The sequence below is a fragment of the Schistocerca gregaria genome, chromosome 4 (assembly GCF_023897955.1).
Source record: "Schistocerca gregaria isolate iqSchGreg1 chromosome 4, iqSchGreg1.2, whole genome shotgun sequence".
Lineage (NCBI taxonomy): Eukaryota > Metazoa > Arthropoda > Insecta > Orthoptera > Acrididae > Schistocerca > Schistocerca gregaria.
The window spans coordinates 518,385,018-518,457,106 of NC_064923.1; the positions used below are offsets into that span (position 1 = coordinate 518,385,018).

At 41.3% G+C, this 72,089-nt stretch overlaps 1 protein-coding gene across 1 annotated transcript; it reads right to left on the reverse strand.

Moving 5' to 3' along the window:
* Window positions 1–1,404: 1,404 nt before the first annotated feature.
* LOC126266928 (uncharacterized) lies at window positions 1,405–37,538 on the reverse strand. Its single transcript, XM_049971619.1, has 4 exons — window positions 37,432–37,538; window positions 28,865–29,042; window positions 7,457–8,105; window positions 1,405–1,537 (listed from the first exon to the last, which is right to left on the reverse strand). Exons 1-3 carry the CDS (start codon window positions 37,526–37,528, stop codon window positions 7,460–7,462), a joined length of 921 nt encoding a protein of 306 aa, XP_049827576.1. The 5' UTR covers window positions 37,529–37,538; the 3' UTR covers window positions 1,405–1,537; window positions 7,457–7,459.
* Between the last annotated feature and the right edge of the window lie 34,551 nt (window positions 37,539–72,089).

Genomic DNA, 72,089 nt, shown 5'->3' on the forward strand with positions numbered 1-72,089 from the left:
CCAATGAATGAATAGCAATTTTTATCAGTTTGGGTGTTGGCTGACCATTGTACATTGATTTATTGGGCCCTTTTAGATAAAAATTTTGTGTGTGAATCGAAGGAGTCAATTTGTGCCACACTGTATGTCGGCAAAGTTTCATGCATTTTCTATTCCATTCCTTTACGGAATTCATCTCATCTTTTACTTAACCATGCTTTGTACCTTGGGCTCGAATATTTTACACATCTGCCGTTCCATTACGATGGCACTGACATTGATTATTGTTGTTAGTATGTGTACTGCATAGAGTGTGTCTGGTAGAACAGCTGTCTGGTAGCGGCGAATCCCGGTTAATCTGCTCGACTTCTCTCTCTCTCTCTCTCTCTCTCTCTCTCTCTCTCTCTCTTTCTCTCTCTGACATTCACAGTAATTTCACCTCAATGATTTAAGTGTTTAGCCAATGCGATATCAGCCCATCTCGAGACGAGGCATCGTAGGTCTTCCTGCTGAGAGTTCATGTAAGTTTGTTTCACCTGAGACTTTGGGAGGCACGTCTCGATAGCGATCTCATGACTCTTGTCTATGGCGTGTCTGGAGAGATCATCAACAAAACAACAGCATTTGATATTAATTGGTTTACTTTTCTCCCATATTGTTCTATGTGTTTCTTTCTGCCACGTTAGATGATCTTGTCTAGTACCGTATTGAAATTTAGTGGAGATAGTTCATCACACTGACTTACCTTTCTCTATACTTCGAACGATTATGAGTTGTTGCACATTAATATTACTTTAAAATGTTATATTTTATTAAAATCTGTTGGAATAAACCTGTTATTATGTTATATGCACCACTTTGATGTAGTTAGTATGGTGTAGTACGTTAAAGAAGATGGTTCGGTCATTCGAAATATAAGCTTTTTCCAAATCTACACAAGAGACCGCCGTGCTAATCGACTGACAGTGCTGTATATAACAATGTACTGAGGTTCTAGATGCGTTCTGCAAACTATCAGTGCTATCGAAAGTCAGACTGGTTCTGAGCTACCTACCGCTCTGTCTGTTGCTCTGTTCTGGACAGCGGAGCACACGAGAACAAGTTCTGATTTAAAAGGCATACAAAACTGTTTGAATATAACCTGTATTTTTTTTACCTGAACTTACATTCCGTCTAAATAACTAATGATGTTACTTGGTTTGGCAGTGAGCGTTTTAAGACTAGAGAGAGCAAAGCTAAATAAAACTGTACTTTCGCATGAACTTGGATTAGCTTGAACCTGATTTCTCATGATAAACTTGAGATTGTGTAGCAGTAAGTAAACACAAATATGGCACATATCAGGTGGGTATTTGGCGTCCTGTACAACTTCGCATTTTAGCGGAGGAGTTAGGTTCATTTGTGCGTGTAGCATAATGTCAATTATTTTTGTACGAAATAACATAAATATTTATTATGCAGAAAAATAAGTAGTATAAATAATAAATATTGTCCATAGACACCATGGTGCTGCCAATCGGATCGCCTTTCTTCTGCTGACCTGCAAAGCGGCATCAACCTGTAACAAAAGTATTCATTCACTTAACGAAACAGATTTTACATTAAATTCTGTGTGATGCACAGTGGCCTGCGATGCCGCAATGATATACTACTACCTGCTGTTGTCTGTCGCTAGTTCTGCTGACACAAGTTCTGCTCGGTTCACTGATCGAAGTTGCAAAATCCTATTCCTAAGAAGATGTGTAAATTCCAGAAAATTTTACCAATATATTTCTCACCAGGTGAAGCCAGTCATTTCATGTCTTTTCATTCTGTTCTCTTCTGAAGACATAATGGAACAACTGAAAACGTGTAGCATTATTTCTGCATTTATTACGAACCGGAAAACCATGTAAGGTAAATTGAGAAATTGGTGACAGTCAACATGTGCGATTGGTTGCGATTTTTACGGAATCTTTGTAACATAACCGAAAAAGACGTAAATTTCTGGATTCTGTAAAAGCTATGCAGCATAACGTCGTCTCGTATCAGAATATTCGTATCCCACCTCTTGATAACACTCTGGTAAATAAGGCATAGCTCGAACAGTATTTAGTCAGTGTTGGCTGAAGGAGAATTAAATCAGGTTTCCTGAACGTGTAACTGTATTTTAGTTGACAATAACAATGAAGATCTATAAGCCGCATTTGTATAGCAGTCTGATCCACCAGTTTAAAAACAATAAAAAGGGAGGTTGGTTCCTTCTCTTAAGTTGCATCCATATTGCTGGGTTTAAGTACAATAGATCTGACGAGTACGACGACGAAAATGCTGTAGATGATTCAATAGTCTTTGCATGCCGTGGCCTGAGAAGGGAGATAATAATTACAGAAAAGCAATGGATGTCGCATAAGTCGAACAACATACAAATTATTGACAAAGGGAGATCGGCCTTATTATTAGTTACAGGTCAAAATCCAGATCCGATATTTACAGCAGAATTATTTTATGCTCTTAGGAAGCTACATTTTGAGGTACCTCAATGGGCCGTACCGTGAATTACTTTACCTTTGGCGCGTCTAACATTGCCCAGCCTCGATATGGTAGGAGTCTACTGTACGACTTCTTTCCATACTACAAAACTTACATGTATAAGCAAATAAACAGTTTTTTGATCCAACAACTGTTCTTTAGTGACAACTTTAAATAAATTTCCCAGTTTTAGTCTCTTCAGTTCAATGAAAAAGTATCCTCCAAGTGCTACAGCATGTTACAAACAAATTACTTGTCTAGAGACTTTACGAACACATACTTTATGCAAAGGGCCTTTCACAGCTTCCAAGTAGTTAACGGCAGGACACATAACCACTAAGAAACTGCAATAAGACTACTTATTTGCAGGTGGATTCTACTGTACTATTAATGTCTGGTTGACGTAATCTATTCATTATTTCTTGCTAGGGAGAGCCGTCGCGATCGTATTCCATGAAACGTTGTTGCCTAGGAACGAGTGCTATTGAGCTGTGCTACAGTACGCGACATTCCCCACCACCCCAATATAAGAGTGCTGTATGCAGCGTCTTAGTCTCAACGTGTATTTCTCACTTAGTGTCTTTAAATTTAATGAACCACAAAACAGTTAGCAACTGTTATTCGAGTTGTTTGTTGGAGAGGGAGCAAAGTTTGTCTTTGTGTTGTATGTAAAGCTTGTTGTCATTGTCCACCTTCTGCCAACTTAAGGCACACAAGTGCGATGCTTCCACCTTCTGGAGAAGACACATGCGGTTTGCTGCATCTGAGGAGACCTCAGCCTGAATATGCTTTAGTCTGAAGGTTCGGGTAACTGGCACTCGAACGGCAGCTGTGCGTAAACAAGTAGTAGTTCTCTACTTCGTTCACTGCACTGTGAGTGAAGCACTGTAGAAAATTTAATCTCGCGATAATAATTTTGATACAAAACGCTTTCATCTTTTGTGTCTATCGCAGTAGGATCACTTGTGTGTCTCTGTGGATTGTTGTTGCAAGAGTGACATTAGTTGGCTTTCTATTTCCCCCGTTACATTTAATCTTTGTGTCTTGCTGTGCTGTTTTCGGCGTTATAATGGTTGTAGTTCATCTGCCAGAGTATAAAAAGGAAAGTGTGTTAAGTTCTAACTGATTTCGTGGGAATTAGGAGCACAAGTTATTATAACGTATTATTTATGTCATTGCATACTGCCAGTGCGTTTAAGAAGTGTTTCTATATACAGGGTGAATCTCCTAAAACTTTCACCGCGGATATTACAAGAATGGTAAATGCTATTGATGTGTGGTTTTCACAGAGAGGGTTGGTAGTCAGGGGCTCGCATTGTTAGCAGATCAATATATTTTAATAATACGTTGAAAGTGTATTTTTTGTGCAAACATGCGCTCCTGAAATGGAACAATGCCTACTGACATTAAAAAACTGAAAGTAAGCTATATTAGAATGTCAGATTGTTTGTCTTTGTGTTTCAGGATTCTTGTGCGAGTCCTTTACGAGATATCGTAGTCTGAAAGCTCCCACACCGACGCTTGCACAATACCTGTGCTAGCACACACTAAAAACAACACAAGTCATCCACTACTTATGTGAATTCTGACCAGTAACGAGGTAGTTGAGCATCACAAGTTGCGTTCAAAATTACCACCGGCAGCTCCAGTATGCGCTTCCACTCTGGTGGAACGACGGATTACACATGCTAGCATTTCAGTGGAGATGTCCGAGTAGGCTTAGTAATATGTCGCTGAATATATCATCGGGTGTAGTTAGTTGGTCTTTGTAGACGGCGTCATTCAGCTTTCTCCCGCAGAAAAAATTCTACAGGCGTCAAATAAGGGGAGTGGGCCAGCCAAGGTACAGGTCCTATGAAACGAATCCAACTATTTGGAAACAATACATGAAGACAAGCTGTAGTACTTCCTGCACCGAGGGCTGGGCAGCCATCATCTTGGTACCATAGATTCCTCTTAGTCTATAGAAGAACGTCTTCTACCATCCATGGAAAACTGCCTTTTAGAAGGCTGCTATTGCGATACTTGAGCTAGTTCAGTGGGCCGTCTACGGAAAACGAACCTATGACCTGATGGTTCACTATTCCATACCACACCTTTACATTCCCTAGACTCTGACACTCCATCTGACGAAGCCAACGGGGATTGTCAACAAACCAATAGTGCATGTTCCAGAGGATTACCTTGCCATGACTGGTGAATGGGGTTTCATCACTAAGCAAGATACGTGATACAACAGGAATATCCTGCCTTAGTGCGCACGTAGAGGACTTACCACTGTTCTCGTAATCATTTCCATGCAATTCTCGATGGAGAGAGATGTGATAGGAATGGAACCTATGTCGATGAAGAATGCATAGGGAACTTGCCTGAATCTGCGCTGGAGCTAACGTGTGGATCAACTGTAACAGCAGCAAGAACATTAATTTCCTCTCTTCTTTCGTCACTTGTATCCTCCTGTTAAACTGTCTAAGTATTACACTACCACTTTCACGTAATTGGATGAGGAGGTTGATAAATAACTGCCAAGGTGGTTGACGTGGATTGGGATATCTTGCAGCATACACCGTATCAGGAATAACTTCATTCTTTCTACACTCTCCATACACTATGATCATGTCGGCTTTTTCTGCATTGGTAAATCCCACCATCCACTCACGACCTGCTGCTTGAACTGTCACGCACTAGCTGACTAGCAAGTCAAGCAAGTTACAATATACTAACAGAATACACACACACTCTGTAAGCGAACATAACATCGTACCTAGCAACTACGCAGGTTGAATGGCACGAACGAGTACCGGTGTAGAATCTTCGCATAATACGGTATCTCGTAAACGACTCGCACTAGAATTCTGCAACAAAAACCACTGGCATTCTAGTTTACTACACTTTCGGTTTGTTGATGTTAATAGGAATTGTTACATTTAAAAAGTGTACGTCTGCACAACATTCACTAAGTATTATTACAGTCTGTCTGTTGAGTAATGGCACAATCCGTGGACTGTCAATCCATTCTGTGAAAACCGCACATCAGCAGCACATCATTTCAATAATATATGCGGTTCAAGTGCTGGGTGATTAGCCCTGTATACACCCATATACATGTAAGCATGTGTTTTTGATGTCAGCATTATTTATAGCCAGTGATTCTAATTCTCATGTACAGGAAGATTATAATGAAAGTTCTAGTTTCAGAAAGCTGTTAAAGAGAGGACCGCTGGTCAGAATGACGTCAAATTTGAATGAAATATTATCGAATAAGGGAAAAACATTACGGAAACAAAAACAGCAACAAAGTTGCAAAATAGAATACGGTTGAGAGGCGGGTTACACCGCTTTTCCTCAGTTTATGTCTTAAATGCTCGGTATAACTGCCACAATACAGGACCGCACGCTGCTGGTTAAGCTCTCTGCAGAAGTTTTCTGCAGAAATATTGAGTTATGATGGCCGTCCACAGTTGAGGAAGTGTTTCCGCTGCAGGATTTTGTGCAGGAACTGTCCTCTGTGTTATGTCTCATAAATGTTCGGTGGCTTTCATGTCTTGCCGTCTGAGTGGCTAAATCATTCCCTCGACCTGTCGAGAATATTATTCAAACCCGGTGACACGCAGCATTATCACTCATAAAAATTCCATCGCTGTTTGGTTGAAAATTGTCTCCAAGTAGCAGAGCATAACTGATGATCGATTCATTGCTGCCAAAGGACGCAGTCTATTCCAGGTAAACACAGCCCAGACAACTTCAGAGCCACCACAACCTTGAACAGTACCTTGTTACAAATTTGGGCCCATGGCTTCGTGGGGCTTGCGCCACACTCGAATTCTACCATCGACTCTTACCAAATGAAATCGGGAATCAACTCATCAGGTCACGATTTTTCGGTCGTTTAGGGTAGAACCAATGTGGTCACGAGCCCAGGAGAGCCACTGCAGGCAATGTCGTGCTCTTAGTAAAGGAACTCGCGTCAGTCGTTGCTGCCATAGCTCATTAACGACAAATGTCACCGCACTCTCTTAACGGGGTTGTTGTGGTACGTAAAACATTGATTTCTGTGGTTATTTCACGCAGTGTTGCTTGTCTCATACTGCTGACAACTCTATGCAAACGCCTCTGACGTCGGTCGTTAAGTGAAGGCCGTTGATCAACGTGTTGTCTACATCTATATCCACATCTACGTGATTACTCTGCTATTCACAATGAAGTGCCTGGCAGAGGGTTCAATGGACCACATTCTTGCTGTCTCTCTACCGTTCCACTCTCGAACGGCACGCGGGAAAAACGAGCACTTTAATTTTTCCGTGCGAGCCCTGATATCTCATAGTGGTGATCATTTCTCCCTATGTAGGCGGGTGCCAACAGAATGTTTTCGCAATCGGAGGAGAAAACTGGTGATTGAAATTTGTTGTCCGTGGTGTGAGATAATGCCTGAAGTTTGGTATCCTCGACATACTCCTGACACTTGGGATATCGGAATATTGAGTTCCCCGACGATTTTGGAATGGAATGTCCCGTGCGTCTAGCTCTAACTACCATTCCGCGGTCAAAGTCTGTTAATTCCTGTCTTGCGACCAAAATCACATCGCAACCCTGTTCAAATTAAATCATCCGAGCACAAATGACAAAATGTTCAAATGTGTGTGAAATCCTACGGGACTTAACTGCTAAGGTCATCAGTCCCGAAGCTTACACACTACTTAACCTAAATTATCCTAAGGACAAAGACACACGCCCATACCGGAGGGAGGACTCGAACCTTCGCCAGAACCAGCCGCGCAGCACAAACGACAGCTCCTCCATCAGTGTATGTGCATATCGCTTTCTCATTACTTCCCTGGTGTTGCAACATTAATGACCAGCAGTTTATGTATTTGAGGAAACTCTTTCCGTAAATAACTGCTTGTTGAAGTCTCTTCCTTCACCTGAGAGGACATGATCGAAAGAATACTAGAGATGTGAAACCTACCTTTTAACCATAGAACGGCCCGGGCAACGAACGACCATAAGCGGGCCGTTGGCCGTAGACACCTCGGCCGTAGCCGTAGGCTGGGCGCCAGCGGCCGTAGGCAGGAGACCGGCGGCCGCCGGAGGCGGCGGAGGCGGCGGAGGCGGCGGCTGCAGAAGCCGAGGAGCCCCAGGGGCCGGATGAAGCGGAGGCGGTGGCTGCCGCGGCGGACGAGGGCGCGCCGCGTCGGCCCAGCCGAGACACCTGGCGGCGGTGCCTGGAACGAGTGTCCGGCGAGTCCTTCGTGTCCTGCGCGTCCACTTCATCTTCTGCCGACACGGGCTCGTCCGCCTTCTGGTCACCGACCTCACCTCCTGGGTGCTGCATAACCAGCTGGGCCGCTTCCCCGAGACGCTGCGGCAGAGTTGGCGTATATCTGGAGGCAGACGCGTCGCTTTCAGGGATGGCTTTTCCTTCCCTGGTGGGGTTGTGGGGCGACGGACGTTCTTGAGGCTCCTCCTGGACAGGACTGCACGCCGCTCCAACTGGAACGCTTACAGCTGCATCCCCTGGACGGACTTCCCACCTGCATCTGTAGCCCGTCCTGAGGTCGATAGGAGCTCTCTGAGTCGGAATATCTCTTCTTCTGGTGGCCGGTTTCCAGTTTGTCCTGCCAAAGAAAACATCAGTTATTGCGATGGATGAGAAATCGTGAATTAATCGTCATGTGCATTAGTCATGAACAATAACATAAATGAACTAGTAACAAAACAATAACACGAATGCATTAGGCATAAGTTCGTAATGTTTTTGCCTTCCTCGTGTTCGTTTTCCAGTTGGTATTGGTTTATTTACCAATTGCCTTTTATATCTATAGTTCGCTGTTGCTATTTGAGTTTGCAGACTGGCATTTTGTCGTTTGGAATAATGAGCGTAACTGTGGACTCTAAAAAATTGATAGTCAAATGGAGCAATCGGAACATCTCCGCCATATTCTTTTGTTTGAGTTCAAAAGAGAGGTGACAGCAGCGAAGACAGCCAGAAATATTTTCACCGTGCGTGACCGCTACGGTCGCACGTTCGAATCCTGCCTCGGGCATGGATGTGTGTGATGTCCTTAGGTTAGTTAGGTTTAAGAAGTTATAAGTTCTAGTGGACTGATGACCTCAGATGTTAATTCCAATAGTGCTCAGAGCCATTTGAACCATTTTTTGAACCATTTTCACCGTGTGCAGGGATAACGCCACTCGACAGAGCACGGCAAGATTTTTTTATTTTTTATTTTTCGTTCCGAAGACGTTCGTTTGACATCAGGAAGACCTTCGATGTTTGAAGAAGATCGCTTAAACGCAGGAATCCACGATGGACCACATCAACGTATTCGAGGACTGGCAAGTATGATCCACTTGTAACGCCAGAAATGCGTATCCTCGTATTTCCATCTAATGTACTATAATTTTTTTCCCTTTAGTTTTTTACCTGAAGATATGACATTTCTGTGTCTTTATATACTGTAATTGTTTTACTGTCTGTATCTATATATTTTAGCATTTATGTCGATGTATAATTGTTTTGTTTTGTAAATATTATTTGTATTTTTATGCTGAGTCTTGCCTAGGGAAAACTATGCTATCGAACGATTCCATCGATAGGTCGTGTGGAGAACCAAAGTGTTTAGGATCTTTGGTAGTGAACTCTGCCGCGTGGAGCGCGGACAGAGCAGGGTCTGGCTGGAGTAGGGCGGTTGAGCAGGTGTGTTGTGTGACGCTCCCGCGAGTTGCCGCGCTTTCGGGGTTTGGCAGCATGTGATTGCGCTCGACTTGCTATGATTGTTTCTGATACGGTGTCGCGGACGGGAAGTATTAGCTGGCGCACATCAAGAGCCCGTTTCGCCTGGTGACTGTGTCGAGAAGAAGGCGCGCCAACATCCAGCTTCTGCAACAGCTAGGGCCGACAATGAGTGATTGTCACCGCCTCCTCGATCGATGACTTCAATAAACCAACAAGGAAGACTGAAAGTATGTAAAGTTCTAGAACTGTATGGCAGACCTCAGCTTTTCAAACTGTTGCATCCGAAATATACAGCAACTTAGCATGAAACTTTGTTGCTCATTGTCCCAATTGGATTACCAACCAGGGTCCCTTCCTTTTCCGGAATGAACCCAAGTGTCGTTGAAATTCATACGCAAGCATTAAAGTAATATCATTCCATTTCACTGCTTTAATTTCAAAGTTCAGTTAAGGTATTCCTAGCTGACTACAATATTTAGATTACACCAGCACAAATTAAGAGTGCGAGTTTTGTTACCATATTTTAGCTTACCTGTGACTGCAGCTCAACTTGGTACGTACTAGATTTTACTATTGTTACTTGTTCAGAATCATTTAATTCAAGTTCAAAGTTAAATCTCTTATTTCTAAATTGCGTACATTCAAGTAGCTTTTGAAATGATTGTTGAGGTAGCCCAAGAATAACCTTATTTTATTGAATTTTGTAGTGCTTCAGAAAAAAAGTTCTCTATTAAATTCAATCACTAAATTAACTTTCAATTTTCCGGTTTTATTAATTGTTTTGATAATTAAGTCAGTAGCGAAATTTATTACTTCTGACAAACATTCAGTTTTCACACAACACGTGTCAACCTTCAGTTGCCACGCTTTTAGTGCTAATTATATGTGCACTAATCTTTCATTTTCAGTTATTATAGTAGTTGTCCATAGGACTGGCGACCGTAATTTTCCCCAAATTTCCAATATCGAATTAACGCCAATAAATTGTCAACGTAACGACTGCACATTTACTTTCTTTATTAATTTTACCCTTTTCTCAAAATTAATTTCCACCAATTTCATTTGAATTTTTCCTTTCATTTAGATGTAACCCTTTCCTCGCTCTTTACCGACAAATTAACTTCGGTGACGATTGTTTTCCTCAAATTTCCATTAGGTGCACGCGGTTTAATTTTTTACTATCATTAAGGTCGATAAGTGAAGGGGAGGTTACAAACTGTAACCACCACCATAGTGCGACATTTGCTTGCACCGTGAACGTTAAAAAATCGGGTATATGGGTACTATATATCAAAATCGCCAAAATCAGTGGGTGGCCCTGCTACTTGTCACGAATTGGTTCGTGAACAACACCGACCATTCCTAGCCTGCTACACCAACCGTGCAGTACGTGCCGACGTTATTGACATGAGGCACATCAGTGCTCAGAGTGCCGATGGGCTGTGATCCATCATAACGGTATATCAGTTTATTGTACTTACGCCCGAGATTTTATAGAATCTGTCCCTCCCTAATTAATGTGTAATGTACTTTAGGTATAAATGTTGCTAAGCAGGTATTGCATAAACGTCAGAAATCAATCATTACGCAAAAAGCAGTTGAATCGATTCTGAGGTAGTCAGCAGATCGTGATCTTGTGTTTAGCGTTCCTGACTCTCGGACACGGATTCGGTTCTCGTCCGAGACAGGGATTTAAAAAAAAATGGCTCTGAGCACTTTGGGACTTAACACCTGTGGTCATCAGTCCCCTAGAACTTAGAACTACTTAAACCTAACTAACCTAAGGACATCACAGACATCCATGCCCGAGGCAGGGTTCGAACCTGCGACCGTAGCAGTCAGGGATTTTTCGCTCGGGACTTGATGTAAGTATCGTCTTCATTATCATCGACGTGCAAGTCGCCCTAGTTGCGTCAAATAAATTTTGCTTCAGGCAGCCGAACTCTCCACTAACGAACTCCTAGCCAAAAATAGCTATACGCACGTCTTTCAGTTTGGCTAAACAGATGGTCTAACTATAGAAGAGGAATGCCACGCTACAAAGGCAGGGGGAGATTTCATCACCTGATAATGCGCGTAGGTAGGGTGAACTAGCTACGATAGTAGAGGCAAATGCTTCTTTAATGTACCTGTTCCTCCTGTGGACTCTATTGAAGCTAGTACAATGGTACCTTTCTTCTTATAAAGAGATTGAGGATGTGTTAGCATTTATTGACAATCTAGATGCTACTGCTAGTCTGGATCATTGGATTAACGAAGTAAGTTTGACACAACCAAGTTAAGATGGTGGGCGAAACGTCAGGAATATTGTGCCGTTGGACAAGGTGCTCAAATTTAAGTAACTCAAGAAAAGACTCTATTAGCGCTACTGCATGCAGATTAGAGTCAGATTCTTCAGACGATAACTCAATGTGCTGTCTCAGAAACGAAAGATGTCGGTCAAAACATTATTAGAATGAATTAGGAAAATTAATATGAAAACGTATGAGCTAACACAGAATGAGGAGTCTCATAAAATTATTCAGCACTAGGTAAAGCACAGAGCGGTAGATGTGTTTTTAAGAAAAATTCCACCTCACGTGTCCGGGAAGGTATGAATGAAGAATGTAAAGGATCTGGCTGCTATTAGTGCGGTTGCTACGCAACTGGAGGAAGCGGACATGACGACTCGGTTGCCGGATAAACAGAGCATCTTTTCTGAGCATCGAAGTGCTATAGGTATGAATATGCGAGCCTCATTCGGAAACAATATAGCCCACCACAATGCTGTGGGTGTGGGGCAGTAGGATGTCGGGTGCAGGATGGGAAGCAGAGGGGAACCTCGGAGTAAGGGTCCGTTAAAAACCAACGGAAGTTCCTAATATGCCAGTCGGCATTACCAGTAAGGCACAATGCTTCTAAGGCGTATGCAGAGGTGGAGTATTTCTTGGTGGGCATAGTGAAGGGAATGGGACATAAGTTTTTAGTGGACGTAGGGACTCAAATGTCGGTATTCATACTGTACGTCTTGGATACGAAGAAACAAATTACGTGGAGTGTACGACCATGTTGTGGTCTCATTGGAATCAAGATTGCTCAGTTTCTGTATTGGCGCAAAGAATTTTCGGGATTATATGGAAGTGTTTCCCCACATCACTGAGCGCTACTGCGCAACGCTAGGGCTGGATTTTCTGAAAAAGCATCACACAATACTCAGTCTTTCACAGTACACTACCAAACTCAGTGCGGCAGTGTTCCAGCTGGGTACGACTGTCACAAACGACACTTCGTCGCAAGGTCCGTCGATCATGAAGGTGGAACTGAACACACTGCATACACCTACATAAAACTCAATTTACGTGATAAAGAACTGCGAGGTATCAGAAAATTACTCTGGCTGAGTAAGGGTACTGACCCACCGAACGATATGTGGTATGTTATAGAGCTGTTGGAACGTAGTGACGATTTTCATTCTTCGTACTAGTAAGTTCGTAGAAGCGTCTCACCCATGCAGGAAGTGGATGGAGAAAACTTGGTTCTAGAGAATGTGAATTGGACAAAGACGATCTGTTAGGTCGAGTGGAAACCCTTCCCGCAGGCAAACCATCAATGCATCAGCAATACCCGCAAAAGTACAGCGCCTAACACGGAAAGATAGGGCAGCTATTGAAATTCTTTTAATATGATTCACAGATTTGATCAGTCCTGATGGTTCGTTCTCAGCTACAACCGAGAAACAGAATAAAATCTTGACAGGGATAATCATATTGTCTACAAGACGTCGGCATTTTCAACCTATAATAGAGGAACTCATCAATCAACAGTCGAGAGATGTCATTTTGGAGAGAGCGATGCTGCACGAGGAGCAGCCATACTCCAGACATTAGTAAATGGAGTACTAAGGGCACTCAAACCGTGTCAGTGTACGATCTACTTAAACATTATTATTATTGTGTTTTCTGAAGATCTATAGGACCATGCACGACTACTAGAGGAAGTGTTCATGAGGTTTGATTTAGCACACTTTACGTTAAGTATTGAAAAGTGTCACTTTGCGTCCACAATCGTAAACTATCTAATAATTTGATTATTCGAAATAACGCGAGGACTGATCTAAGATTGATATGCGCTGTCCGTGATTTCTTACTGGTACAAACATCACAACCCATCCTACAGGGTGAAATGAGAAACCACAGGCAAATTTGTACAGGTGAAAACTCAGGAGGTGTTGCTCATCTCCAAAGAGAGAGGTAACAATACAATGATGTCACTGAACGACCTATGTTTGTGCTAAAGAGAGATGATTACAGTATGTCCAACGAGGATGGTTCAGACCGGCACATTGGTGTGTGAAATACAGTTGTTGCTGCGTAAAGGGGAAGCAGTAGAATGCCCAAAGGATGTCCTGACTCCACACTCACAGTGTGGACATGTATTGAGTATACTTTGCACATGCCTCAGAGACAGTGATAGTGAACTATAAGTGAAAAGGACGGCGCAAGGGGACGACGAGGGTGGAATATTAGTCAACGGTAAGTAAAACCTGTAACACAGCAGGAACGACATACCGTCCCCCAGCTATCGTCACTGGAACAATTACACTACTGGCCATTAAAATTGCTACACCAAGAAGAAATAAAGATGATAAACGGGTATTCATTGGACAAATACATTATACTATAACTGACATAGATCCTGAGAAATCAGTAACTAGAACAACCACCTATGGCCGTAATAACGGCCTTGATATGCCTGGGCATTGAGTCAAACAGAGTTTGGATGGCGTGTCGGGTACAGCTGCCCATTCAGCTTCATCACGATACCACAATTCAAGAAGAGTAGTTGCTGGCGTTTAGCGACGAGCCAGTTGCTCGGTCATCATTGACCAGACGTTTTCAATTGGTTGGATATCTGGAGAATGTGCTGGCCAGGGCAGCAGTCAAACATTTTCTGTATCCATAAAGGACCGTACAGAACCTGCAATATGCGGTCGTGCGTTATCCTGCTGAAATGTATGGTTTCGCAGGGATCGAATGAAGAGTAGAGCCACGGGTGGTAACACATCTGAAATGTAACGTCCACTGTTGAAAGAACCGTCAACGAGAACAAGAGGTGAACGTGACGTGTAACCAATGCTACCCCATACCATCACGCCTGGTAATACGCCAGTATGGCGATGACGAATACACGCTTCCAATGTGCGTTCACCGCGATGTCGCCAAACACTGATACGACCATCATGATGGTGTAAACAGAACATAGATTCATCCGAAAAATGACGTTTTGCCATTCGTGCACCCAGGTTCGTCGATGAGCACACCATCGCAGGCCCTCCTATCTGTGATGCAGCGTCAAGGGTAACCGCAGCCATGGTCTCCGAGCGGATAGTCCATGCTGCTGCGAACGTCGTCGAACTGTTCTTGCAGATGGTTGTTGTCTTTCAAACGTCCCCATCTGTTGACTCAGGGATCGAGAGGTGGCTGCACGATCCGTTACTGCCATGCGGATAAGATGCATGTCATCTCGACTGCTAGTGATACGAGGCCTTTGGGATCCAGCACGTCGTTCCGTATTATCCTCCTGAACCCACCGATTCCATATTCTGCTAACAGTCATTGGATCTCGACCAACGCGAGCAGCAATGTCGCGATACTATAATCCGCAATCGCGATAGGCTACAATACGACCTTTATCAAAGACGGAAACGTGATGGTACGCATTTCTCCTCCTTACATGATGCATCACAACAACGTTTCACCAGGCAACGCCGGTCAACTGCTGTTTCTGTATGAGAAATCGGTTGGAAACTTTCCTCATGTCAGTACGTTGTACGTGTCACCACCGGTGCCAACCTTGTGTGAATGCTCTGAAAAGCTAATCATTTGCATATCACAGCATCTTCTTCCTGTCAGTTAAATTTCGCGTCTGTAGCACGTCATATTCGTGGTGTAGCAATTTTAATGGCCAGAAGTGTATAATAATCCTGAACCAAATCTCGTTGTATTGGCTAGAACAACAATTAGACCTGTTGCCAAATCATAACCTGACCTATTTAAATGGCATCCTAAAACAACACCTCCTTCGTTCATTGATAGGTTATAGCTGCTGAGAAGGGTCAAATTACTGCTGAGAAAATGTTCCAGTTTGTTTGGCAATGCCGAGATAGGAAGCACAATAACATCATGAGTATCTTGGTTCCTGCTACTGTTGTGGTTTTGATTTTCCTTCTTGTGATGTCCACGAAACTCAGGTGGAAAACCGGCCATTTCCGTGAATTCTCAGTCACCAATTACCAGTGGCTTGGGTTACCTGTAGTAAGTAATGATTAGTTAAGTAATAACTATATAAGATGCTGCCTGATAAACAAGGAGGAACGATGAGCATGAGAAATAACTGAGTGACCTATTTACTGTTAAATGATTGCTGAGAAATTTGGCAAGAACAGAGAATTTAGTGATGTAATTGTACTAGTCTGTGAGTGATGTAGTCATACCTCTATGAAGAGGCAAGAAAAGGTTAGTAGAGCAAATTACAGAAAGTACCATTTAAATTAGGAAACAGGCAATGAAAATTGTGGTTTAAGTGGAAATAGAGTAAAAGAGAAAACAGAATGTACTTGCACTGTGTAAACTCTATAAATATGTACTGAGACATTGCAGGATTGCAATGAAATCTCCTGAAGAAGACAGGCATGCTGCACAAAAAATAATTTACTTATCACCGGTAAGTGCAATTGATTAGTGACGGCTGATCATAGGATGCAAGGAACTCTTGTGTAATATTATTAGTAACAAAAGCATTGGCAATAATTATTTTTATAATAAACCTCTATACACTTTTGCCAACGGGTGTGAAGGACGTTAGACTGCGTTATTTCGTCTAAATCGCCAGCACTAGAGAGGAAGTCAAAGAGCAAAAACTTAACGCTAACCTAAAGCAGACGGATGCGGGATTATGGTGCGGTGGCCAGACAGATGCCGGTCCGCCTGTAAACCCTCGGTTGCCAAGGTAACCACTATGATAAGGCTACGCAGTCGTTCAGTCACCTTTTCTTGTGCAGGCAACTCCTTGCTGCATGCTCCTCCCCTTGTGAGTGGATGCTACTGTTACTGTTACTGCTGCTGTAACCCGTTTAATCCACGATGGGTCCTCGGCTTGATTATGTGTGCTTCAGCACACCCTCTCCTCTATAGCTGGACAGCCTCTAGTCAGCATTGTGGGCTGCCGTTTTCAGCAGCCTTTCCGAATCGCTGTCATCTTCACTCAACCGTCCGTACAACACTGCCCACCTCTGGGCCGCTCCTCTGAGTATCATCTCGATTACGTAGTTGAATAATAAATTTTTTAACAATGATGTTTTCATGACAATACGTGTCGAACGACCAACAGGCATCGCTGCTAGCTGTCCCACGCGACGGTACAGGTAGCTGCCCAGTCTGTAGGGTGGCAAAAAAATTCGCGTGAAACGGGAGAGGGTACAGGCTGGCTCAGCCACGCTGCAGTGTGCCTCTGTGCTGCGGGAAGCCAGCTGCCATGTTGCCACCTCACTAGATTTTCCTTACGTTAGCTGAACCTTGTGCAATGAATATGGATAAAGCCCGGCCTCGTGCAAGACCTCTTGTAACGCTTTCGAATGAGCACATCATCAGTATTAGTCATCAAATACACCTCAGAAAGACAAGTTCAAATCACGTGCATTCCAAACTTCATAGTATGAACACCAAAATTTGATACGTGCTGGCTCTACAAAAGGAAAATTGTTCTGCAAGTCATGCTTGCTTTTAACCACAAGAAAACGTGTGTCATACGCTGAGGCTTTCAAAGATCTGAAGAAAATGTCTAGAGGTTTAGCACGGCATTCTGTTTTTAAAGACAATCTAAGCAACTTTATTACATTTCTAGAACTAATCAAACAAGCGTTTAGTATTTCAGAGCTCCTTCATGAACACTATAAGCTGATGAAAACCAGCAACAAAATGAAGTGAAAGCCAACAGAAATCATAAGAGTTTTGTGCAACAGGAGCTACATAGCTTTCAGGTATCATGATGAGACACAAGGTTACTAGAATCCCAGTACATGTGGTAAACAGAAACGGAATATTTGAAAGCATTCTGGAAGAACATGGGCTGTTTCGGAGATTTTCAAAAACTATGGAGAATTAACTGATTGTATAGCCGAGTCTATTTTTGAATGTACACATTCCATTGTGGACGATGCCACAGACGTTTTGGACAAGTCAAATTCTCTATTATCGTAGGACTTTACAGTCCTCCAGCAAAGGCGACATTTAAGAACATTTTCTAGATTTTCATGATGTCAGCCAAGTTGCTTTACTTACTGTTCTGAGTGGCGTGTTTCATAGATAGGACATGAAAAACAAACTAGTGGCCCAAATCCATGAAGGTACTTCTGCTCTCTGTGCGGCTGGTCCCGGCAGAGGTTCGAGTCCTTCTTCGGGCATGGGTGTGTGTGTTTGTCCTTAGGATAATTTGGGTTAAGCAGTGTGTAAGCTTAGGGACTGATGACCTTAGCAGTTAAGTCCCATAAGATTTCACACACATTTGAACAGTTTTGAATTTCTGCTCTGATAGAAAACTAAATGACCTGCAAACTACGGTCCGTGAAATTGCCTCCCTTCCCCCTCCCTAAGTTCTTTTTAGTCACTTTTCGCACATCTTTTAAATTAAGTTTTCAACAGAGTTCTTCTTATATAAAACCAGTAAGGATTTTTTTCCGCTATTCAGGATATGCCTGCTTTCTTCCACATCTTCTAAATCCACAGGAATCCTCGCTAGTGTGGTTCGTAAACGCATTCCTTCGAATAGCGAAAAGAGATGGAACTGTAAATCCAGAATAGTATGTAATTCACTAAAATCGTCTGGAGCAAATTGAGATTTTAAATGAAATAATTTGACAATTCAGACTTCCGTTCATCAACTACGAGAGAAGTCTGCGGTTTCAAAAATAGCCTCCTAGACTTCTCCTTTATTTTTCATCTCTGTATTTTTTCAAAGGACATTTCAACATTCTTGAGGAAAAAATGATGCACAGTTGCTGGAGCCGAGTGACCGCTACGGTCGCGGTTTCGAATCCTGCCTCGGGCATGGATGTGTGTGATGTCCTTAGGTTGGTTAGGTTTAATTAGTTCTAAGTTCTAGGCAACTGATGACCTCATAGGTTAAGTCGCATAGTACATTTTTGAACCATTTTTTGATGCACAGTTTTACAACAATACTGTCTCAGAATACGTAACTTGCACGAAAAGCATAAGAAATGTAGGTAAACTGATCGAATTTTTTTAATTCTACGAAGCACTCGACCTATTAGCAACGTGAAGCTTCCATGAACAGAACTAAAAGGATGAATATATTGGCAATCCATTGATGTGAAAATACAAATGGGTGTACCTCAAGGTACGGGATAATTCTGTACCACAAATGGAAGCAAGATTTTTCACATTATGACAAACAGCCCTTTTCAAAATTTGTCGGTAATACCTAGTTCACTAGTAATACTCATCATTTGTCCGTATACGGTGTGGATTCAGTATTACAAACAAATAGTTCGTCCTTCAGTCGCCCGCAGCTGCGTGTTGAGCTGGAGGCTGCATTGTCTTCCCAGCACAAAAAAAAAAAAAAATTCTCTCTGTAAGTCTGGAGAAGCAATCAAAAGAAATCTTTCAAACTATTTCGTTTAGTTGCCACCCTTTCTGCAACAAGTGCTTTAGTTTAAAGGAGTTTTTCTTGTCTGAAACATGTAAACATTTATTTCAGAAGCCGTATAGTCCAGGATCGCGTATCAGCCCTTGGTTGTATTCCATAGAAAAACCAGCACTGCGAATACTTGAAAGCCGAGACATATTGTAAGAATATGTCATCGAAAGATGTGGGAAGAAGAAGAACCGTCGAGTTAACTTGTTTTACAAGTACCAACGCTCACACACCCAACCTACCAGCTTGTTTGTATATAAAAGTGAGTATCAGTATCATTATCATCAGTAATAGTGCTCGTAGGAGTAGCACTAGTCGTACTCTTAGCAGTCGTCCACTTAATAGTAGTAGTAATTGTTGATGATGATGATGATGATGATGATGATGATGATGATGTGGCGGTGGTGGTCGTCGTCGCCATCGTCATTATTTTTTAACGTTGGGTACGCGTGCATTACAACGGAAGGAAAGGGGATTTTCCAATATGTTTCCTGGCCTTCCCAGAGTTTAGGCCCATGATCCGCCACTGCAAATGCAAGAGACAGCGGAAGCGGGTGACTTCGGGCTGATCAGTTGAAGAGGCATCAAGGGCTACCTTATGGTATGGAAAGTACTGCTAGAAGATGCCGAGCAGTTATCACATTGCCCACCACAACAGAAGTAGAAGGGGCATAACAGCATTGACGTAGCAGAAAGGCAAATCTGTGATTACGTTACGACTTATTTGATTGATACTGATACTTCAGCAAAACAAGAACTGACCAAGCCTATATAAACATCCCTGTTTGATAACAGTATTGCAGTCTGTCAGCCACCAACTCCTCGAAGCTATCATTATGTGATGGCTTACGTGATAGAAACTGTGGTTTTAGCAAACCAAGGACTGGCTGGCCTAGCCCGTTCAAACACTGATCATTTCTAGTAGTATTGTAGTCTGCAAGGCACCAACTCCGACTGGGGACCTGCGATGGTCTATGTGTCTACGTAGGTCAACCAGTCTCCACCTCTGGATTCTGCTGAAGCTAGCTGGGGCGCTGCTGCTGGCGCTGAAATCAAAGCTGTAGACTCTGTTCTCTTCAACCGAAGGGCCACCTGGTGCCCTGCAGTCGGGACCTAGGGCAATGCAGCCGTTCAGCCACTTTCGCTTGTGGAGGCAAATCCTTCTTGCGTGCTCTTTCCCATATGAGTGGATGCTACTGCTGCTGTTGCTGCTGCTGTGAGCAGTCTCATCCACGCTGGGTCCACGGAGTGATTAGGTGTGTCTCAGCACGCGCCCCTCCCATGTACCTGGGAAGCCTCTAGTCAGCATTGTGGGCTGCTGTGGTCATCAGCCTCGCTGAGTCGCTGCCATCACCACTCCACCATCCACACGATGCTACAACGCTGCACACCGCTGGGCCGCTCCTTCGAGTTATCACCTTGATTGTGCAGTTGAACAAGAAACGAATGTTTTCACAGTGACGGTTTCATGACGATATCTGTCGGATCAGCAGGCATTACCGCTCAAGTGTACCACGCCACGGAAGAGGTAGCTGTCCTGTCTCTATAACACCCAAAAAAAGAATCTATGTATATAGCGGCTGGGGCAACGTACGCACTACCACTGATAGCCTGCTGGTTCCACAATGGTGCATTTTTCACCTGTGGTTACCTGAAAACTTTTGCTCGAGTTCGGGTTCCCTGCTGTCCTCTCTTCTGACATTATAAGGTGCATCCTCGACCTTGTGTATTCAGAGCTCATTCGACGTGAATAAGATGTTGGCCTGACACTGCTTACAATTTTAAATCACATTTGTAGAAGAGTTATGTCGGCTACGAAGTACAAGCTTCTTCCAGGTTTCAACGAGTAATGTCGTCAGTATGTTCATAGAAGTGTAGAATCACATGGCATTTATACAGAGTACTTAGGATGCTTGGAATATTATCCGACTGAAATTTCTCTGATGGTTTCTTCTGTCTGATACGTATCGAGGTTATCCATGTCTCGAAAGATGCTTCAATAAATGTAATACATACTTTCACAGCCCAGCAATACAGTTTCAAATCCCCCAACAACTCGGAAATACACTACTGGCCATTAAAATTTCTACACCACCAAGATGACGTGCTACAGACGCGAAATTTAACCGACACGAAGAAGATTCTGTGATATTCAAATGATTAGCTTTTCAGAGCATTCACACAAGGTTGGCGCCTGTAGCGACACCTACAACGTGCTGACATGAGGAAAGTTTTCAAACCGTTTCTTACACACAAACAACCGTTGACCGACGTTCCCTGGTGAAACGTTGTTGTGATCCCTCATTTAAGGAGGAGAAATGCGCACCATCACGTTTCCAACTTTGATATAGGTCTGATTGTAGCCTATTGCGATTGCAGTTTATCGTATCGCGTCATTGCTGCTCGCGTTGGTCGAGATCCAATGCCTGTTAGCAGAATATGGAATCTGTGGGTTCAGGAGGGTAATACGGAACGCAGTGCTGGATCCCAACGGCCTCGCATCACTAGCAGTCGAGATGACAGGCATCTTATCCGCATGGCTGTAACGGCTCGTGCAGCCATGTCTCGGTCCCTGACAGATTGGGACGTTTGCAAGACAACAACCATCTGCACGAACAGTTCGACGACGTTCGCAGCAGCATGGACTATCAGCTCGGTTACCCTTGACGCTGCATCACAGACAAGAGAGCCTGCGATGATGTACGCAACTACGAACCTGGGTGCACTAATGGCAAAACGTCATTTTTTCGGATGAATCTAGGTTCTGTTTACAGCATCATGATGGTCGCATCCGTGTTTGGCGACATTGCGGTAAATGCACATTGGAAGCTTGTATGCGTCATCGCCATACTGGCGTATCACCCAGCGTGATGGTGTGGGGTGCCATCGTTTACAAGTCTCGGTCACCTCTTGTTCGCAGTGACGGCACTGGCTAGCACATTCTCCAGATCTCTCACCAATTGAAAACGTCTGGTCAATGGTGGCCGAGCAACTGGAAGTTGATGACTGGAAACTTGTTGCCTAGTTGGACGACAGAACTGAAACACCATACTACAAATAGAATCACCTATCGTCCAAAATACTGATGTCATAAGCTGTTCGTATAGTTCTAACAGACAAGTGGAACATAATGCGTCCTTATTATTGTAAAATAGAAAATTAAAGGAGAACTTCTTTTCTAATTGATATATCAGTTGAGAATGATTGATATGACCTATAAATTGCATCAAAAATAAAGGACTACAAAAGAATTAGCATTTTAATAAGAGGTTCACTTTTGTGGAAGACACCAAATGTTGAAATCCTGGGAAGAACACCTTAGTATTCGAAGATACACAGTGGTTGGAAAGCAGCGATAGTAGATGTGCTTAGATCCCTGTCCAGTTGTATTTCATTAAAAGATACCACTGTTTTATTCGAGCTGAAATTCCACCAACGACGATTTAATAGAAGAACAACTAGCTCTGCCGATATGACTACAGAGAAATCAACGATTTTTAGATGCTACGGCATTGGTACGCTAGCTGATACTGAGTATCTAAATAAGTAAAATAATAAAAGGAAGACGAGAAAGCAGAAAGTGTTCAAATCTATTCGAATTCGTTAAACTCTGCCGAATTATTTTTGATTATAACATAGCATGTCTACAGATCTTACAGTAATTACGTGATAAATGTGTATTTGAGAAGCTAGTGTAGGTAAAGCATTGCTCTTTATAAATTGTAGTACGTTCCGTCAGCTATTAAAGAAAGAACTGAAATAGCAGCTAAAAGTTATGACAAAAACTTTGTCAACTAGAGAAATATGCAATTATGAGAATCTGTAACCAACATTGCTTGGAAGCCAAACCTGGCACAATATGAGGTGTCATTTCATAGAATTCTAATTATCTGACAGTTAATTAAATGATGTAATTTTAAACACCAAAGCTAAGCAGGGCGGTAGTATAACTAAAAATTCAGTGTCGTTCACAATGTAACTCGCTGAAAAATTATAGTTTCCAGGCCATTAGGCTTGCAGCTTACTTAATAAATAACGTTGAAGGGTATTATAATAGAACTGTTTGGTAGAGCGCTGGGACGTTGGAAATATTTTGTCGATTCCGCACAGCACAAATGCGGCGGAAACATTATCCCCCATGGCTACGGTCATCCGTTCCAGTAACGTTACACTTTATATTTTTACGACCTTTCAAGGTCCAGTGATTAAAAACGACGGAATTGTAAAACGTATTTATATACTGCGTTCACTGGGGTTTGACTCCATAAATGGACACATAAAACTCAACTGTTATTAACAGCAAGTTTCAAATACAATGTCAGGCCTGTCTGGAAGTAAATAATGCTGGTCAAATCAGATCTGCGTTCTGCATCCTTCGTTCCAAAGCTGTGTAGCGTTGACAGTGTAGTTAAATAAACACAATTATCGAAACGTTGTAAACATCTGGGCGAAGTTGAAGAGTAAGAGAGGAATCATCGTTATCTATTCGTACAAACAGAACTGTTTACGGAACCTGTGATACATTCAAGGGGTGTATGCTTATCCTGATATTGTGCGCTGATCCTAGGACCGTCTGAAACCAGGACTTGGTGCCCCTCCTGTCTGCAGTACTGGTGTTGTTGGGTACGCTACTGCTGTGATGCCTCCTTCTACAGCTACAAGTGAAGTGGAAACTATTGTCTCCCTATTGCTGTCCGGTGCTCCTGCCGCACTGTTCTTGTTGACACATGTCTTGCTACAAACAAACCAGTTTTGTGAGTCAACGCAACTGACGTGGCTGCGCTATCGTACACAGCCGAAAGAGCAGTATGTCCTCTCGGGCGCTAGCTGTGTGGGGCTGTTGAGATCCCACTTGCTGTTAAGTATGTTTCTTTAAAACCCGTCGATTAAATTTTCTCATAAAGTTTTAGGATCGCTATCAACGCGAGGAACAATATCGAGCAGCTATAAGCAGCAGTCACAATTGGGAACAATCATACCGCTGTCAAATTCTGACAAGTGTTGACTAGACTCTCTCCTACTTACATGATCCTCTTACAAACAAGAAACATCCACATGTTATTTCTGAATCAGAGTGCGGTAATCCTACCTACGTTCTACGGTTGCGCTGAAATGTTAACCATTTGCATGTATAAGCATGTAGTACACTTCAAACCAATGTGATTTTTGTTGTATTTCTCCTTCATGGCGTTGCAGCAATATGAGCGTGATGATGACTATTACTAAACATTTTGAAAGAAATAGCTGTTCCCTTCATGCAAGGATTTTCAGGGAAGAGATAAAGCATGACTAGCTACGTAGTTTTACACATAGGCCCTTGCTTCCTACTTGATATTTCCCTGCTGAATCTAAAGTTGACAGTATCAATATACAGAGATTTGACGGACTGGCAGGGGTTGTTCGACGCTCAGGCGACATCAGTCGCCACTTGAGGCGCGAAGATGAGAGCGACTGCAGAGGTGCCACAGTTGTAAGGTTCACGTGAAAGACGCGTAACAGTAGCGGCCGCTTGGGGACTCAAGCTGAGAGCGGGCCCACGTGTGTACAGTGCATAACATAAACTAACGCGGGCTACAGCGTGCGAGGGAAAAGGGGGGAGGGGCTGGCACCACTCGTATGGAAAATTTATCTACAGCCGGCCCCGAAAACTGGACATTTTCGATCACTGGCACAAGAGTGAACTGAAAAAATCGTTCTGAGTGACTTGCTCGCACATACCACATTTCTGGGTTAACAATTGTAGATCAACAATATCTAATGTCGAAGTCACCATTGTCAGTAAACCTTGATTCAACCGAGCACATCATAGGAAGCTCTGTGTCAGTTCATCGAGTGTAAACTATAGAATACTGACATAAATGAGGAACGCACATTGTTGTTGTTGTTGTTGTCTTCAGTCCTGGGACTGGCTTGATGCAGCTCTCCATGCTACTCTGTCCTGTGCAAGCTTCTTCATCTCCCAGTACTAGTGTATTCATCTCTTGGTCTCCCTCTACGATTTTTACCCTCCACGCTGCCCTCCAATGCTAAATTTGTGATTCCTTGATGCCTCAGGACATGTCATACCAGCCGATCCCTTCTTCTAGTCAAGTTGTGCCACAAACTTCTCTTCGCCCCAATCCTATTCAATACCTCCTCATTAGTTACGTGATCTATCTACCTTATCTTCAGCATTCTTCTGTAGCACCACATTTCGAAACCTTCTATTCTCTTCTTGTCCAAACTAGTTATCGTCCATGTTTCACTTCCATACATGGCTACACTCCATACAAATACTTTCAGAAACGACTTCCTGATACATAAATCTATATTCGATGTTAACAAATTTCTCTTCTTCAGAAACGCTTTCCTTGCCATTGCCAGTCTACATTTTATATCCTCTCTACTTCGATCATCATCAGTTATTTTACTTCCTAAATAGCAAAACTCCTTTACTACTTTAAGTGTCTCATTTCCTAATCTAATTCCCTCAGCATCACCCGATTTAATTTGACTACATTCCATTATCCTCGTTTTACTTTTGTTGATGTTCATCTTATATCCTCCTTTCAAGACACTGTCCATTCTGTTCAACTGCTCTTGCAGGTCCTTTGCTGTCTCTGAGAGAATTACACTGTCATCGGAAAAACCTCAAAGTTTTTACTTCTTCTCCATGAATTTCAATACCTACTCCGAATTTTTCTTTTGTTTCCTTTACTGCTTGCTCAATATACAGATTGAATAACATCGGGGAGAGGCTACAACCCTGTCGCACTCCTTTCCCAACCACTGCTTCCCTTTCATGCCCCTCGACTCTTATGACTGCCATCTGGTTTCTGTACAAATTGTAAATAGCCTTTCGCTCCCTGTATTTTACCCCTGCTACCTTCAGAATTTGATTGAGAGTGTTCCAGTCAACATTGTCAAAAGCTTTCTCCAAGTCTACAAATGCTAAAAAAGTAGGTTTGCCTTTTCTTAATCTTTCTTCTAAGGTAAGTCGTAAGGTCAGTATTGCCTCACGTGTTCCAACATTTCTACGGAATCCAAACTGATGTTCCCCGAGGTCCGCATCTACCAGTTTTTCCATTTGTCTGTAAAGAACTGGCGTTAGTATTTTGCAGCTGTGACTTATTAAACTAATAGTCCGGTAATTTTCACATCTGTCAGCACCTGCTTTCTTTGGGATTGGAATTATTATATTCTTCTTGAAGTGTGAGGGTAATTCGCCTGTCTCATATATCTTGCTCACCAGCTGGTAGAGTTTTGTCAGGACTGGCTCTCCCAAGGCCGTCAGTAGTTCTAATAGAATGTTGTCTACTCCCGGGGCCTTGTTTCGACTCAGGTCTTTCAGTGCTGGAACGTACATACCATACCTAAAAAGCTTACGCGTCCTGTTTTCTACCTGAAATGTTATTTGATTTGATGCATTTTCATGGTTTTCTTGTATGTTTGCCAAACTGTAGCCCCAAGAATATATGTATATACAATGTTCAGGAAGTGAGTGTATTGTGACCACAAGCCGGCCGCAGTGGCCGAGCGGTTCTAGGCGCTTCAGTCCGGAACCGCGCGACTTCTCCGGTCGCATGTTCGAATCCTGCCTCGAGCATGGATGTGTGTGATATCCTTAGGTTAGTTAGGTTTAAGTCTAGGGGACTGATGACCTCAGCTGTTAAGTCCCATAGTGCTCAGAGCCATTTATTGCGAACACAACAGGCTGCGGTTTTCGTTTTTGAGGGTTGGTAACACTGAGTCGTAGAGGGAGTGGCAGGGGGACCCTGACCAGAGCTAGCATCGCAGAAACACGGTAGTACGAATGTCCAGTTGCGTGGAAGATGGCAAGAAATCCCGCCAAGTAAGAGCCACTTGCTGAGATCCGGTTCCTTCTCGCGGAAGGAATAAAACCTATAGAAGTTTTTTTTTTTTTTTTTTTTGCGGATCAGAAAGATTTGCAACTTAAGTGTTATGAACAGAACTAATGTGTCTAAGTTGTGTAGGAAGTCTAGTGACGGAAAAACAAACGATCATGACGAACAGAAGAGCAGAAGACCTTCCATTCTGACTGTTGAGTTGATGTAAAAAATTGAGGAAAGTGATCCTGAAGACCGCCGAGTGAAAGTGGATCAAACTCCTGTGATGTGTCCACAATACTGCAAAACTCTCTTATACCAGACACTCAGAGAAACACTGAGCTAACAGAAACTGTGCGCAAGATTGGTCCGAAAACAGCGAACAGAGCAGCACAAAAACGTCGGGTCAGCAGCACCCGCGAGATTATTGGGGGACATGAACTGGAAGGTTTTTCTAGGCTCTGATGTGACTGGAGATTAAACGTGACGGTTCGTTACACGCCTGAGACGAAAGACAGTCGTCATAGTGGCGGCACACCAATTATCATATCCACAAAAACAATTTCGGGCAAAAAAATTATAACCTCGGTGTTCTGGGACCACAATGGCGTCATTTTGCTTGAATTTCTGCTGCATGGGGAGATCACCAGTCAACAACGATATTGTGAGAACTTGAAAAGATCAGAAGCAGCGTTCGAAACAACAAGAGCGGAATGTTTCACAAGCCCTCCCTCTCTCGGTCTTAGCCACCAAGGCGCTATTGGTCTCTTTTGCGTGGGATTTTCTAAACCACTCCCCGTATTCCTCTGACTTGGCGCCTGCAGATTATTATCTTTCCACTTCCGTGAAGACACACAGCGGACATGGGGGAAGGAGCTTATGGGATAGTTCTTCGAGGGGAGCACAAAGAATCTTGTTGCCACGGCTCAGCACATGCACTGAAAGGGACAGCGATTTTTGTCAACAATTATATCAACAGTGTACTGTAATTTTTTCATTTCTAAAAACTATAAAAATCTAGTATACTTACTTTCTGATTAGGGTGTAAAAAAGCTGTGTACAAAACAGTCACAGGTTCTTCACTAGAAATTCGTGAAGCTTTTGGACACTCTAAAACTTTACATACATAATTTTATACATATTTTCTTGATTCTTTTTCTACGTAAATGCTCTGCCTTAAGGACAGTAGTGCTATTTTATGAAGCAATCAAGTTTCAAATGACAAATTGGAGATTACCATTTTTTATTTTCATTTTTTTTCTTTGTTCTGGAAGAACGAAAGGGGTAAGGAAAGAGGAGAAAAAGAGTTGAGATTTGTCTATCGTCTCGGGTAGTAGTATTGAGAATACAGATTATTGTTCTTAGTGTAAACACAAGGAGAAGGAAAGGAAACGCTGCATTTAAAGCAAAACATAAACATTGGTTTACTTATGAATGTGAGTAAACTGGTAACTCTTGTCAGTCGACAAGTTTAGTAATACGTCGAATGCTTACAGTAACAAATAAAAATATTTTGAAACGAAACGGTATTATCCTCATACCTCTAGAACACAGGCTACCAAAGTGATTTACAGTATGAGTATCTATCTCTTTTAATAAACCATAGTTTCTCCTGTTCACTAAAACCCGAATAAAACACAATGTTGAGGTAAGAAAGCACACAAAAATTAATATAATAAGAATCTTAGTGGAATAAATTTGATTCTGCACCATAACCACTTCTCATGAACAGGAAAAGATAAAACAAAGACAGTGCCATTCGCTTCTGCTATATACCTATCAGGTATGATTACCATAAGTCCTGAGGTAGCGTCCGCTTGTGTCGCAACAGATAAATAATTTTCATGATGTTTATATTAAAAGGAAAGTGTACTTCAAAGCTCGAGAATTGGAAAAACTGTAATTCCTAATTAATCTCCTATAATTGCGAGGCATATAAGAGAAATTCGTCTATAAAATGAGATATCGTGAATTAATACTTAAACGTTGTTCAGCTGCCTATTAGTATGGACGGAAAGAAAGAAAAAAGTGGTAACTTCCAAAACCAGGAAGATTCGCCGTAGCCCTGCAGTCGGACATTAATTCCCAAAATCCATTCCCCAGAACGTTCTTCATACGATACCTGAAAGTATTCGTTGAACGCCAGGGAGCTAGTTCTGCTCCGTTCCCGAGTCCGTCCAAAGGCCAGAAGCTATGCAAAGGTTCTCCAAAGCTGTCGTACATTGTGGTGTACACTCCATCCTGGAAAGTCCCTGCACCAGCGTACGCTAACGCCGGCATCTCCTCTCCAACCGCTACACCTGGAACACCGGGTTCTAAGTCAGTCTTTCCCGCAACGAGTTCCAATATACTGAGCTTCGCGATTTACTTACCTCACTTAAATATGCTGTAGAATTCCGTTATAAGTAATTCTGAATAGCACGTAAAAAATTAAAATCTGCTTTGTGAAGATATTTGCTTCCAGAAATAAAATATAACAGCGGAGGACTTCTGCATTCGTGGCTAGTAATTGAAGAGAGAATAATCAGATATCTTCCTAGTAGGATGAGCCACACTATAGTAGAATGTGATACCTTGAAAATCCTGATACTATCACAAAGTTCAAAGTCTGTCGAGTTATTTGCAACACCTACCAAAAGCAATTGACAGTAACATACATGGAAGAACATGAAAGACAAAATCGAATCGTGTAGAGCGTAGAACAAGTTTACAGATTATCGCAGTTAAGTTTGGCTTGCATGTCGAAAAGGAGCGATGAAAGCGAAGAAATAATTCATACGAGGAATAAAATTTGGTGGCTCATGAATAGTAAAGTTAACGATAGCAGACGATATAGCACGAAAGTAAATGAGACTCAAAACACCTCTTTAATGAAGCGCATAGCTTACTCAGTACATAATGTATTAAGAACAAGCAGTGATAACACTAATAAAATGCACAGTATTGTAAAGGAACATATGGACTGGCTTAACAGGACAGAAAAGACATAAAAATACAAAAAGTGTAATAGGAATATTATACTAATGGCATAAGAAAATTCGTGTTACCATTAAACGCAAGAAACAGCGCGACCACACTACTGCCAAGAACGATGGAAAATTGTGTTAGGAACATAACGCAGAAAGATGCACAATTATGAAACTACGAGCTGCTGAAATCGGTATAGGTTTTAAGAGAAGAATCACCGATAAGAAACAAATTACAAAGGCCTGGATATGGTCACAGCTCAAAGTTCATTCTTGCACCAGTACCTTAACCAGATTAGCGCCATGATACCAGCGTATATATAAAAAGGGTACGAATTTTGAAAAGACCAAGTAGAAGATGTTTCAGGTGCTGACAGTGTTCGATTGCATGCAGTCTATCGACCTTTTTCACAGGAAACTGTCCATCGGTATCGTATCAGTGCACTTGTCAAATTGTGTAACAGGGGTATTCAAACAACTGGGTATGTTACACGAAATATGCTTATACGCCAGATTCATCGATTTCCTGCGTCGACATGTGATGACGGGCACCCTTTCTTGGAACTCTTCCTCTCCGGTCTAAGGAACGAAATACGAAAGGTTCGTGGTTAGTTTCCGGTGGATGCTGACATTATTAAAGAATAACTGGCCTTCTCTGATTTGGGGAAGAGCGGGAGAGGAATATTGTGTATCTGTCTTTTCAAAGGCAGGCCGGTTTGGCCGAACTGTTCTAGGCGCTTCAGTTTGGAACCGCGCGACCGCTACGGTCGCAGGTTCGAATCCTGCCTCCGGTTTAGATGTGTGTGATGTACTTAGGTTAGTTAGGTTTAAGTAGTTCTAAATTCTAGGGTACTGATGACCTCAGATGATAAGTCCCACAGTACTCAGAGCCATTTGAACCATTTCTCTTCAAAGAAATCATTCTGCTTTTCCCCGAGGTGACATACGTAAACGGTGGGACTACGTAATGTTGAAAGGCAGGCTGATTTCTCCGGATTAGAAAAAAAGAATAAAACAAAATAAATAAACGGAAGAAAAAGTTGGATAAGAAACAAATTTATCGTGACATCCTCGTATACAGTGATTAAATTACAGTGGTAATTCGATGTTTTATTCTAATTTGATGCGGCAAGGTTTCCGTGAACACATTATAGAAGGAAGGTCAGAGTTTTGTATCCCCTAGTTGCTGGAGTCTTAAGAGCCGGGATCCTAGCTCCAGCCATTGACTTTTTGATAGATCCATTCCAGACTTTGCCTTGTGTGATTTACGTAAATCACTGAACAAAAAATTTGAATAATCAGGGTAGCTTCGGATCCCCTTCCTCCTTGATGTGATTGTCTAATTTATTTACCAAGTACGATACAGACTATGAAGTAAAATGATCTCTTTATAATGGATGTTGCACTGTTTTGCTAATCTGAACTTAATGCAACATTATTTGTCTCATATTTAACATGTCATCAATTTTAATTTCTCTCCGTAATTCTAAAAGTCCACATTCCTGTTAAGGCTAATCCTTAGCAACACACGTCACGGTGTCTTCTTCAGCAGGTCTCAGAAGAGACAAGGCACGACCTTAACAATACATAATGTGATTCTTATGGCTGTGTTTTGTGGACCAGTTGTGATAAACTGCTTGCACATCATGGTCTTTTCGCTGCTCTACCGTTTTTTACTGTATCGTAAATAATCCACAACATTTAGAGCTAACCTTCGAGATTATTTTAACAAATCAGTAAAATAACCACACCAGATTACGGTCCATATGAGCTACTGCTGCGGGTACCGACTGAAAAAGGCAGTGAAAGAGGAAACCATTTTACTACCGCACACACGCACGCCTGAATTTGAGGAAACGTTAGTTACATACAACTCATTATAATGAAATGTGAGAGCGACGCTGTTACCGATGGCACTGTTTCCTTTGATATCCTTGTAGCGTTGCGGCTTTACAGTTCAGTGAAAGGCAGCCATAAACAGGAAACAGAAAATGTATGCTTCGGTTTCAAACGAGTGCCTTTAGTTACTCTTCAGTTTCTCTCGGCATAACTGGTGACAAAGTAATTCACTCGCGCATAGCTGCCTCTACGGCTCCAATGGGAGGATTTCAGCAATCAGACACGTTCGCATCATCACGTCCGCTCTTCAACTGGCTCCCTATGGGCGACAACGCTGCTTTCACCTCTTTCCCCCATCGCTGTTGCTGCCGCTTCGCCTGAGCTTCGAGTCTTATGACGCATCACGGAGAAATATCCGCAGTTACTTCGTCTACCGAAGAAGACAGTTCGTTGTTGTTATGTAGTAGCTCCTTCCGATGCGGTGTACCTCACTGAGATTGTAAACGCAATTGTTCAACCGCTCCCTAACGCGCATATCAACAGATTCGTTAATGACACAGACCCAATACGAGTTCTTGCCTAAAATTTTGTACAGTTGTAATCCGTTCCGTGTCTTTAGGTAAGGTGCTCTGCGACAGTAAACTCGTTTTGCAGCGTTAGTCGAGCGGTCACGGAAGCGACATTCAATTGTACCAAATATTCTGCCGTATATTTTTAAAGTCGCGCTGGCAAAGGATTTCATAGACGTAAGGTTTACACAGTCAGAGGTCACCCTTGATACTAATTAGTAGATCTTGTGTTTCAGAAAGCGTCCTATTTTCCTAGATAGTACGCCGCCGAATGGGGTGTCTACAGTTCTCCAGGTCTTGTTTACGTCTGTGGTATTTTTTCAGTGAAGTGTGCAGTGTTCGCAGTTCTTGCGGAAAAGAGCCTTCAAATAATTCAATTTTTAAGCGAGACTTCCCACGTCAGGATGTGAACCATGTATGGTGCTATAAAACTGTGTTTTGAGCATTTCATTCCTCTGCGAAGCAAGGTAATAACTGTCAGGGTGCAAACCTTGGGTTCCTATTGTCGCATACGCCCACGCTTGCCCCGATATAATCATAGTTGCACTTCGTTAAACATGTTACTGCCGGAGAAAAACTCTGTCAAGGACAAGGTCATTTTATTAACAAGTGATGCGAGAAATTCAGACCAAATGAAATACACATGTTTCAGTAAAGCGTGCCTTAACAGTCGTATCAATACATCAGTACACAGGCGAAGTTTCATATACCCAGTAAAACCAACTGGAACCTCCACAAAATCATTATGGCAAGAAGAATATCCAGGAGTCTTTATCAGAGGGGGAGCTATACCCCAAGGCTCCGACCTAGACTGGCGACTGTGGTAAACGTTGAAATGACGTCGTACGGGCATGGGAAGGTGGGGCTACGCAAAACTTAAGAGTGTGATTGTTGCGAAACACTAACAGCGGAACACCTTCTAAGATGCCCATTAGTGCGGGCAACCAGAGTGTGCGCTAAAGAGGTCCAACTGAATTATACCGAGACGGCTGCAGCCAACACCAAGCAAAATATATCTTATGCTTAGCATTTTACTTGTATGTTTTTATAGAAACATACCTATTTTGCATTTTAAATTATGAACTTGGATTGTTTAGTAGCTATTTATTTTATGATGTATTTCGTACACGAATTTCCAATACCTATGAGTTAGCGACAGATTGATAATCTTGTGGCCACGGCAGTTGCACACCACAAAGAGCATGTTGCGTCGCGGTATCTATATGTGGACGTGCATTGCCCTGCTGAAAAGCACATCAACTACTGCTAAAGAAAGAGTAACAACCCGTTCAAGGTAAAGGGCACTGGTTACTTTACCCTGCAGAACACCAAATGCAACCGCGTGTTGTAACTGACGGCCTCCCGCATCAGAAAACGGAAATGGGGACTTTTGTCGTGGGGGAATGCAGTCGCGAATAGGCATCACACCAGGTCTAAGACATACACCAGCATGTTCATCGCTCGCTTATAGATAGAACCTACTCGCATCAGTTGAGAGATCAGAGTGCCTTTCCACTCTTAGCTCTGTTACTTTGCCGATTGTTGCCTAACCAGAGACGTATGTGAACTTAATCCTGCTACAAGTATACGATTCCCAATAGGCCTTGATGACACAGCTGATCCAAGATGTGCGCGGATTTCGTCCCTAGGCGATGTTCGATAGGTCACCGTTGCTCGCACCATTCGTCGATTTTGACGTGTATCTGTGCTACGCCGACGTCCAGAATCTTGTCTACAGATGTGGGAATGATCCATAGACGACTGCTGAAAACAACGACACAGCACCGATACACTATGACCATCATGTGTAGCAATCCGTCAATATGTCCACCCAGCTTCCCGTAGGCCAACAATGCGACACTGTTCAAATGACTGAAGCTATTCAACAGTAGTATGTTCTTCTTGATGGAGCATGACTGTTTGCAACCACTGTTCGCCTCTTAACTCAGAAAGCTACTGATTGAGCAGCGAAATGAATGGAATATAGTCAGGCCTCCAGAGCAGTATCTGAACCACTTAAGGCCTAACGATTACTAAAAAGGTGTATAATTGTGAAATGAATAACATGTGTTTCCAAGTGTTTAAGTTCTTGAGATATTCTGCAAGCGAGTCAACAGTAGTATAGTAGATTTATGAGCTATAAATGACTAACTAATGTGGCTTTTTACTGAATTATAGAAGGAAATGATTAATTATTAAACAACATTTTTGTGAAAGCCATCCAACTGTTTTACGTATCTTTCTCGTTGATAAAGGATCGCGCCCTTACAAATTATATGTTGGGTATTGCGATCAAATTTAACACTGTCGACGATTCTGAGTAAACTGGAAATATTAGTCTCACATGGACATTTCCTTTTATACCGTTTTAATTTTATTTTTATTTTATGTGTGCTGTGAACGCAATTATGCCACCGAAGTGAAGATACGTAATTCATTGGAAAGGAAGTTAAATAAAAGTAAACTAAAAGATCTACACATTTATAAGCTTGTATCAATAAGAAATATCATGCAAGGATGAGACGGTTTAACAAATAAATATAGTGCAAATCTTTCTGTTACTTAACATTAAAATCTAGAGCAAAATAGGAAAGGAGTAACGGAAATAATTCCCCTGCCTTAGAAATTAAGCTTAACAATAGCAGACTGACGAAGGGGGAAAAATGTTTTCTTCAGTAAAAAGGCTGTACTTGTATGAAATTTGGAGATGAGAATATACTTCATTAAGATGTGCGTCTTCAGTGCACCATTGTGCGAAAGTGAAACTTGGATCATTGGAGTTAAGGAGATGGAGAAACTGTATGTTTTTGTAATAAGGGACTATCGTCGAAAAATGAAGAAGTACCAAAAAGATTATGAGAGGAAACAAATCTATCGAAGACTTTACCAGAAGAAGAGAGGCGTTGATGGTATATCTGATTGTGACAAATTGGTGGTACTCCTGATTGACACCCAAGAATGGTTAATTTAGTGATGGCACAAGCACTAAAAGTGTAAATAATAGGAACAAATAATAAAGTAATACGAACAGGTGAAGAATATGCAAAACAAACAGTAGGTTATAGAGGATTCTGAATATCGTAGTTACATGAAGATGAAAAGACTAGTGCAAGCTGAAGCTCAGCTCGCTCTGTTTGTCCACGAGACAGAAAGCAGTCGATACCGACACTCATGCTGAAGACTTGTTTGTTGACTTTCGGAAGGTGTTTCATCCAGTTCCGTACAGTCACCTACTGAACAACATAGGTGAGTGCGGAATAACAGACTAACTTCGTGACTGAACTGAACAATTCCTAGGAAGCAGAAAACGATACGTCGTTGTCAACGGAGAGAAATCTTCAGATCTAAATTTAACTTCGGGAGTACACCAAGGCAATGTTAAAGGACTGCGACTATTCACTGGCTGTTCCTTCTAATGAGGTAGCAAGACCATAAAGTTGTAGCGAAATGCAGAGAGACTTGCAGAGGATCGTTAACTTTGCTACTCTTGGCCCTGGTCTGTTAAGGTATACGTATGATTGTAAACTCATGTAAGTGAGGATAATTACTTATTTTCGTTCAACTACTGACTCATGTCTTACTATTTAACACCACTAATCTCTTTAATATGTTATTAACAGTTTCTTCAAGCGGAAATGTGGGTGAGTCGTATTGTATGAATGTGAATAACTAGCTTGGGCGATACTCGTTGAGTCGACACTGCAACCATCTCACCGAGGTAACTACGAATTGTAGTAATTGCTTAGAACCTGTACATAATTTAATTAAAATATACGAGTGCCCATTGCGAATCTAACAAAATAGTGACAAAAAAGATCAAGTGAAAGTCCAAGTTCAAGTAGGCAATGAACTGCTTGAACAAGTTGATAAATTTACTTATCTGGGCAGTAATATTACCAGGGATGGAATGTGTAGTAATTCATGGCCAACGAATAGATATGGTAACATATGCCGGTGATATAGCTGTCCTAGCTCAAAGTGAAGAAGATCTTGTAGTCCTACTGAATATAATGGAGAAAGTTATGGGGGAAGAATATAATATGAGAATTAATAAAGCAAAAACGAAAGTAATGGCATGCGACAAAAAAGATCAAGTGAAAGTCCACGTTCATGTAAGCAATGAACTGCCTGAACAAGTTGATAAATTTTACTTGTCTGGGCACTAATATTAGCAGGGATGGAAGGAGCAAGGCAGAAGTGAGAAGTAGAATTGCTCAAGAAAAGACTGCTTTTAACAAGAAGAAAAACATCTTAACATCTAAGAGCATCAGCCTTGAAATCAGAAAAAGATTTTTGAAATCATATGTGTGGAGTGTGGCAAGCTATGGGTGTGAAACATGGACTCTCGGGACAGAGGAAGACCAGAAGCTAAATTCTTTTGAAATGTGATGCTATAGACGCATGCTCAAAATAAAATTTATCGACAAGGTCACAAACGAAAAAAATGGTTCAAATGGCTCCTAGCAAAATGGGACTTTCTGTGGTCATCAGTCCCCTAGAACTTAGAACTACTTAAACCTAACTAAGCTAAGGACATCACACACTTCCATGCCCGAGGCAGGATTTGAACCTGCGACCGTAGCGGTCGCGCGGTTCCAGACTGAAGCGTCTAGAACCGCTCGGCCACACCGGCCGGCGTCAGAAACGAAGTGGTTCTGGAAAGAGCAGGTGAGAAGAGAAGCTTCTGGAGTTTCATTGTTAAAAGGAGAGTGCAATTTACAGGACATCTATTAAGACATAAATGACTCCTGAACACAATCACAGATGGATATGTCGAGCGAAAAAGACCAAGAGGAAGACCACGGCTGAGGTACATGGATCAAATCGTGAAAGATGTGGGATCTAACACCTATAAAGAAATGAAGAGAAAAGCTGAAAGACGCACAGAATGGGGACGAGCTGCAATTGTAGCTGCTGCAAACCAGTCCTTGGATTGACCACTACAAAAAAAATGGTTTAAATGGCTCTGAGCACTATGGGACTCAACTGCTGTGGTCATTAGTCCCCTAGAACTTAGAACTACTTAAACCTAACTAACCTAAGGACATCACACACATCCATGCCCGAGGCAGGATTCGAACCTGCGACCGTAGCAGTCGCACGGTTCCAGACTGCGCGCCTAGAACCGCGAGACCACCGCGGCCGGCTGACCACTACAGAAGAACTGTGAAACTGAGAAACCCTGTATAAGACAAACATCGTCCAAGACCTTTTTTTTTTTTTTTTTTTTGTTTCACGAGAAACCAGCGAAGAAACTAAAGCGTCAGTAGGCGCGTTCAGCGGTGGGGAATCTTATCCCTCCGGTGGAGGCTCACCAGTGCTGAGGTAGGCCGGCGCCGGCAGCCCCCAAGCCCCGCGCGGTGCACACACGGCGGCGGCAGCCATCAGTCTCAGCGTCCAGAGGCACCTCATGTCGCTCTGCCTGTCTGCGGGCTCAAGCCCGCGGTCCCTTTATACTGTATCGGGAGGCGGGCGCACTATCTGCAGACAGCGGACTGCGCCACTTCCGGCGAGCGGGCCGGCGCTCAGGTGCACTTCCGGCGCTTACGCACACCGGCGCTGACTCAGGCTCGTAGAGCACACGACTGCACTCTTCGTCTTCAGGTGACTCCGCACGGGAAGCCCGCACTACACGTTGCTCCGTACTGACACAGGTACAGAAGCAGCCTACTGCGTCAGTGCCACTCACGCAGAAGCAGTAGTGTGGTTGATCATTCTATACTTGCAGTCCTGAGACTGACTAACACAATCAAGAGCTTGAACTACCCTTTCCATCTACACTTATCCTTCCGTAAATGTCCTCCATGTAGTTCAGTGACCCAGTAAACAGTTCCATGGCAGGGTTAACAGTTCTTTACTATCTCGCTCCCCCTTCTCCTCCCCAAAATATCCTTTACTACCACTTTTAAAGTGTCACAAACGAATATCATTTTAACTATAATAATAAACTGAATTTGTTTCTGTTTGATTTTTTTGTGAGTAGTGTACCAGTTCTATTGCATGGGTTACAGACTTGAACGACGATTGAAGCATCAGAACTGGTTACAGACTCGTCAGTTGGATGAAAATAGTGAAATCAGAAATGAACAGGGTGCCAAAAGCACACTTTACAAAACAGAGAATTTATATACATACACTTCAATGGAAAGGAAATTTTGGGCGTCCTAAGAAGAAATGGAAAAAAGGAGCTGCACTCTGCATGAAATTGCAACAGGAGAACATGACCAAACAGAAATGAATATTGTGATGATCGATCTCTATCTGCAATGCCTGTCAATGCTCACGTTGCTGTTCAATTTGCTTGTATAGCTTAACGCGGAGCAAGTTGGCTTGCGGTATAAGGAGATGAATCTGCACGGCGCATTAACGATCGTGGATGGTGTACCGGTCAGCCTGTTCTGGTTTTTAGGCGTTCTTCCACTATCGTTTGGGCAATGCTCTCCAATATTCGTCTCAGAACATACTATAAAAGCATTTTATATACTATCATTAACACTACAAAATTAACAAAATTCAGAGTTACTTCCCTCAGGTAAGTGACGACGTTGGTGACAGGAAGGCCATCCGGCGGCAAAGTAAAATACAAACACCAAAAAAAGTTTTGCATCACCTCGGTTCCGAGAGTTCCGGAACCTGTAAAGGAAATTGGGACAGAGGTCAACAAAACATCATTTCCGCTCTTTTTATTGCTCATGAAAATCACACATTGCATGTTGTACCAACATACAGCGAGATCTTTAGAGGTGGTGGTCCAGATTGCTGTACACACTGGTCCCTGTAGTACCCAGTAGCACGTCCTCTTGCATTGATGCATACTTGTATTCGTCGTGGCATACTATCCACAAATTCAGCAAGGCACTGTTCGTCCAGTCTGTCCCACTCCTCAACGGCGATTCCGCGTAGATCCCTCGGAGTGGTTGGTGGGTTACGTCGTCAGTAAACAAGCATTTTCAATCTACACCAGGCATGTTCGATAGGGCCATGTCTGGAGAACATGGTACCCACTCTAGTCGAGCGATCCTGAAAGAAATTATTCACAAGATGTGCACGATAGGGGCGCGAATTGTCGTCCATGAAGGCGAATGCCTCACCAATACGCTATCGATATGGTTCCACTACTGGTCGGAGAATGGCATTTACGTATCCTACAGCCGTTACGGCACCTTGCATGCCCACCAGCGGCGTACATCGGCCCCACATAATGCCACCCAAAAACAGCAAGGAAGCTCCACTTTGCTGCACTCACTGGTCACTGTGTATAAGGTGTTCAGCCTGACCAGGTTACCTCCAAACACGTTTCCGACGATTGTCTGGTTGAAGGCAAATGCGACACTCATCGGTGAAGGGAAGGTGATGCCAATCCTGAGCGGTCCTTTCGGCGTGTTGTTGGGCCCATCTCTACCGCGCCCCACGTTGTCGTGGTTGCAAACACCAACCTCGCCATCGACGTCAGGAAGTAAGTGGTGCATCATGCAGCCTACTACTCACCGTTTGAGTCGTAACACGCTCTCCTGCGACTGCACGAAAAGCATTATTCAAAATGGTGGCTTTGCTGTCAGGGTTCCTCCAAGCCATAATCTGTAGGTAGCTGTCATCCACTTCACTACTAGCCCTTGGGCGACCTGAGCGAGGCATGTCATCGACAGTTCCTATCGCTCTGTATCTCCTCCATGTCCGAACACAATCGCATTGGTTCACTCCCAGACGCCTGGACACTTCCCATGTTGAAAGCCCTTCCTGGCACAAAGTAACAATGTGGACGCTATCGAACCGCGGTATTGACCGTCTAGACATGGCAGAACTACAGACAACACGAGCCGTGTACCTCCTTTTTGGTGGAATGGCTGTAACTGATCTGCTGTCGGATCCCTCCGTCTAATAGGCGCTGCACATGCATGGTTGTTTATATCTTTGGGCGGTTTGATACCGTCTCTGAACAGTCAAAGGAGGCACTGTGTCTGTGATACAATATCCACAGTCAATGCCTATCTTCAGGTGTTCTGGGAACCGAGGTAATGCAAAACTGTTTTTTGATGTGTGTATATTTGCCAAATCCTTGAATACGGCGACGCCATTAGTTGTCGGGATTGGCGCTAACGAATACAAGAATAAAATTACGTTGCTGCTCAGTCTTGTTCTCCGGCACTGTGACCTGGCCTACACTGTACCTGTCGGACGTCGCGATGCTAACTTTAAGCATATCTTACGAGGAGGATAATATCGGGTGGCTGTAATTAAATTGCAGCTACTCACGAAGGTTCTGTGTGACGTAATTATCGTATGGCAGTGAAGTTTAGTAGATACATAACGCTTTACGCTGGAAAACGAATTAGTTCTAACTATGGCCACCGGCTAGAAATCTAGCATTGTGTACTTTTTGTTTGACGGCATGACAACCACACTGACAAATGGTTCAAATGGCTCTGAGCACTATGGTTCTTAACATCTGTGGTCATCAGTCCCCTAGAACTTAGAACTACTTAAACCTAACTAAGTACATCACACACATCCATGCCCGAGGCAGGATTCGAACATGCGACCGTAGCAGTCTCGCGGTTCCGGACTGATCACCTAGATCCGCTAGACCACCGCGGCCGGCAACCACACTGACATTTGACAAGCCATACCAAGAGTCAACAGTAGGGTTATCGAGAAGAGAGGCCGTGTGCTGCTAGTGGGAGGCAGCAGTTACAGTGCTGCAGTGAGACATTGTCGCCGACTGAAAGGTCTCGACGAAGGCCTGATATCATTAAATGGTTTCAAGAAGATGATAACAAAATTCTGAAATACGGTTGAGCTTGGTGTGATACATGGAAGAGGAAGGCCTTCAATCCTGGTGGAAGTTACTGACGAGGTTGTTGTTCCTACAACTGACCGTGCGGCACGTTTCTCGAGTAGCGCTAATGCTCGTGCTGTGTCAAGAGAATCGTTCAGGCCATGGTTAATGCTATGGAAGTTTTGCCGTCTACTTTAGACTGGTACCCGCAGAAGATCCAGGCAACGCAGCAACTGAAACCTCATGATCCGCAGCAACATTCTGAATTTGCTCTTTGGTTTCTGGCGCGGATCGAAGCTAATGACATGTGTCTGGGCAATATTCTGTAGACTGAAGAGGCACCTTTTGCGTTACAGAGTGCAATGAATTCCCAGAACTTGCGAGTTTGGGGTATTGTTAAACCACTGAACTAGTCGTATTTGACGGTGTGGTGTAGATTCACGAACACCTTTATTCTCGATCCGCTCGTCTTTCAAAATAGATCCAGAGAGCCTGTCAATTGTGCTGTCACGTCTGCTCGTAGTCGAGACCTCCTTGTGAAGCATGTGTTCCCCCGTCGGAGGTTCGAGACCTCCCTCGGGCATGGCTGTGTGAGTTGTCCTTAGCGTAAGTTGGTTTAAGTTAGATTAAGTAGTGTGTAAGTCTACGGACCGATGACCTTAGCAGTTTGGTTCCATAGGAACTTAACACAAACTTCCAGTTTTGTAGTATGTGAATCCTGCTTTGGAAGAGTGGAGCTTTGTGGAACCCACGTTTTTACCCAAGACAGGGCAATACCTCACGTCATTCGCCCTGTGAAACATCTGCATAATGCAACCTTCCAGGAACGAGCTATCTCCAGAGGTTTTCCAGATGCAGAGCTTTACAGGTATCTAAAAGTTTACCACCGACATGTTCGGTTTCTTACTGACCTGAGGGCCACTGTACGGGAACGTGTAGCTCAGATTCTGCTGCGAGCAACAGTTGATCACGTTGTTTTATGGATGCAGCATCTTGTCGAGGTCTCGGGTGCTCATAAAGAGCTAACTGAGTAAGCGGTGGTTGATAGTAAAACCAACATTATGCCTTTCTCTCTTGTTTGACGTTTTCTGCCCATGTCGCGTTCGTAATTCATTATAAATTGAAATACACCTACACATCTTTCATGCATTCACACCATATTTGCAGTTGGTGACCAAAATTTGAAGCTATTTTGTTCCGGGCATAAATCGGTTCCGCTTTAACGGATAGGAAATCTACCAAGTTTCACTGCCATATCATAATTACAGACCACAGTGGATCTCTACGAGTAGCTGCACTTTAATTACAAAGACCCAGTTAAAATTTCTTCAATTTTGTTCATATAGATATGTTTCTTCACATTTAAAACTCATGTTTTTGTGAATATATTCATTTACAGGATTTATTGTTTACAAGATGCATGTTTCCCAGAGCTGTAATTTCCCATGAAGATAGTTATTATGGACCAAAACATTAGTTTCACAGGAGCTTGTGATCACCGTCTGGAATTGAAGAAACAAATTCTGTACCTCTAGGTTCACTACCTTTATCAATAATAAATTAAATGAAATTTATCAAACGTTTTACTATAATAATAATTTTTTGACATCAGTGCTCAGTACATCGTCATCCTAACTTCAATAAACTAGAATACACACAAATACAACATTTCTTAAGCATTTGACCAAAATATACACCCTGATCCGTTGTTTTTTTGTCAAGAGAGTGCAAATATCGGGTACACCAACAAAGAAGTTGGTGCAAGCGATCCAGATTCTTGCAACAGTGTGAAGGAACAATGTGCTACGCCCCATACTGCACTATGATAGCCATTACTTATCGTCAATACATGAAAAACTACATATCACACATAATACACAGTCATGTCCAGTTGCAATCAGGTGTTAGTCGCTAACCCAGAAAATCACTGAAATATTTTCCTTTCCCTCAGGTGTTACAATGGTTCCACGGTATACCCAATAATTTACTCCCTGATTTAAACAATACTCCATGTGCCGCGCTGTCGACCAGTATCACACTTCAGCTAATTTAGAAAGACCACACCGGATGATTTGTAACTCTGACCGAACAGTCGCAAATGTGAGGATGCCGTTCACAGTGCATAGCACACTCCAGCGACTCTCTCTCGCAGAGGGCACATCCATTCTACGGAAAACTTAACAACTCATGTCAGTGTTCACAAGTATAGCTGCGTGTAAGACTAGAAAATGGAGCCAAACAGCTCCACGGTTTGACCTCCTACGTAGCGCTAATCCACGATCCTCCTGGTTCAAACATCATCGTCAAGTGCCAGTTCCGCAGTGTAATCTGTCTACTGAGAACTGTCCGCCACCTCTCATTTTTGGCAAGCTACACGTTATTGATTACTATGTAGTTGCATCACCAACACGCTTTCGTAACCTTCTGAATTTTACACATCAAGCAACACCAATACCCTCTATGTTCAACGATGATGAGTATGCCGGCCGTGTGGCCGAGCGGTTCTAGGCGCTACAGTTTGAAACCGCGCGACCGCTACAGTCGCAGGTTTGAATCCTGCATCGGTCATGGATGTTTGTGATGTCCTTAGGTTAGTTAGGTTTAAGTAGTTCTAAGTTCTAGGAGACTGATGACCTCAGGAGTTAAGTCCCATGGTGCTCAGAGCCATTTGAACAATTTTTGATGATGAGTATGAGTGCTAAATGCTTCGCGAACTAATAAACAGTTTTTTTGTTTCTTAAACCTTCCTGATAGAGGAAAGGACGCAGTGAATCGGCTCAGTGACGAAACTGCATTTGAAGCAGCCCAAAAACCACTTCTCGTCCAATCTGTTTAACATTCTTGCATGATTTAGCTAAAATGCTTCAAACGAACCAATATTTAAAACTAATTTATGATTAGTTTTGCAGCACATCCATGACAAACTTCTTGCTCGGTCCTGCTAATCACACCAATAGCTTCATGTCTTATAAAGATCTGCTTTAGGTACTAAATCTTCATTAACAGAATAGACATTTGTGTGGTAGCAAGGCACACAAAACCGCAACAATCTTAACTAGCGCCCAAGTCTAAAACGAAAAACAATATGCTTCTCTTAAAAAGCGCAGCAGCATGTACAAAGATCTGTGGCGAGTGCTTTATTGTTCTTAGACCCTTGGGTGTACTCACATGCTCAATCCGCATGAAAATACTCAAGGCCTTCCATGAAAGATTGCAGTGCATTACCCCCAGTTAAGGCTTTTTAAACATGTATTCAGAATCCAGACGCCTTGATAAATTGTTTACAAAATTTCCGATGTTCTTCAAAGAGACTGACAGTAAACTTCCTAGGAAACTGAGTTTAGTTCTGATTATTTTCTTATTTACGCCCAACATTTTCTCGAACATTGACTGTTGCAGGCACGTTCTTCCTAATAGAAAATTAACATATTATCATAACTAAACACAGTGTTAGTATCTCTAAAGGAAAACCGCGAATATTCAGAGTGTTGGACATCAATCTCATTAAAACAGGTGCAGATTAGTGCTGCAAGTAAAATAAATGCGGATTTCTCATCGAACCATGAGATTCCGCTACGTAACAATCCAAACGACTTGAGGTGGAAGTAAGAGAGCATGCGAGGCACACCACTTTCTTCTACAGTGCACTCCATCAAATCATGAGGAGTCCTGTGCACTGGCTTGTTAAGTCTTTTATTGAATACTGATTTCCATAAATCTGTGCTGTCTTCATCGGATCTTGTAACACATTAACAGAAATTCATAATCTTCACAAATTCGCAAGTCACATCGTGAAGCAGCATTATTGTGTGACTTCCAAATTCGTAAAGGTCATGAAGTTGTGTTATATTTGAAGATACGATGATGACAGTACAGTCCTGTGGTAACTGGTAATCAATAAAAGATTTAAAAGCGATCTTGGCGTACCTGATATTTATGCCTGTCTGTTTCAACGGTTATGCTCAGACGAAGAGGGCTGCACAAAATATACCAGCACGACAATAACACCCCTGTAATGGTCTCTCCTGTAGAGAAGTGTCAGTAGGAGCCTTAAAAGCGTGTTATCTCTTGCTCTACCTCCGAAGGCAAATTATTTTGAGAGAGGACAGTATGTTACACGAGTGTACTTCATTCCACCTCCGTCTCTTGCAGTAATTTTATAGAAACCAAATGCCACAAATTTTCGTTCTGTGTAAGCAGTCCACGGAATAGAAGTAAAATACATAAGAACATGGACTTTGGCAAGAACTGTGTCTTACTATGCGCAAGAATCTCTGGAATGTAGTTAGAAAATGAATGGACTTTCTCTTGCTGTGGTAGATGAAACTGCACAAAAGTATTAATTCCCTTTGTACTCTTACTTATACAATACAGAGTTCAGCAGAACTCTCAGCCTCTGTCGGTACGTGCCATGTCACTAAAAAAAAATCCCACAGCTTATGTGCTCTGTTGTAGGTACTAACTGTACGATCTACATAGTGTTTATGTGCTATAACGTAGTAACCTTTTCCTCTCCGACAATTCTTCGTGACATTAATTTCGTTACGTGCCTGTTTGCAGTAGTGAAGCCTAGCCTTATAGTGTTTTTTTTTCAGTTTGTAATGGGAATTTAGTCATTACTAGCGGGACTAAGGACATTACTGACTGTTTCTACCCCACACAAACTGGCGTGTACCGTTCAAATTAGTCGCGGGAATTACTGCAGAATACGAATCTGCTTATGGCCAATGTTGCCATTTCACTACTATCGGACTAAAATCTCAATAGTTTGATTACTTCACTTTAAAAACATGGCCAACGGTATCTTGCTGTTTATGTTTGCAAACTACGTGCTAGGCATAAACAGAAAATTATTTCATACTACAAATCATTGCACTTATACAACACTTAAAATCTACTGACAGAAAAACTGTATCATCTGTATGGCATCTGCCTTACTTTCTTTACTTAGAATTGCATAGCAAAAGAAAGGGAATAATTGCATTCATGAAAATGTTACTACCATCGCATCAAAATAAGCTTCTTGTTTACTTCTCTCTTCATAATATTAATGAAATGACTTTACTTAAAAGATTATTCCTGAACTTCTGCTATTAATGTGAAAGTTTGTTTTTCAGAAAACGTTTATTTAAGATCTACTTATGCAAATGAAGAATATAAATTTGTCTTAAGACTGCTATGTGCACTGTGAAATGTCTTACGTACAAACATATTTACAAATACTCATAATACGTAAATTTACTACACCCACTCTACGAAATATTTACTCAGTAAAATATTTCTTTATATCTTGTTGTAACATGCGACGGATTTCATTCGATACAGCTTCTCTCTTGGCCCACAGGGCAGAATAGGTAGAGTGGCAAAATGTTTTTTGAGGCTTTACTTGCATTGTATAAACATATCCTTTAATTATATCGGGTTTTTCATCAAAAACAGATATATATTTGTTTAAAAAGTCAATAAGTTCGTTTTGTTCTACAGTGTTTCAATAAACTGATTCATAAACTTTACTTTGTATTTCTTGTCTGCAAGACTGAACATTAAATTGCTGTTGACTGGGCTGTGTTTGATCTGGCAAACAGGAAATTGATTGTCACATAAAATTACCTCTTGTTTTATGTATTTGATTCGGACTCCTTGACACAACTTACTGTGAACCAGCTTGCTTTTAAAGAGTGGTGGGGCTATCCATTTTCCATTCACTTTTAATACACATTTGTCACGAGAGAGGTTAATTACTGCAACTCTTTCTTGTAAGAAATCTACTCCGCATACGCTGCTCACTGATAAACGTTCACAAACTAGGAATGTGCTGTCTAGAGCTCCATTACCTGCCTCGACTAATACATGAGTCTGCACCAATGATCCTACAGCTGTGTACCAGCAGCGTATATGGTGTCTGATGTCCACAAATATTATTATATAATTCTAAAGCCATACAATTTTGTAGCCGCGCCATAGTCAACAGTAGCTGTGGTTGGTGTTCCACCTACTACTTCGTGAAATGCAAACTGGATTGTTTCCTTTTCGATTAATTTACGTAAATGGTTTTCTTCGAAAAGTTCATCACTCAGACTTTTGCCCTGATTATTTCTTATTAAATACACACTCTCACTACATTTTCCCCCTGTTTCTTCCGCGACCGCCATATGACCGCTGTATGAGGTCGCATTTAGTGCAGAGTGCTGGGCTTAGTGTTACCCACCACTTCTATAATTCTTAGTGGTGGCTGTTGCCTCCAGGTCTGTTCAGAACTATTGTGTTCAGCGGCACGGTTCAGTGGTTCCTGTATTAAGATACCAATTACTGTTTGACTGCTGTGGTAGTGGTTGCCAGCGGTTTTGTTGATTATTATTTTACTATTGTAATTACTGTACCTTGGATGGTATCTGTTGTCTTGCCTACGCCTATTATTAAAATGATTAAAATGAGAATTTCTTCCATCCCCTCGTCCTAGGTTATTATTACCATTGTAACATTGAGGCGAACTATTCCCATTTTTGTTACCATTACCGGTTTTATTGTGATACTGGAAATAGTTATTACTGTTGTTTGATACTTGAGCATTACTGCCTCACTCAATTCCGCCTCTTCATGCAACAGGTCTATAGAATCAAGCGTTGACATGAAAAGTTCTACGCCTGAATCAAGTACATGAAGTAGTTTTGGTTTTATTGAGACTGGTGATTTTGATTTTAAAAGCCATATGACTTCTTGTTTGGGCATTGGTTCATTCCAATATTTCGTCTTATTTGTATACTTCTCAAAATATTTTTGCAACGTACCTGCTTTACTATTGCACATCTCGAGATTATACACCTCGCGCCTTAAACGTTATTGTGTTTTTGCTGATCAATTTCTATTTAGATAAGCTTTCTCGAATTCCACATAAGTATGGCAATAATCTGTTATTTCACTTGCGAGTAAGTCTCCATCACCTTGAATATGGGTAGTGACAAACTGTATTTTCTGTTTGTAATTCCATGGATTTGGTAGTATACCACGGAAACTTTTGATAAAAATAACAGAGTGTGGTAGTTTGCCATCCGGTGTAAAACTTTGGAATTGAGTGTATTTTAGTAGACTTTCTTCCACAAGTATGTCAGAAAGAGTACTGGCGGCCCCCTATTCACAAGCTACGTGAACGGGTTGCGGACAGGGCATTGTTGGCGAACAGCTGATTGATGTCGTTGCCCGAGATGTCACAGTCTGCGTCTCTGGCAACTTATTGACACGTAAATCAGACTCACCTGCTGCGTTTTTTTATCGCTGCCAGCTCCTACTTTAACGTGTCTACTTCTTGTGTAAGTGTCTGTTTCCGTTCAGAAACCTGTTCGCCGTTTTTACCTAACATGTTTGCTGCAGACAAAGCTTCGTGTGTCGTTTTCTTTACGGTTATAGACCGTTCGTTCCGTAAACATTCTTGAAATTGGTTATGTTTCATGTTCAATCAGTTTACAAAGTCAAGAGTAAACTGATTGCCTTTCTCTACAAACTTCGGTTTTACAGATTTCTCTTGTTTGATAACGAGTGCCTGTACCTGTGTAGCTATTTGCTGCATAGAATTTTCTAATGTACTTTGTGCTGCATTAAATTAGGCGACCTGCTTGGTTACATCATTGACAGCTTCGGCAAGTACTTGTATATTTCTCGCGTTTCGTTTACTTTTACGTTTACGTTTACGTTTATTTTACGTTTACTTTTACCTTTATTTTTGAGGTCAGTTTCAATTTTACTGAATTCCCTATCAAGGTCGTCACGAATTTGTGTGTAAACATTTTCTTGAATCTGATGTGCTATGGCGTTCAAATTTTCGTTTACTAATGTGGTTATATTGTTCTGAATTTCAGTGGGCGCAGTTTGAAGTTTTCTATTTAAACTCTCAGTCTGATTTTGAAGTTTTGCATCTAAACTGTCAGTCACATTTTGTAGTTTTACATCTAAACTGTTACTTTTTTTTAACTTCTATTAAGTGCGCACTTTGTTCATGAACAGTGCGATGCAAACCTTGTATCTGTTCTTTGAAAAATGTGAACAGTTCCGCGATATTAGTAGATACTGGTTCACCCTGAGTGGGTTCTTCAGTATATTTGGCCGTAAGTGCATTTTCACCCGCCGATAATTCATTATTTTTGAGTTTCGTGACTCATTGTAGTTTGCTCGTCACTATCTACCTCTGACTCTACTCTGGATGGTGTAGCCATTTTAATGTTTCTAACAACTCTGCTCATGAATTTAAAAGAAGACACCTCACTGAATTTAATAAAATTGACCGTTAATTCTCCTCAATTTACACATGGCAAATGTTATTTAATAAGAATTACTGTTATTGTGTAGGGATTTATGATAAAACATTCTAGCGACGATTCTCAATAGTTCTAGGAAGTAGCCATCTTGCAGATATTGCATTTTGCAAAGTACATCAATAAAGTTTGCAAGCTATTGTGAGCAAGATTTTTTTTTTTTTAATTGAACGCTCACTAACTGACTTTTACACGCCAATGCAAAGGAACAGTAATGTCCTTACCTCCTTTCTTACTGCATTTCAGTAATGTCACGAGTTGTGATTTTTCTTTTAAGGCTCATACTCCACATCTCTTATTACCCAGCTGTTGAAATTGTCTTGTATCTCGTTACAGTAGTTCTTCATTTAACAGAAATTTACAATTTTTTTACACACCAAAATTAGAATAATACATATAAATATATATGTACATACATAAATAGGTCCTGTCATGGTCGCCATTATAAGTGGTGGATTTTTTATTGTTTATTGGGTTCTGAAATTATTTAATTTTATATTATTCTGGCTTTAAAATGTTTGAACTCAAATAAAAGTCTAAATCAAGAAAAATTATGTACTTGAAAAACATGTAAAATATTTTTTAAAAATTGAAATTGGAATTTAATTACCACAATCATGGTCCATATTTTTTAGCTAGGCTCGTCTACTGGGGCTGTATGCTGGCAAATATAATTTTGGGATGTGATTTACGCCTACAAGCTATCGGACTTTGTTTTGTGAAAAGTGAAACTTCAGATGCCGGTTCTATTCTGAAGGCAAACCAAATGTATTACACTGTTAATGTGATCATTCACTAGCAGACATCCCCACACAAAGTAAGTCACATTTAATCATCAAACTCATGAAAAAAGATGAGAGAAACAGATATGATTAGTCGTAATAACAAACACAATGAAAGAAGAGAGAGAACAATTACAGATATATTAATTTCATTGTAATCGCAGTGCCTATTAAGCAGCGATAAAATCGCCTCAGCGCTACTGCGCGAAAACACAGTCATGAACCGTGCTATCACATGAGGAAACATTACAAGGTGCTTAAAACATTATTGTAGACCTTGCTGTGATAGTGCCACGCAAAACAAGGGGTACAAGCTTCCTCCATAAAAAATAAGACCACACTATAACACCACCGCTTCCGAATTATACTGTTGGCACTACGCACACTGGCAGATGACGTTCATCAGGCATTCTCCATACCCACGCCCTGCCATCGGATCGCCATATTGGGTACCGTGATTCGTCACTCCACACGATGTTCTTATACTGTTCAATCGTCCAATGTTTACGCTCTTTACCCCAAGTGAGGTGACGTTTGGGATTTATCGGCTTATGAGCAGCCACTAGACTATGAAATCCACCTAACTGTCATAGTACTTGCAGTGGATCCTGATGCAGTGTGGAATTCCTGTGTGATGGTCTGGATAGATGTCTGCCTATTACACATTACATCCCTCAACTGTCGGCGGCCTCTGTCAGTCAACAGACGAGGCCCCCCTTGCGCTTTTGTGCTGTATGTGTCCCTTCACGTTTCCACTTCACTATCACATAAGAAACAGTGGACTTAGTGATGTTTAGGAGTGTAGAAACCTCACACGGAGAAGTATGACACAAGTGAGACCCAATCACCTGACCACGTTCGAAGTCCGTGAGTTCCGGGAAGCGCCCCATTCTGCTCTTTCACAATGTCTAATGACTACTGAGGTCGCTGATATGAACTTTCTGGCAGTGCGTGGCAGCTCAATGCACCAAATATGAAAAACGTATGTTTTCGGGGTGTTCAGATACTTTTGATCACGTAGCGTAGATGCACGAATCAACGCTTGTCGTCACTTGTGCTTTGTTGCAGCAATGAATCCATAGACATCCCAGTATATACTCAGTAGGTTAAAGTTGCCTCCAAGTAGCATTGCAAGATTTAGATATTTACGTGCTACTCACCTTAGATTGTCTCTGTAGACTGTTTTTCAGTTACGCTAGAACTATCGGAGTAGAATCGGTTGGCTAAGAGAAACATTCATCAGTTAACTTGGTTTCACCTACACCTGCTATATGCGGCCAGATATCTTCATTGCCACACTCAATTTCGACCTCAACACACACAAAATGTTTCGCAACTGCAATGAATATTTCTGCTTCTATGGCCTCTAATCTATCTTTCTGATAAACGTTCGACGAGTCGCTAAATATCTCAGAGCTTCCCACCTCGGGTTTCCACCAGCTCTCGGTCAGAAGAATAATTTGAGGGCGAGAACTTTTCAGGAGTGCAGTAAATTCGGGAACTTTTTTACGAATAATGCCTCTGCGCTATCTCAACAAAATTTCTGTGTGCTCGATCTGTGTATTGCTTGCCCTACTCGACACTTTGTGAGCTACATCAGCCAATAGCAAAAGACCATTCATACTCGGTGCCAACCTTGTTGTTTTTGTGTATTCGTACACCATGTCAGGGATACTTTTGCAACTGTCCTCTCTATTTTATGCTTTGAGGCATGTTCACGTTCGTCACATTGGCTGAAAACGTGCTGTCACCCCTTCAACAAAGTTTGGATTGACAAAACAGAAAATTGTATTCTTGTCATTCGCTTTATCCCTGTCGTACTGGCTGAGCCTTTTTGGAGATTTTTGTCGAGTTGTCACTTTTTGCCGATAATATGAGGTCTTAGTTTCACATTTCAGAGTCTGCACTCTCAGCAGCTCAAATTTTTACTGGTTCTTTGTGCTTAGTGGATTTGGCGTTCATTGGGTTATTTATTATGATATTTTTAAAATTCGAGTTGTGCAGATAAGGGACTCTGATTTTGTTTTACTTCCAGTCCTCCTAACGACATAAATTAGAGTCCCTTGTAAATAGCTTTAATTTTTCACGTTAGTCTCTGCGTAAGAATACCTTTGCAGTAAGATTCATGTTGTGGGTTCTTGAAATTTAAATAAATGTTTTATAATTGTTAAATCGATTTTCGTCTATTACCGTCTTTCCTACAACTTCTCTCATTATTACCCAATCACTTTTTAACAAATATAATCAGAAATACGACAAGGTATTATTTTACGATGATGCTTTTACTGTTGTGCGCAGTGGCCGTATTATGAGTGGAATGTTGTGTAATATGCAAAGCTGTTTATTTTAGTGATTTTTGGGTAGTGATTGCAGAGCTTTATTTCACTGTTCAAACCAGTTACTAATGCAGATTTGTTTCATGGAGATACTGCAGGGTACTTTGCTCTGGTTCCTTCTGTGTCTTGTAGTCAGAAAATTACTCATATTAGGGTACAGAAGTTGCAGAAACCGATTCTTATTCTTTGGTTTGGTTGCGCATTTACCACTGCTGCAGCAGTCATTGCTATCACTGAGTAATAAGTGGTTTCTTTCGCTTCTTATATTTTCTTCATTTGTTTATTTTGTGGGAGTAAGTTGTATATTTGGGCTACGTCTGTTTATTTAGTGTCTGTCTTTCTTGATTAAACCTCTTTTACTGTAGTTACACTTCTCATTATGTGTAATCGAGTTTTTCTACGTTTGGAATGGAAAGTATTACTAGGGGTCGTTCGGGAGAAAAGAGAAAAGTTAATAATTAAGGAGATTTTATGAATTAACGGAAGACTGTGTCAGATTTTTCCTAGAGAGAAGCGTCGATGTCCATCACATTGCCTTGCATTCGGGAAACAGCGATAATTTTGCAGCAAAGCTTGCCTTGGTTTAAACAGATGATGGAAAGAGCAGAACCAAGAGAGAGAAGACAGAAGCTTACTAAAAAAGAGCAGGGGCTCACAGAGAGGAAGAAAAGGAGAGAAAGACAGAAAAACGTATTTAAGTAGAAAGAATGTAGAGGTTTAAAGAACACAGTTAATGTTAGATATGGAAGGACTGCAACTAATTTTTGATCCCACGTTAAAAGCAATTTTGTGGACGACGTAACCAAAACCGCCAAGAACAACATGTCTAGGCTGAATGTATCATTGACATACCAGAAGAGAACGCAGATGACTGTTCAGAGGTAACTGGAACAGTTCACTTCCCTGAATCCGAGGGGTTTGTTAAGCTTCGACGACACACTGTTGAACAACAACAGGAAAGCCAGATGAGACAAATGACGGTGCCGACAGCGTCAGATACAGAAGAAACAACATAGCACCCAATGAGCAAACAGTTGATACAGTTTCGTCAGTCCGAGACAGGCCTATATTGAGAGGGGCAGGAGTTGCATCAAAGTTGATGTCAATCGCTGAACAAGATCTCGACGACAATCACGTAAACTGTTCATCCAATTCTCTCGCCTAAACAGTGGGCGATTATCTGCACATAAATACGTCTGACGGTCAATTCAGAGATAGTTTACTGAATTCCTGAATGATTCAGCGCAAACTCGAATTAATAGCAGTCACGCGAGTGGCGAAGTGATTGTGTAGGTTCTGCCAGTAATCAGAGCCTCCAGAAAGTTCGTGGAGATTTTGAAATTTCCCAGGTCAACTGTGGAACGAAACAGACCGCAAACAGGTATTATCAAAACGCTGCAACAGTCAACTAAATTCATAACGCACTTGGGGCACTTTGATGAGATTATAAGTGGAAATCGGCACCTATACACCGCAAAATATCATCTGCAACCCAACCCCACAGGTAGAATTATATGCATTCACTACAATAAGCATCTAAACACCTGTGATGTGTTCATTTAGGTCTTTGCGTTGGTACAGAATCAGCTTTAACGAATATAATCAGGACCACACTAAGATGTTTTAATGTGAAGGTGTTGTCAGTGACCCAGTGTCCAAATCATGAGTGGAATATCGCATAATTTTCAAAGCTGTTTATTGTAGTGATTAGTGGGTAGTGCTCACAAGGCTTTATTTCAGTGCTAAAAACCAGTTACTATATCTTAAGTTTTTTAATTTGATAAATAATTAGGTGAAGCGCTGGAATTAAAATTTCTGTGCTACCCCTGAAAGTTGTTAGTTACGCAACTTACAACTCTTCAAAAAATATTTTTCAAATGGGTCTAAGCACTATGGGACTTTACATCTGAGGTCATCAGTCCTCTAGACTTAGAACTACTCGCATCTAACTAACCTAAGGACTTCACACACATTCATGCCCGAGGCAGAATTTGAACCTGTAACCGTAGCAGCAGCGCGGTTTCGGACTGAAGCTCCTAGAACCGCTCGGTAACAGCAGCCGGCAGTGAACTGTACCTGGCGGCCATGCCCCGAGTTAGCAGTTTAGTATTATAGATATGTATTATGTGCCATGTTGCACAAATAAATTTTGAAACGTCCCCTTAGAAAAGTTGTACACGACTGTGCTTAAACTGACACACAATACTTTTTAGCGCAACGCAATCTGACTTTCAAAAATCCCTACGAAAGAATGGCCCTGACTAACATTAACCTATATGTTTCACAAATCACTTACCTAACAAAAATCTTCGTTACTCGCACTACTGCAATACAGCGAGCGCCACTACTGCCAGCTAACTAAAAGATTCAAACTACGGAAGTCACTAACTATTGATAGGCACAGTTAGCAAATGAAAGATTTTAATAGAGAACAAACAATGTATTTACATTTAGTCATAATATATATATCAGTTCATGACACCAATTCTTACAAATTTCAAAACTCCGCCATCTCTCTCCCCACGTCCACCACTGCTGGCGGCTCACCTGCAACTGCGCAACTGTACGCGCTGTTAGCATCCAGCTGCCGCTGCCCGACACTACAATGGCAGACAACAATGCAAACTAGCCATAGACTGCACACAGCTCAGCCAGTGATTTTCTTACAGAGCGCTACATGGCGTTACCAATAAGAAAACCTAAACAGCCTACTTACATAGCCCCCATGCTCCCCACAAAATTTTTTACAAATTGTTTTGGGCAGTGGCCAATAATGAATTGAATACATTTTTCATAATTACTATAACAAAGATATCAAATGATCACACTTATTGATACAATGTTGGTCAAAAGCTAAAATTTTCTCACAGTCCATATAGAAAGTCCTGATCATTCATCACAGTAAAATAGTAGTGTTTTTCTCAAAGACTGAGCAATAAAAGAAAATGCACACGGAAGTAGTGTATTTCCATGCAGTCTTGAAGAAGTAGTGTTGTCCTTCCAACGGAAAGACAGTGCTGACTCTTGACATGCAGACAGGTAATGGGCCACAGCAGAATCAGCCGATGTTGAAGACTATCGGTAGGTAGGTCATCACAGAGCAGACCCCTTGTAGTCCTGGTAGAGATTACGGTATTGGTGGGCCACCAAAGGTGCAGACCCACTGCAGTCCTTGTAGCAATAATGGTATTGGTGAGTTATCGAAGGTGTAGACCCACTGTAGTCCTTGTAGAGACGGCTAGCAACCAACTGTTGTGACTGTGCAGGTGCTCAATCACCATGGAAGAGTCTTGCGGATAATATAGCAAGTCCATAACCACCACTTGTGCACTCACAATTTTTTTTTAATGTCCTTAGAACCAGCAATGCTGTTATCCAGTCCCTTGCTGAATTATTAACACATGTGCAAACACTATCAATCCCTACTTCTCACATATTGTCCATATATTATGACCAACAGAAACGTGTGCAGTGAAATGTAATTTACAAGTTACTTAATTTGATGAACTGGTGTCAACTACAATTTTACAACATGAGAATACAATAACAAAGGTACAAATTATATCATTGAAGAACATAATAGTACAGATAACATTTGCAGTAATACCGGCTTTACAAAAGAATGGAAATAACAAATACATCAGTGTTACAAAAATTACACATAAGTACATACATAAAAGATCAAAATAATTTTTGAAACATCAACTTCACACATGAGCATTAGAACAAAACAGAATAAATAATGTGTAAAAATCTTTCCAAAGTAAATAACAATTTATTAATGCAAATTATATTTGAGGATAACAGTATTCCCCATCATAATGAATGTAGCTAAGTATTAGAAAAATTCTGCAACATAAGTCTTATCAGATAAACATATAAAGACAGGAAGAACATAAATACACAAGGGTACACAAACACATAGTGGGATAACACAAGGAAAGGACAGGTTTTGTTTTACTGCAGTATTTTGCAAAAAAAACTTTCTTTACTTCTCGGAGATCTCCCTTCGTTCTCCATTATTTCCAAAAAGTTCTATCTATACCTGCTTTCTGTACTTTTCTCATATAACCTCTCAGTGCATTTCTTCAAATTCATCACAACTCATTCTCTTATATAGGTTACCCCCTCTTAAGCTAACTTAAATCTACTGAGCTCAGATGCTAAACTAAGGGACGAGGCAATGCAGCAGCACAAAACAATTAATACAAACAGGAATGAAAAAAATGGAAATTGTCAAAGCAAGCTACAGTAAATCTAAATTACCAAGCAATGCAACATTACAACTAATATGAGTCAATGTGCGGCAACAAGAAAAATAAATCAGTAGTAAAACTAGGTTAACAGAGTAATACAAAGCAGCAGCAGCAGCAAATACAATAACTTATATCTAAACATGACAAACCTCAAGCAGGAAAAATATTACACTAAAGACAACAATGCAGATAAGGGAAATGTATATTCACATCTTAATATCTATATAATTAAAGTAGTGCACCACAAAAACTAATGCTACAACAAATTACCAAGTACTTGAAAAGAAAATTATGTATACAGTTACTGTTATTAGTCGCTTCTTATTGCTCTTTCCATTCCAAGAGCTCCTTTTTCGCAGAATGTGGATCTTAAAAAAATTATTTAATAGATCTGTCGACAGAAAGTGTTCACATTAGCAAATGCATTTAATTTTATAAAACCAATGCTGCAACACAGGTGGAAAACAGATATCAAATGAAATAAGCAACTATGGACAAAGCATAAAAATATCATTCAATAGTCATGTGACATTTCATAAGTTAGTAGAATTCTCGCAACTCTCGTAGAAAGACGTTTGTTATAATCAGGTGTCAGATGTAAGTATCTTTCTCAGTAATGAGCGTGTCGTATTTGCGGTGCTTTCTACAAAGGAATGTCAATAGCGAGGATAATGGCCTTTTTTTTTACCTGTGCCTCTGAAAGGCACACACTAATGGCTCTCTTTTGTCAGGTGGTTGTCGCACAGCTGGGTGCCCACGACGCATTACGTGCAGGTGGTCACTTAATTGTCTTACCGAAATATTTACGACACCAGTTTCCGCTACAGTGGCAGTCTCATATAAGAATATTTTCACAGGTTGAGAGTTTGCGTTACAAATGTGTAGAAAATAAAATCCTACAAATATAATAGTGTCCAAAAAATTTTCGCCACCATAGTGATACATTCACGCATATACACACATTTCATAACTCTTAAAGTACGATTCTTGGTTTCCAACATCCTTTTTCACAAACCAGAGCCCCTAACCACTACTCATTATTCCTTACCTTATTACACATATGTATATTCGTCGACACTTCTTCAATATGTCATCATAACAGATATGTAGCATAACCACATAACTCATATAGCATCAGCTTAAACATACTTCAGCAGCATAATTCACAACGTCGCCGTAATAATAACATCATTACACCTCAGTCAACTCTCTAAATCGTCGTAGCTTCCTCCAATAATTTCAAAACCTAAAAAAAATTCTCTGCTCATGTCCAAAGTGTCAACTACCTCAAACGTACTTTAAACATCATGATCCCATACCAAATACATCATTCAAAGCTCTCATAGCATCACAATGGTTCCGAAAAAAATTTGAAGGGTTCACACAGTACAGACAAAATACAATTTCATAAGTGTGAAGTTATCCAACTGTGTAATTATGTAAACATCTGTCACTGATGTAGTAAAAAAAAGTTTGTCTCTCAGTTAAATTATCAGATAGCTGTGTAATTTATATGTTAGAGAAATATGGTACCGATGTGTAAAGTTGTATAAGTAAATACCATATCAGCTAGGGCCCTTGTGGTTGCCAAACACATGGTACACAAAGTAAGCGTGTACCCCCCTGAGGATTAATGTGATTATATCCTCAGGTGTTACAGATTACAGCAATGGAATGAAATGTATCACAGAAAACCTTTGTATCATTGTACTTCAAATATCTTTAAAAATAAATGTTTTAAGTACAAAATTAATCACTCAAATACGTGTACTGTACCGATAAACTGTGCGTCTTGTTGTAAGATAATTATGTGGAAGTGTCGTAGTTATCGTCCTCTGTAAGCAAAGTTCTGCTGAAGTCAATGTACATACCTCGTAATAAAGGAAGTGAATTGCTTTGCGTATAAATACCTTAGTTATTACGCTTATTGCCGTGATGAAGACAGTACTATGCTGTAACGTATTGCTGTGCTATGGAAAAGGCTGTGTAATTGTAGCTATACCACAAATGTTGCCACTAAAACATGTTTTACTTTCCAGAATAATTCAGAAAAACTGTGCAGATATAAAACAGATACACCGCAAAAGCACAATGTAAATTGTGTCACACATTAGTAGCGTCGTGATATAATCGTGTAGCTATCAAAGAAACCAAACGTAGGTCATCTTTAATCTCACAGAAAGTACTTCAAATAAAGAATGTCTTTTCAACTGAACCAAAATGTTGCATTAAAACCTCATTAACAGTATATGTTCTAAGTATGTAAGCCTTATAGTCGTAAGCCGGCGCACGCGGCTGCCTGCGGTGCGGGTCATTGTCTTTCTCTTTGTTGGCGCGCGCCGTTTTTGGGATTAGGAGACCTAACTTCTACAAATTCACCTTGTCGCGAGGGCCCTGCTCTGTTTGAAGCTCGCCAGTTCTGATGGAATTCAGCTCTGTCGTTTTGTCGGTAGTTTACATAGTTACTTGTTTGTCGGTCATGTGGTGGAGAATTTCTCCCGGAATCGTAACTGAGCGCTGAACTGTTGCGTCTGAAGTTATTCCATCTCCCTTGATAGTAATTATTTTGGTTCCCATATTGTCTGTTTCTCTGATTGTCTCTGTGATAGTCACTACCGCGGAGAGGTGACCTTTCCCTGTAATAATTACTACTCTGCCAACGGTTGTCATATGGGTGGTGTCTGTTTTGGCCACGATTTGTATTGTGAGAATAGCCTTGTCGTGTCCAGTTATTATTTCTTTCATCGCGGAATTGCGACGGATGTGACCTGTAATTGTTGTGTTCCTGTTTTCGCGTTCCCCGATTGTCAGTGTCAATTTCTAATTCTTGTAAGAGTCCCTGAAAAGCTTCAGTGTCGTCTTTGCAACGTCCTGCCAAAATAATATGCCGTAAATGTTCCGGTAATTTCATTATGCAAATGCGGATGAGTTCTGAAGGGCTATATGGGTTTGAAAGATATTGGTTCTTATGCAACATGTCTTCAAAATATTTGACAAGACTGGAAAATTCAGATTGTTCAAAGTGTTTCATCATCATTATGCTATGTTTTACTCTGTCTTGTGTAGCATGAGACCAATATGCTGAGAGGAAAGCACGATAAAATTCTCCTTCACTGTGGCAATCGGGAATGACCGATCGCATTCTTACTGCTGGTTCATTCTCTAAGTAGCCACACATAAATTCTAATCTGTGCTCTAGTGACCAGTTGGGAGGAAAACAATGAGAGAATTGATGGAGCCACGCTTGTGGATGAATGTCGTTGCCAGAATTCTTAAATTTTTGAATTTAGGTGTAGTAATGAACAGCTTATAGTCAAAATCATCCTGTCGGCGGGTCGCATATCGGTCATTGTTACGTCGTTTCGGCGGTTCCATCTCAAAATTCGGTGTACTTTGCCAATTTCTTTCATAATCTCCAAAGTGCCCTGTGTTATTATTTTGTGTCAGTTCCGTATTTTTATGTCCCTCTTCCCGTATTGGTGTGCGAGAGTCCTCTGAAATACGTAATTCTTGTATTACCTGTGTCAGCTGATCTTGTACTTCCCGGATTTCTCTTTGGTGTTGCGTATTAATTTGATTTTGATTTTGTTTGAATTTCCTAATTTGTTCGAACCCTTTTGTGTCATTAAAGACTAGCGGTTTTGTGTCATTCAGATTATCATCTACCTTCGTAGATAAATTATTTAGCTGATCCGAAAGTTCAACTACTTTCTCTGATAATGAACTAATGTCCTCCATGTGTCTTTCTGAACCAATTTTCAGAGTATCTACTGTGTCCTTTAAGTTTTCTTGAGATTTTGCAAGTTGCGTAACCGAATCGGTAGATGCAACTGAGTCAATTTTAGCTTGCAAGGTCTCATGATTTTCATGAACAATTGTTTGCAGTTCTTTTATGGCTGCTTCGTGATTCTGTAATGCATTTTCATGCCGCGAAAAAATAGGTTGGAAATGATCACAAATTTGTGTTTTTACGTCATTACAGACTTTTTGACATTTCGATTCGATTTGATGTAATTCAGTAGTTAAATCTTCACGTGTTTGTTCAAGCGTATGTTCCACTGAGTCTAACTTTTGAAGCTTTTGCTCCATGGCGTCTAACTTTTGCTGTGTTTGTCTCTGATTTTGTTCCATTGTGTCTAACTTTTGAAGATTTTGTTCCATTGTGTCTAACTTTAGAAGCTTTTGCTGTGTTTGTCTCTGATTTTGTTCCATTGTGTCTAACTTTTGAAGATTTTGTCCCATTGTGTCTAACTGTTGCTGTGTTTGTCTCTGGTGTTGTTCCATTGTGTCTAACGTTTGAAGCTTTTGTCCCATTTGTTGCATTAATTGTAATAACAATGCACTGGTGTCTGAAACATGTTCCTTAGTGCTATTCGGCAATGCATTTGAACCGGCAATATTCGCAGTTTGAAAAACAGAAAATGTGTCTTGACTTATTTCAGAAAGCGGTGAGGACGCAAAACCTGAATCTACAGTATTTGCAAGAATGTGTCCTGTAATTTCGGAATCCTGAGGCGAGCTGTTGCCGACTGATCGATCGATAATTGTTCCCTGTTCACTACTTATTTCACTGTCTACACCATTGTTTGCAGCCCGCTCCATTTCCCTATGTACAATTACCAAATTACTACTTTGAACATTAGTTAATTCATTACTCGGTGGCGCTAACACACTGTTTTCGTCTTCACTGTCATTTCTCAGTTTACTTTGGAGCCTAGTATTACGTTTTTCACACGCCATTATTGTCACAATATTTCACACGACAACACAGAAAAAAAACAATTTGAAGAGCAAAAATAAGAGAATACATTAACATAGAAAATAATATCTAGTTAATTGCAAGCGCAGCTGCGAAATACTTGGTGCAACTCTACATGCATGCTACAACTGTTGTACTTTACAACAATGAAAGACTACAATTACAAAGGGGATTCTCTCTACAATTACGCGCTAGCAATAAACAAAATCTACATTAATTACACAAACTACGAGAAAAAATCAGAAGATTCCAGTGAGGTATCATTGGCTAAGTGTCGACATGTGAAACGTCCCCTTGGAAAAATTATACAGAACTGTACTTAAACTGACACACAATAGTTTTTAGCGCAACGCAATCTGACTTTCAAAAATCCCTACGAAAGAATGGCCCTGACTAACATTAACCTATATGTTTCACAAATCACTTACCTCACAAAAATCTTCGTTACTCGCACTACTGCAATACAGCGAGCGCCACTACTGTCAGCTAACTAAAAGATTCAAACTACGGAAGTCACTAACTACTGATATGCACAGTTAGCAAATGAAAGATTTTAATAGAGAACAAACAATGTATTTACCTTTAGTCATTATATATATATATATATATATATATATATATATATATATATATATATATATATATCAGTTCATGACACCAATTCTTACAAATTTCAAAACTCCGCCATCTCTCTCCCCACGTCCACCACTGCTGGCGGCTCACCTCCAACTGCGCAACTCTACGCGCTGTTAGCATCCAGCTGCCGCTGCCCGACACTACAATGGCAGACAACAATGCAAACTAGCCACAGACTGCACACAGCTCAGCCAGTGATTTTCTTACAGAGCGCTACATGGCGTTACCAATAAGAAAACCTAAACAGCCTACTTACAATTTATAACATTTCAAATTCAGTTACATACATCATATCTTGCATTTTTAACTTCACGTGTTTCATCTTCTTTCATTTAGAAGGACATATACCCATTAATCACATATTCTCTACTAGCTAAATTTGGCTAGATACGTCACATATTTTTATGTCATTATAATTGGCAAACGATTCCGGAATATTCCGGAATTCGGATCTCCGGGAGGGGACTGCCAAGGGGGAGGTTACCATGAGAAAAAGATTGAATAATCAACGAAAGGATAATGTTCTACGAGTCGGGGCATGGAATGTCAGAAGCTTGAACGTGGTAGGGAAACTAGAAAATCTGAAATGGGAAATGCAAAGGCTCAATCTAGATATAGTAGGGGTCAGTGAAGTGAAGTGGAAGGAAGACAAGGATTTCTGGTCAGATGAGTATCGGGTAATATCAACATCAGCAGAAAATGGTATACCAGGTGTAGGATTCGTTATGAATAGGAAGGTAGGGCAGAGGGTCTGTTACTGTGAACAGTTCAGTGACCGGGTTGTTCTAATCAGAATCGACAGCAGACCAACACCGACAACGATAGTTCAGGTATACATGCCGACGTCGCAAGCTGAAGATGAACAGACAGAGCAAGTGTATGAGGATATTGAAAGGGTAATGCAGTATGTAAAGGGGGACGAAAATCTAATAGTCATGGGCGACTGGAATGCAGTTGTAGGGGAAGGAGTAGAAGAAAAGGTTACAGGAGAATATGGGCTTGGGACAAGGAATGAAAGAGGAGAAAGACTGAGTTCTGTAACAAGTTTCAGCTAGTAATAGCGAATACCCTGTTCAAGCACGACAAGAGGAAGAGGTATACTTGGAAAAGGCCAGGAGATACGGGAAGATTTCAATTAGATTACATCATGGTCAGACAGAGATTCCGAAATCAGAAATTGGATTGTAAGGCGTACCCAGGAGCAGATATAGACTCAGATCATAATATAGTAGTGATGAAGAGTAGGCTGAAGTTCAAGACGTTAGTCAGGAAGAATCAAAGCGCTAAGAAGTGGAATACGGAAGTTCTAAGGAATGACGAGATACGTTTGAAGTTCTCTAACGCTATAGATACAGCAATAAGGAATAGCGCAGTAGGCAACACTGTTGAAGAGAAATGGACGTCTCTAAAAAGGGCCATCACAGAAGTTTGGAAGGAAAACATAGGTACAAAGAAGGTAGCTGCGAAGAAACCATGGGTAACAGAAGAAATACTTCAGTTGATTGATGAAAGGATGAAGTACAAACATGTTACGGGAAAATCAGGAATACAGAAATACAAATCGCTGAGGAATGAAATAAATAGGAAGTGCAGGGAAGCTAAGACGAATTGGCTGCAGGAGAAATGTGAAGACATCGAAAAAGATATGATTGTCGGAAGGACAGACTCAGCATACTGAAAAGTCAAAACAACCTTTGGTGACATTAAAAGCAACGGTGGTAACATTAAGAGTGCAACGGGAATTCCACTGTTAAATGCAGAGGAGAGAACAGATAGGTGGGAAGAATACATTGAAAGCCTCTATGAGGGTGAAGGTTTGTCTGATGTGATAGAAGAATAAACAGGAGCCGATTTAGAAGAGATAGGGTATCCAGTATTAGAATCGGAATTTAAAAGAGCTTTGGAGGACTTACGGTCAAATAAGGCAGAAGGGATAGATAACATTCCATCAGAATTTCTAAAATCATTAGGGGAAGTGACAACAAAACGACTATTCACGTTGGTGTGTAGAATATATGAGTCTGGCGACATACCATCTGACATTCGCAAAGGCATCATCCGCACAATTCCGGATACGGCAAGAGCTGATAAGTGAGAGAATTAACGCACAATCAGCTTAACAGCACATGCATCAAAGCTGCTTACAAGAATAATATACAGAAGAATGGAAAATAAAATTGAGAATGCGCTAGGTGACGATCAGTTTGGCTTCAGGAAAAGTAAAGGCACGAGAGAGGCAACTCTGACGTTACGGCTAATAATGGAAGCAAGGCTAAAGAAAAATCAAGACACGTTCATAGGATTTGTCGACCTGGAAAAAGCGTTCGACAATATAAAATGTTGAAAGCTGTTCAAGATTCTGAAAAAAAGTAGGGGTGAGCTATAGGGAGAGACGCATCATATACAATATGTACAACAACCAAGAGGGAATAATAAGAGTGGACGATCAAGAAAGAAGTGCTCGTATTAAGAAGGGAGTAAGACAAGGCTGTAGCCTTTCGCCCCTACTCTTCAATCTGTACATCGAGGAAGCAATGATGGAAATAAAAGAATGGTTCAGGAGTGGAATTAAAATACAAGGTGAAAGGATATCAATGATACGATTCGCTGATGACATTGCTATCCTGAGTGAAAGTGAAGAAGAATTAAATGATCTGCTGAACGGAATGAACAGTCTAATGAGTACACAGTATGGTTTGAGAGTAAATCGGAGAAAGACGAAGGTAATGAGAAGTAGTAGAAATGAGAACAGCGAGAAACTTAACATCAGGATTGATGGTCACGAAGTCAATGAAGTTAAGGAATTCTGCTACCTAGACAGTGAAATAACCAATGACGGACGGAGCAAGGAGGACATCGAAAGCAGATTAGCAATGGCAAAAAGGGCATTCCTGGCCAAGAGAAGTCTACTAATATCAAATACCGGCCTCAATTTGAGGAAGAAATTTCTGAGGATGTACGTCTGGAGTACAGCATTGTATTATAGCGAAACATGGACTGTGGGAAAACCGGAACAGAAGAGAATCGAAGCATTTGAGATGTGGTGCTATAGACGAATGTTGAAAATTAGGTAGAGTGATAAGGTAAGGAATGAGGAGGTTCTACGCAGAATCGGAGAGGAAAGGAATATGTGGAAAACACTGATAAGGAGAAGGGACAGGATGATAGGACATCTGCTAAGACATGAGGGAATGACTTCCATGGTACTAGAGGGAGCTGCAGAGGGCAAAAACTGTAGAGGAAGACAGAGATTGGAATACGTCAAGCAAATAATTGAGGACGTAGGTTGCAAGTGCTACTCTGAGATGAAGAGGTTAGCACAGGAAAGGAATTCGTGGCGCGCCGCATCAAACCAGTCAGTAGATCGATGACAAAAAAAAAAAAAAAAAAAAAAAAAAAATGATTTCCTAAAACCACATTATTTATAGATTTAATACATTAATCACTCTACTAATTTTTTGCATTTGATATTTTCCTCGTTTTTTTTTCGTTTCTTTCCGACGGGCGGCAAGGGCCCCACATCCTTGGGGACTTCGAATCAATGCCCTCGTTGTCCCTACATACTTACACCGCTGTCTCCCACCTACTGCTTAAGGCACCATCAGCGTTGATTGAGTTCCATCTGAGCCCTTACTTCTACTGCTGCTGTTACAGTACCAGAAACGAAAGAATTATGATCTGAGTTGTTTTGGTTCAGAGCTTCCTGGAGGAATAGCGAGGTATTATTCCCGTTCATTCAGCTGAGAAATCAAAAAGCTTTAGATGAACTTATGTTCCAGACGATAATGACTGGGACAAACGGAATCTACAATGGCGCCAAAATCAGTTTTTTCGTCTTATCACAAAACACATGTTTTCAAACTGTGCAAAATTCTTTACTATATAATCAAAAAGTTTCACCCTAAACGTAATTTGTATCAAGTAACTCAAGATGGTTTGTACACGCATGTGAAAGTTATATCGTTGTGAACTGTATTTTTTAATTGAAATTCTGAAGTTCTACGCTTAAGTTACAATCCACCTAAAGTCTCTAGGCCCTACCTTCATTTTTGAAGATGTTTTAGTCTTGTGAAATCGGATGAACCTTTTCGTTTCATCACGTGTTATTTCTGGAATCCTGATCTTAGTCACATAAGAGCTGTACATGTTTTTGTCCGTCGCTTGTCAAGTATCTCTGTGTTTTCTTGGACTTATGACTTCTCCAAATACATGCAAGAGACGTGTCTGATATGTTAGGGAAGAAATCGAAGTAACATGTGGGAAGTTACATTTCATTAGAAATCTACATTCCAAGACGATTCCACCGACAACGATATAGGACAGACAAGAATATAGAAGAATTGACATTTCAATGCTATATTTCGCATCTTAAGATATCTGTCCAACGTTCTGAATCTCCCTGTGCTTTGACATAGAGATGTTACCCAAAAGTACCTATAATCAAATGACTTGAACAGTGTACCAATGATGTACATAGTACATGATGAGGTAGGGCGAGCAAAGGCCCAATGTACACTGCTACATACGAGCTGTGCGAAAAAAGTTATGAGATCAAACAGTTTTTGATGTTGCCGAGCAACAGTCATACTACAATTTTTCTCATCCGCGTTTCAGCCTCTACTGCCATCATGTGATTTTTTGAGAGCGCCATAAGTAAATTTGTGTGTTACGAAAATAGAGCAGCAGGACTTAGAACAATGTTATGCAATCAGGTTTTATGTTCTGCTAGGGAAATCCGCGAGTGGACCTTTGAAAAGTTGAAAATGTATATTGGGAATAAAATGGATCAAGAGAACAAGTTTTTCGCATGCACAAATCATTTTTGAAAGGCCAAGAGCACGATGGAGATGAACTTCGCTCGGGAGTTCGTCAACTTCAAAAAACCGCGAAAACGTCGAACTCTTACGTGTTCTTGTGAGATCAGACCGACGTTTAACAATAAGAATCAAAGATTTGCATATTCGAAAAGTTTGTGCCAAAATGGTGCCTAAACACTTTACAACTGAGGTCGAAGAAACGGTTGTGTAGACCTTCAGAGGATTTCCAATGACCACTAATAATTCAGTTGTGTGATCACAGGTGAAGAACTCTGGATTTTTGAGTATGATCCTGAGACAAAGCGAAAATAGGAGTGGCACACTGAGAGATCTTCTCGACTGAGCCACGCGGGATTAGCCGAGCTGTCTAGGTACTACAGTCATGGACTGTGCGGCAAGTCCCGGCAGAAGTTCAAGTCCTCCCTCGGGCATGGGTGTGTGTGTTTGACTTAGGATAATTTACGTTAAGTAGTGTGTAAGCTTAGGGACCAATGCCCTTCGCAGGTAGGTCCCATAAGATTTCGCAAACATTTGAACATTTTATATCCTCCACTGAAAAATGCTCGGATGAGCATATCAAAGATGAAAACAACGGAGATTGGCTTGATTGACAGTAAGATTGTCGTGAATAAAGACTTTGTTCTTCCAGGACAAACTGCGCGAGTCAGGAAAAGGGTGAAACCAGATATCGCAGCCAAGTGGAAGGTGCGTCATGAGAATCCCCATGTCACAGGACCACTTCCATCATGGAATTTTGGACCTCAAAAGAAGTTCCTGTTGTTCCATAGCCACCGTATTTACTTGATCTGACATGTTGTGACATATTGTAACAAGTTCCTTTTCCCGAAATTGAAAAATGCCCTAAGAGGACGTAATTCTGGGACTGGAGAACATTCAAAAGAATGTGACTAACATGTTAAGGGCAGGACCAGTTGCCGGCCACGGTGGCCTAGCGGTTCAGGCGCTCAGTCTGGAACCGCGCGACCACAACGGTTGCAGGTTCGAATCCTGCCTCGGGCATGGATGCGTGTGATGTCCTTAGGTTAGTTAGGTTTAAGTAGTTCTAAGTTCTAGGGGACTGATGAACACAGATGTTTAGTCCCATAGTGCTCAGAGCCATCTGAAACTTTTTTTTTTTTTTTTTTTTTTTTTGAAGGACCAGTTGAAGCCTTACTGCGTTGGTACCAACCTGGGACCAACATCTTCATCGCTGTATAATTACGGAAGGGAATTACTTTGGGCTGGCCGGTGTGGCCGAGCGGTTCTAGGTGCTTCAGTCCGGAACCACGCGACTGCTACGGTCGCAGGTTCTAATCCTGTCTCGGGCGTGGCTGTGTGCGATGTCCTTAGGTTAGTTAGGTTTAAGTAGTTCTAAGTTCTAGGGAACTGATGACCTCAGATGTTAAGTCTCATAGTGTTCAGAGTCATTTGAACCATTTGAATTACTTTGAAGGAGACGACATTGTCATCTGAAAAATATGAAAACTTTGATGGATAAAAAATCAGTCACATTAGTTTTCTAGCACACCTCATATTTTTTCAGCCGTTGGTGGATTGGCTTGCGTGCCTCAGCTATACAGATAGCCGTACCGTAGGTCCAACCACAATGGAGGGATATCTATTGAGAGGCCAGACAAACGTGTGGTTCCTGAAGAGGGGCAGCAGCCTTTTCAGTAGTTGCAAGGGCAACAGTCTGGATGATTGACTGATCTGGCCCTGTGAAAATAAGCAAAACGGCCTTTCTGTTGTGGTACTGTGAACGGCTGAAAGCAAGGGGACACTACATCCATAATTTTTCCCGAGGGCATGCAGCTTTACTGTATGATTAAATGATGATGGCGTCCTCTTGGGTAAAATATTCCGGAGGTAAAATAGTCCCCCATTCGGATCTCCGGGCGGGGACTACTCAAGAGGACGTCGTTATGAGGAGAAAGAAAACTGGCGTTCTACGGATCGGAGCGTGGAATGTCAGATCCCTTAATCGGGCAGGTAGGTTAGAAAATTTAAAAAGGGAAATGGATAGGTTAAAGTTAGATATAGTGGGAATTAGAAAAGTTCGGTGGCAGGAGGAACAAGACTTTTGGTCAGGTGAATACAGGGTTATAAATACAAAATCAAATAGGGGTAATACAGGAGTAGGTTTAATAATGAATAAAAAAAATAGGAGTGCGGGTAAGCTACTACAAACAGCACAGTGAACGTATTATTGTGGCCAAGATAGACACGAAGCCCACGCCCTCTACAGTAGTACAAGTTTATAGGCCAACTAGCTCTGCATATGATGAAGAAATTGATGAAATGTAAGATGAGATAAGATAAATTATTCAGGTAGTGAAGGGAGGCGAAAATTTAATAGTCATGCGTGACTGGGATTCGACAGTAGGAAAAGGAAGAGAAGGAAACGTAGCAAGTGAATATGGATTGGGGCTAAGAAATGAAAGAGGAAGCTCTCTGGTAGAATTTTGCACAGAGCATAACTTAATCATAGCTAACACTTGGTTCAAGAATCATGATAGAAGGTTGTATACATGGAGGAACGCTGGAGATACTAAAAGGTTTCAGATAGATTATGTAATGGTAAGAAAGAGAAGATTTTAAATTGTAAGACATTTCCAGGGGCAGATGTGGACTCTGACCACAAGCTATTGGTTATGAACTGTAGATTAAAACTGAAGACACTGCAAAAAGGTGGGAATTTAAGGAGGTGGGACCTGGATAAACTGAAAGAACCAGAGGTTGTACAGAGTTTCAGGGAGAGCATAAGGGAACAATTGACAGGAATGGGGGAAAGAAATACAGTAGAAGAAGAATGGATAGCTTTGAGGAATGAAATAGTGAAGGCAGCAGAGGATCAAGTAGGTAAAAAGACGAGGGCTAGTAGAAATCCTGGGGTAACAAAAGAGATATTGAATTTAATTGATGAAAGGAGAAAATAAAAAAATGCAATAAGTGAAGCAGGCAAAAATGAATACAAACGTCTCAAAAATGAGATCGACAGGAAGTGAAAATTGGCTAATCAGGGATTGCTAGAGGATAAATGTAAGGATGTAGAGGCTTATCCCACGAGGGGTAAGATAGATACTGCCTACAGGAAAATTAGTGAGACCTTTGGTGAAAAGAGAAGCACTTACATGAATAACAAGAACACATATGGAAACCCAGTTCTAAGCAAAGAAGGGAAAGCAGAAAGTTGGAAGGAGTATATAGAGGATCTATATAGGGGCGATGTTCTTGAGGACAATATTATGGGAATGGAAGAGGAGGTAGATGCAAATGAAATGGGAGATATGATACTGCGTGAAGAGTTTGACAGTGCACCGAAAGACCTAAGTCGAAACAAGGCCCCAGGAGTAGACAATATTCCATTAGAACTACTAACAGCCTTGGGAGAGCCAGTCCTGACAAAACTCTACCATCTGGTGAGCAAGATAGACAGGCGAAATACCTTCAGACTTCAAGAAGAATATAGTAATTCTAATCCCAAAGAAAGCATTTGTTGACAGATGTGAAAATTACCGAACTATCAGTTTAATAAGTCACAGCTGCAAAATACTAACACGAATTCTTTACAGACGAATGGAAAAGCTCGTAGAAGCTGATTTCGGGGAAGATCAATTTGGATTCCGTAGAAATGTTGGAACACGTGAGGCAATACTGACCCTACGACTTATCTTAGAAAAAAGATTAAGAAAAAGCAAACCTACGTTTCTAGCATTTGTAGACTTAGAGAAAGCTTTTGACAGTGTTGACTGGAATACTCTCTTTCAAATTCTGAATGTGGCAGGGGTAAAATACAGGGAGCGATAGGCTATTTACAATTTGTACAGAAACCAGATGGCAGTTATAAGAGTCAAGGGACATGAAAGGGAAGCAGTGGTTGGGAAGGGAGTGAGACAGGGTTGTCGCCTCTCCCCGATGCTATTCAATCTGTATATTGAGCAAGCAACAAACGAAACAAAAGAAAAGGTCGGTGTAAGTATTAGAATCCATGGAGAAGAAATAAAAACTTTGAGGTTTGCCGATGACATTGTAATTCTGTCAGAAACAGCAAAGGACTAGGAAGAGCAGTTGAACGGAATGGACTGTGTCTTGAAAGGAGGATATAAGATGAACATCAACAAAAGCAAAACGAGGATAATGGAATGTAGTCGACTTAAATCGGGTGATGCTGAGGGAATTAGATTAGGAAATGAAACACTTAAAGTAGTAAAGGAGATTTGCTATTTGGGGAGCAAAATAATTTATGATGGTCGAAGTAGAGAGGATATAAAATGTAGACTGGCAATGGCAAGGAAAGCGTTTCTGAAGAAGAGAAATTTGCTAACATCGATTATTGATTTAGGTGTCAGGAAGTCGTTTCTGAAAGTATTTGTATGGAGTGTAGCCATGTATGGAAGTGAAATATGGACGATAAATAATTTGGACAGGAAGAGAATAGAAGCTTTTGAAATGTGGTGCTTCAGAAGAATTCTAAAGATTAGCTGGGTAGATGACATAACTAATGAGGAGGTATTGAATAGAAATGGGGAGAAGAGGAGTTTATGGCACAACTTGACTAGAAGAAAGCATCGGTTGGTAGGACATGTTCTGAGGCATCAAGGGATCACCAATTTGGTAATGGAGGGCAGCTTGGAGGGTACAAATCGTAGAGGGAGACCAAGAGATGAATACACTAAGCAGATTCAGAAGGATGTAGGCTGCAGTAGGTACTAGGGGACGAAGAAGCTTGCACACGATAGAGTAGCATGGGGAGCTGCATTACACCAGTCTCAGGACTGAAGACCACAACAACAACAACAAAAACAACAACATGAAAGTGGTTAGGCTATTCATACTCTCGCACTAAAACTCGCACTAGTTTCACATATAATAATAAAGGAAAGAATGATTTGTTCTTATACATTAATCCAGTCATATTATTGAGACCACCAGTCAAATGCCTGAAGAACCATGTTTTGTAACACAGACTGCTGCGGGACATGCGGCAAGGGGTCATTTCTTCTGGAAGATGCTGACAGGAATGTGGAATCACGTGGACGCCAGTGCTGTGGCCAGCTGCGCTAGGTTTCTCGGTTGAGGATACATGGCACGAGCGTCTAGATCGAGGATGTCCCACAAATTCTGGACTACGTTTAAATTCGGGAACTTTGGTGGCCATGGAAGGTCGGTAACTCAACTTGGTGTACGTCGAACCACGCAAGTGCACTGTGATCTGTGTGCCACGTTGCATTCTCCTACTGGTAGATGCTACAATGTCGAGGAGTCACAAACTGCATGTAGGGGTGGACTTGGTCCTGAAGGATGA

Bases quoted from the DNA above. Each gene is read 5' to 3' on its own strand.
- LOC126266928 (XM_049971619.1), bottom strand. From the start codon at position 37,528: ATGAGGTGCCTCTGGACGCTGAGACTGATGGCTGCCGCCGCCGTGTGT. The intron at 29,043-37,431 runs GTGAGCCTCCAC...CCGGTGTTCCAG, and splicing joins GCCGGCCTACCTCAGCACTG to GTGTAGCGGTTGGAGAGGAG. The intron at 8,106-28,864 runs GTATCGTATGAA...TTTCTTTGGCAG, and splicing joins CGTTCAACGAATACTTTCAG to GACAAACTGGAAACCGGCCA.